General features: G+C 39.9%; 4 protein-coding genes and 1 pseudogene across 4 annotated transcripts in view; 3 read left to right on the top strand and 2 right to left on the bottom strand.

Annotated features, from left to right (window-relative positions):
• The window catches only part of LOC143882842 (uncharacterized), a 3,514-nt gene extending 981 nt beyond the window's left edge, over positions 1–2,533 (bottom strand). The window contains exons 1-3 of the mRNA XM_077386244.1: positions 2,267–2,533; positions 1,737–2,179; positions 1,306–1,647 (exon numbers count right to left, since the gene is read on the bottom strand). Of these exons, the coding sequence (XP_077242359.1) occupies positions 1,306–1,647; positions 1,737–2,179; positions 2,267–2,366 (885 nt within the window). The 5' untranslated portion in view covers positions 2,367–2,533. The remainder of the gene's footprint in view (positions 1–1,305; positions 1,648–1,736; positions 2,180–2,266) is intronic.
• An 8,081-nt stretch (positions 2,534–10,614) lies between these two features.
• Positions 10,615–12,899, top strand: LOC143885012 (Eukaryotic aspartyl protease family protein). The gene has a single exon (XM_077388954.1). The coding sequence runs from the start codon at positions 10,831–10,833 to the stop codon at positions 12,238–12,240; it is 1,410 nt and encodes a 469-aa protein (XP_077245069.1). The 5' UTR covers positions 10,615–10,830; the 3' UTR covers positions 12,241–12,899.
• A 12,708-nt stretch (positions 12,900–25,607) lies between these two features.
• Positions 25,608–54,701, top strand: LOC143885013 (P-loop containing nucleoside triphosphate hydrolases superfamily protein). Its single transcript, XM_077388955.1, has 19 exons — positions 25,608–25,760; positions 36,426–36,576; positions 37,540–37,686; positions 37,798–37,888; positions 37,970–38,088; positions 40,119–40,309; positions 40,817–41,027; positions 41,529–41,769; positions 42,202–42,641; positions 44,772–44,856; positions 45,428–45,630; positions 45,831–46,183; positions 46,467–46,563; positions 46,672–46,890; positions 51,151–51,390; positions 51,923–52,132; positions 52,740–53,009; positions 53,573–53,776; positions 54,175–54,701. The coding sequence occupies exons 2-19, from the start codon at positions 36,439–36,441 to the stop codon at positions 54,337–54,339; spliced, it is 3,624 nt and encodes a 1,207-aa protein (XP_077245070.1). The 5' UTR covers positions 25,608–25,760; positions 36,426–36,438; the 3' UTR covers positions 54,340–54,701.
• Positions 54,702–60,531: 5,830 nt separating this feature from the next.
• On the top strand, positions 60,532–64,448 carry LOC143885014 (polyubiquitin-like). The gene is made up of 2 exons (XM_077388957.1): positions 60,532–60,672; positions 62,543–64,448. Exon 2 carries the CDS (start codon positions 62,543–62,545, stop codon positions 64,148–64,150), a length of 1,608 nt encoding a protein of 535 aa, XP_077245072.1. The 5' UTR covers positions 60,532–60,672; the 3' UTR covers positions 64,151–64,448.
• A 4,108-nt stretch (positions 64,449–68,556) lies between these two features.
• LOC143882843 (peroxisomal membrane protein 11B-like) lies at positions 68,557–69,139 on the bottom strand (annotated as a pseudogene).
• Between the last annotated feature and the right edge of the window lie 2,950 nt (positions 69,140–72,089).

Below are 72,089 nucleotides of genomic sequence, written 5' to 3' on the forward strand. Positions count from 1 at the left end.
CACCACTCCTCGCACGACGACTGGTGAATCACCATTCAACCTCTCTTTTGGAACTGAAGCCGTGATACCTGTTGATATAGGCACCCCATCTCCCAGAGTCATCAGTTTCCATGAGCAACTGAACAGCGACGGACTCCGCGCCAACCTCGACTTATTAGAAGAAATCCGGGAGGAATCTCGAATCCGGGTCGCCGCTTATAAGCAGAAGGTGTCGAATTATCACGACTCCAAAATCCGCCCCAGAGAATTCAGGACAGGGGATCTGGTCCTGAGAAAGGCAGCCGTCTCCCAGCCGACGAAAGTAGGGAAACTTTCCCCAACTTGGGAGGGACCCTATCGAGTGAAGGAAGTTATCCGGCCAGGAAGCTACAGGCTAGAGACACTGGAGGAGCACCTATTACCTCATGCATGGAACTCCAAAAACCTCAGGAAATATTATCAGTAGTCGAATTATCCGGCGTGAAAAGGTGATCTTGTAAATTTTTATATTTGTTATTATGAATAAATAATCTTCTTGCAAATTCAGTGTCATTTTTATATCTGGAAACCCAGTTCTTAAACTTGGGTACGCACTGGAAACCCAGTTCGCAAAACTTGGGTACTCACTGGAAACCCAGTTCTTAAACTTGGGTACGCACTGGAAACCCAGTTCATAAAACTTGGGTACTCATTAGAAACCCAGTTCTTAAACTTGGGTACGCACTGGAAACCCAGTTCACAAAACTTGGGTACGCACTGGAAACCCAGTTCACAAAACTTGGGTACGCACTGGAAACCCAGTTCACAAAACTTGGGTACGCACTGGAAACCCAGTTCACAAAACTTGGGTACTCACTGGAAACCCAGTTCTTAAACTTGGGTACGCACTGGAAACCCAGTTCACAAAACTTGGGTACTCACTGGAAACCCAGTTCACAAAACTTGGGTACTTGTTAAAAGACCAGTTCGTCGCAATTCGACCATCAACGGCCTCACTCACAGGTTATCAAAATAAAAAGACAAAGTCAAGCAAATCACTCAGCTGAGAAGTATCAGAGACAGACAAATTTCATTGATCAGAATATGTGGGGCCTCGAGGGCCATTACAAAATTCACTTTAAACATGCTGGTAAAAGCTGTAGGGTCTCAAGGACCATTACAAAAAGAGGTCAAAACAAAGACAAAACAAAAAAAAAAAAATCTCTAAGCATCTGGAAGAGAGGTGATGTCAGCAGGAGTATCAGCAGGAGTATCTGGCTCCTCATCAGTAATCTTCGGCCTGGCAGGGAGAGTCATGTTCTGCATCAATAGATTTGGATTGCAGGCCTGGAGCTTCTGGAGGCAGTCGTAGTATCCAAGACTGTAAGCCTCGCTCGACAGGCTGAAAAGTTCAGCCTCCTTTGCCTCTGTGGCCTCTTTTACTGCCTTCTCCTGCCTGTCAGTGGCCCTTCCTCTTTGAGCCTCCATGGCTTCAGCAGCCTTGGCCAGTTTCCTCTTCTCTGCGGCCAGATCTTCTTTTAACAACTTCTTCTCCTCCTCTATTCGCCCAATGCTCGTTTGAAGCTCCTGCACCTCAGCGGCCAACTTTCCGTTCACCTCTTCAGATGAAGTAATGGCTTGGGAGAAGCTCTTACTCTTCTCCTTGAGGTCATTATAGTATAGCAAGATCTGAAGAAAGAACAGAAAGAAACAGGCATCAGTATGGTGAAAGGAAGAAATGGGCAGAAAGTTAGCAAATCAAAGCGCTACTTCCTTACCTGGTAAGCGGAGGACAACACAGCCTCCTCTCCTGTAGCTGGCGGCTCGTAAAGGACCTGTTGCTTGTCCTTCTGCAGCAAACACTTGCTCATAAGCTCTGCTGCTACCCGGCTCTCGCCTAAGGCAGTGTCATCCTTCAGAACGGCCCAATTGGGTCGAAAGACTTGCTCACTAATCCCCGCAGGAGGGCGAGCCCCAGAACCGGCTCCGGTAGAAGCACCACCGGACTTAGAAGAGCCACCGCCCTGAGCAAAGGGGCCTACTAGCTTCACCTTAGTCTTGGGCCTCTGGGATGGGGGAGGAATGCCCTGTGACGGGGCCGGACTCCCCAGCACAGTCGCTTTTCTCTTCTGGCGCTCCTGCTGCGCCTGTTGAGCACCTTCTTGTGCCCGCGGTTGAGCTCCCTGCCTGATTTTCTCGACGGTTGATTGTTTCTTCATCTCTGCAAGACAAATGAGCAGCCAACGGTCAGAAGCAAGTATATAAAAAAAAAAATAAACAGATTGCATAGACAAGTCTAGCTACATACGTTCTGGAGTCGCGGCACTCACGCCCAGCCCGACCAGAATCGCCTCTTCAGAAAACTCCTTACAACGGATGAGGCCCGATTGCTCAATCTCCTTCCGCATCAAGGCGAATGTTATACTGTCCTCACCTTCGAGGAGCGGCTTTCGACTCAGTTTTGAGGTATCTGGAGTGTCCCACACTAGAGGGACGGACCAGGGCTCACTGGCCTCCTGATCCACAACATAGAAGAATCTGTTCTTCCACGAGTGAATCGACGAAGGAATGCCAGTGATTATCTTCCATTCAGGGCGCTGGCTAATGTAGATCCAGCCCCCTTCTTTATGCTTCTTCAGGTGTGCACAAGCACGGAACAGTGACAAAGTCACGCTCCTCTCTAACCGACCGTGGACGAGGTATAAAAACCCAACTAATAATCTCCATGAGTTCGGAGCTACCTGGGCCGGGGCTAGTCCGTAGTATCACAGCACCGCTGAGAAAAAGGGGTGCAACGGAAATCGAAGTCCTGCCCTCAGTGACTCCTCATAAATACAGAGATCCTGGCTCTCGTTGCAGGCTCTGTCTCCCTCTATAGCTGCCCTCAGCTCAAATCTCGGGGGCACACAGTATTTATCCCTGATATCTCCCAGCATAGACCTGGTGAGGTAGTTCTCCTCGACTAGAGCTCGCAAGTTGTATTTTGGATCGGCATCCATCCGCGCTCTAGCGATCACCTCCACGGCCCGGCCAGGAAGGAATGTTGTGGACGCTTCAGCAACGTCGCTCTCAACACTCCCTCCTGCTCGCGGGAGACTGCCAGTCAAGGGTGGAGTGGCATTCAGATCTAAGATCACTTCATCCCTATCCCCTCCGTCGTCACTATCTACAAGGTCTATCCTATCAGACGGACTAGCCAAAAAAGGCTCCTGAGGCATCCTAAACTCCGAAATACTGCTAGTGGAGGACCCCGTACCGGACTCGGAATCGGAAGTACTATCAGACATAGTAAAAGGAAGGGCTGAGAGGAATACCGGTGAGTGGAGCTCTTAAAAGATCTTGGAACGCGACTGCGAGCTACGGGCTGCGAACTGCGATCTGCGATCTGCGGACTGCGAGCTGCGAACTGAGAAGTGGAAACTCCCAGAGCAAGAAGAGAAAAAAGATGAAAGGTAAAAAGTAAAAAGTGAAGGGGGGTAAACCTCCTTATATAGTTTTTCAGAGGCGGTGGGGTAATAAATGCGATGCACGCATCTCGAGGCCATCCGGATTGCGCCACGTGTCCCCTATTTATGACGGACACATTCTCCCACCATCAATACGATCAAGCACGCGCGTAAACATTCACGTCCCAAAGATGGATCTCCGCACTCCGCACTCCGCACTCCGCACTCCGCACTCGGCATTCAGTCCGGAAAAAACCGTACTGGATATGACGCGTTCTCACAAGACGACAAAAATCAGTCCGGTCCGCACCGAACTGGCCGCTAGAAGACAAAATTCAGTCCGGAAAAAACCGTACTGGATATAACGCGTTCTCACAAGACGACAAAAATCAGTCCGGTCCGCACCGAACTGGCCGCTAGAAGACAAAATTCAGTCCGGAAAAAACCGTACTGGATATAACGCGTTCTCACAAGACGACAAAAATCAGTCCGGTCCGCACCGAACTGGCCGCTAGAAGACAAAATTCAGTCCGGAAAAAACCGTACTGGATATAACGCGTTCTCACAAGACGACAAAAATCAGTCCGGTCCGCACCGAACTGGCCGCTAGAAGACAAAATTCAGTCCGGAAAAAACCGTACTGGATATAACGCGTTCTCACAAGACGACAAAAATCAGTCCGGTCCGCACCGAACTGGCCGCTAGAAGACAAAATTCAGTCCGGAAAAAACCGTACTGGATATAACGCGTTCTCACAAGACGACAAAAATCAGTCCGGTCCGCACCGAACTGGCCGCTAGAAGACAAAATTCAGTCCGGAAAAAACCGTACTGGATATAACGCGTTCTATGAAGCATTAGGAGCCAGTCCGGTTGAAGCCGTACTCCGGACTGCGAACTCCCAACTCCGGACTCCGGACTGCGAACTCCGGACTGGATATTTGACTCTGTGTTGCGCCAGGAGCCAGTCCGGTTGAAGCCGTACTCCGGACTGCGAACTCCCAACTCCGGACTCCGGACTGCGAACTCCGGACTGGATATTTGACTCTGTGTTGCGCCAGGAGCCAGTCCGGTTGAAGCCGTACTCCGGACTGGATATTTGACTCTGTGTTGCGCCAGGAGCCAGTCCGGTTGAAGCCGTACTCCGGACTGCGAACTCCCAACTCCGGACTCCGGACTGCGAACTCCGGACTGGATATTTGACTCTGTGTTGCGCCAGGAGCCAGTCCGGTTGAAGCCGTACTCCGGACGCCGGACTGCGAACTCCGAACTCCGAAATCCGGACTGCGAACTCCGGACTCCGTGCTAAATTCTTCGATTCACCCCCGAACAACGTCTCCCCATCCAGAAAAACGAGTGATCACACTTTCCCAAGTCCTTCAATGACTTGGAAAACTGGGGGGCAACTGATGGGGTGTGAAAACACCAGCCTCTCACAGGCTGCCACCTGTCCCAGAGTAGGTGAGACTCAGCCTCTCACAGGCTGCCACCTGTCCCAGAGTAGGTGAGACTCAGCCTCTCACAGGCTGCCACCTGTTCAGAGTAGGTGAGATCCAGCCTCTCACAGGCTGCCACCTGTCCCAAAGTAGGTGAGACCCAGCCTCTCACAGGCTGCCACCTGTCCCAGAGTAGGTGAGACTCAGCCTCTCACAGGCTGCCACCTGTCCCAGAGTAGGTGAGACTCAGCCTCTCACAGGCTGCCACCTGTTCAGAGTAGGTGAGATCCAGCCTCTCACAGGCTGCCACCTGTCCCAAAGTAGGTGAGACCCAGCCTCTCACAGGCTGCCACCTGTCCCAGAGTAGGTGAGACTCAGCCTCTCACAGGCTGCCACCTGTTCAGAGTAGGTGAGATCCAGCCTCTCACAGGCCGCCACCTGTCCTGGACACCTGTCCAGGACACCTCAACAGATTTTCCCTATAAATAGGGGACTAAAGCTCAGACTGATGGGTAATGCGAAAATCCCTTCTCTCCCTAAACTCTTAAGACATCTCCCCTTCACTCCTGCTCATACTGACTTGAGTGTCGAAGGGCCTGTCCGGAGTAAAACCCGGTCTGGTCTTCTGACCTCGCTTGCCTTGTGCAGGACTAAGCACTCACCGCAGGACTCATACTCAACCTCCCTCGTCGCTCGCTCTCAGCTCTTACGCCACTGCTGTACCTGTTACCGATTTTTGGTCTAACAGTAGTTTTTTATAAGATTAGCTTCTATCCTTAATAATAAGACACTCATACATTACTATAACTAAAACATTCTCACTCAATTAGATTATAGACATCGTTACATAGTGAGGCTGTTCTCAATGGGGATAGAAATCCTCGAATAAGCTGTTCCTGTAAGAAGAGATTTCGACGTGAACAGAAGATATGAAGAAGTTAAACTCTTTAACAATTTTGGAGTGTAAAATCTTCCTTACATTTACTTCACGAGAATGATATCTAAAAACAGAGGGTTTTGATTTACTTCACGAGATCCAAGAGGCTTTTTTCCCTCACAAAAAACATGTGAAGAAGGATGAAAAGGAGGGCGGCTAAAGATAATAAAAGAAAAGAAATCCAATCATGAACTGCGAGGTGGATACCCCTTCCTTTACTTCTCCATCAAGCCATAGTCTCTGCAAAGTCTCTATACCAACCCATCTCCTCTTAAATATGGATAGGTGATGTGACCTGGGCCCACCATAATAACCTACTTTTTATTTGTTTAATTAATCCACGGTGATGCACTAATCATGGCACGGTTTAATGTGTTGTGTGCTCATGAAGTCCAGTATTTTGTAGAAAGTACTGTGGGCCCACTTCATGGAATGATCCAAACCATTCATTTGTTGGGCCACTACGTAAATAGGTTGCACCTGTAAATCATCTCCATAGGATGATCCTAACCCTCGGATCTGCCACAGTATAAATAGGTTATACTCCGTATATCGCATAAGTTGATCCGCAGTCCGTCTACAGATCGAGGGTTAGGATCATCCTATGGAGATGATTTACTGGGTGCAGCTTATTTACATTATCAAGGAGATGTTTGGATACTTGGCATTTAGAATCTAGGTTTTAGTTTGAAAACATTGTAAAGGAGGGTCCATGACCAAGCTATCATACGATGTCCTGACAGTGTTTCTTGAAGTTTAAGTGAGAAATCCAAGCTTTAGAGGGAAATCTCTCCTGCATCTTAAGATTTCTAAAACTTGGAAACATGGGACGATCTCCTAAGGGCGATGAATCAGAAAACGGCGATTGGTCTCTTTATTCTCTCCTCCCCCATCTACAATTTTGAGTAAATCCAAAATTCTAAAATCCGTGAATTGAAACCGGCCAGAAGAGTTTGGATTATTCTATGAAATTATTTTTGAAACTGAGATTAATGATAGACAGGAATACAAAAACAGCTTATCGCAGGTCTTAAATTTCATGAAATGCCATCATCGTGTAAAAAGCCCACGTGTCGTTTTCCAGCTGGAAATCAATTACGTGGCAAATAGCAGGTCAATGAGTAGATAAGACAAGAGCCAAGGGTAAAACAGTAATTTCAATCTAGGAAAACGACTAACTACGTAATCATGGCATGGGCCTTTTCCATCTTTATGTAAAAGCAAACACCCATGGCTAATACGTGAAATGAAAGGGAAAGATTATGACCAAGAAAGGCGGGCTTTGGTATGGGGGCCCACATAACAGCTGTGTCCTCTGAATTTCTAATAGTCTCCGGTTTCAGTCACCAATGACACGCTCTTTTGTCTTATTCGGGGGAGGAGAGAAAGAGAATCTAGGTGAATCAAAACCCCAAAAATGGGCCCCACTTTGGAGTGCCAGCTGGCACAAATATCTAACGAAAATGGGCCCCACTTTGTTTTGGATTACCAGATGACGTGGCGTACTTAGACCCCGTCGGTACTACCAGCTGTCGGGCAAGCTGAAGGTTCTCCCTATAAGTTTCTATCTTCTCTTTTTACCAAAATTGCCCTTGCTATTTTAATGAAATGACTGCCTACCCTCGTGTCTGAATTGTGGGACCCCGCTCGTATCCATCTGTTGCTCATACGTGGGTCCCACATAATCTAAAATTTTAAATGGATCAATTACCAATGGGGACAAAAATTAGGTGGAATTATCAACAGGACCCATGCTTTTCAGAAATTATCAACGAGGGACACAAGAGGTCTTGTCATTAAAAGCTGGACGAAAATGCCCTTTTCTTAAGCAACACATTTTGCTTTTCCAATTTTCCCTCTTCTTTCCCTCTTTTTTTTTTCACTTTTCCATTTTCAACTTGTTTTTTTTGCCCTACCAGTCATCTTCTTCATCATTTTAGCTACCATTGGAGGAGGGAAAGCTCGAAAACTTGAAACGTGAGTTCATTCCCATCTCTCTCTATATCTAGGTTTTGTTTTTCATTTGTTTTAGGGTTTTGTATTTCTCCTTCTCCCTTTCAATGGAGGATGAGGAAGATGAATCGTACGGTAGAAAGAAAAAAAACGTAAAAATGAATGAGTGAAAAAAAAACAGGAAGTAAAAACGTGTTCATAAGGGACTTGATAAGCCCATTCGGAATTTGGTAATCTCATTTTGATACTAGATAACCCCAACTCAAGAGACTTGAAAACCCCCTTCCAAAACTCCAGTACCCTTGGGCAATTTTAAGGGACTTGATAAGCTCATTCATAAACTGGTAACCCCATTTTGATACTAGATAACTCCAATCCCAAATACTTGAAAACCCCTTTCCAAAACTCTAGTGCCCTCGGCCAATTTTTAGGGACTTGATATGCCCATTCAGAAATTGGTAACCCCATTTTAATACTTGATGACCCCAATCCTAGAGACTTGAAAACCCCTTCCAAAACTCTAGTACCCTCGGCCAATTTGCAAGGACTTGATAAGCCCATTCAGAAATTGGTAACCTAATTTTTTATACTAGATAACCCCAATCCCAGAGATTTGAAAACCCCCTTCCAAAACTCTAGTATCCTTGGCCAATTTTCAAGGACTTGATCACCCCATTCGGAAATTAGTAACCCCATTCCTAGAGACTTGAAAACCCTCTTCCAAAACTCCAAAACTCTCGGCCAATTTTCTAGCACTTGATAAGCCCATTCAGAAATTGGTAACCCCATTTTTATACTAGATAATCCCATTCCTAGAGACTTGAAAACCCTCTTACAAAACTCCAGAACTCTCGGCCAATTTTCATGCACTTGATAAGCCCTTTCGAAAATTGGTAACGCTACTTTTAAGAGTTACTAACCCCCTTCCAGAGAGTTGATAAACCCCTTCTGCTACAAAACCCCCTGCCTATAGCAACTCTTCTAATGGCATTACAATTCTGCTCATGATAGAAATAACAAAAGAAATGGATGTTGTTTTCATTAAATGTGCTTCATGGATTACATCCCAATTTGTGTATTATAAAAAAAAAATTAAGTAAATAAAAAAATGTGTAGCCATCCATTCATGTATTACATCTACTTTTTCTTATACAGCCACTTGTCTTCCAAAAAAGTGAGTGAAGCCATCTATGCATTATCTCCAGAACTCACCCTAAAAAAATAGCTTAAACCCTAAACAAGATAAATAAAAAACAGATGAATGAAAAATAGTGGAAAACCCTAAAAACAAAACCTAAATACAAAGAGATAGATGGTAAGAACTCAACATTCAAGTTTTCAAGATTTGCCACCAACAATGGTGGCTGAACAAGGAGGAAGATGACTGGTAGAGTAAAAAATAAAAAAAGGTGATAATGGAAAAGTAAAAGAAGAGGGAAGAAGGAAAAAACCAAGGTCAAAACGTGTTGTAAATGCCAAAGGGCATTTTCGTCCAGCTTTTACTGACAAGACCTCTTTTGTCCTCTTTTGATAATTTTTGAAAAGTATGGGTCCTGTTGATAATTTTGCCTAATGTTTGTCCCCCATTGGTAATTGGTCCATTTTAAATTGATCTAGGATAAAACATGAATCGTGGGCCTAATGTGACTCTGGGGTATAATGAAAAGGGAAGAAATATCGGAATATGTTTTCCGCTGCAAGAGGTGGTATTCTAATTCCACTCTGGTCGGAATGCAATCTTTACTGGATTTTTTTTAATTAAATTTTAGCTACTCATATTGGGAATGCAATATTTTAATAATGTAGGAAGCTCGACTTGTCTTTTCGTTTTTAACCGGCTTCGCAGAGCTTTTTGGAAATTCTAATAACCTTTGAGCTTTGTTTAGATTGCAACAGACGAGGCGAGTTAGTGTAATTATCTGAACAAGCGTAGAAGCCAACATCAATAGCTTTAAAAAAATTTCTTTCATTTATAGGAGAATTGGAATAGGATGCCAATTCTAATTCCTGATTACACCACTACAATCCTCCCTCTCTTGGGTAAGGGTGTCAACGGACTCAAACGGTCAAATTGATCCCAATAACTTAAGGGAAGTGATATTTACGCCCCTTTTGATCACTAGGGACACCCAATGCGAGTGTATCAATGGCTAAAGGGGGGCTAACGTAGTTGACATCAGAAGATTCCAGTGGTTTTAATTGCCACGTGCATTGGCGTTGGGTGTCCCTGGTGATCAAAAGGGGCGTAAATATCACTTCCCTATCTCTCCTCTGGGTTAGAGAGAGAGAAAGGAGAGAGTCGATTATCATTTTAGGGGGTCGATTTATCACTGCCCTAATTTAAATATCATTAATGAACAGGATTTGATAGCAACAATTGGATTTTAAACTTGTCTGTTAAATCAATAACCTAACGTCCGGAATTATTTTGAATCTTGACCCAGATGTAGGTGGGTCCGACCTGAAATCCATCCATTGGCATCCTTATTGACTGGTGCATTTTTTTTTTGGAAAATCTCACTTCTAGTTCAAATTAGAGGCTTCAATTTTTCAATGTGGGACACATCTACAGTGGGGATTACAGCAATGGTTTGTTCTGATGGGAGTTGCTAGGCAATTTCGGAGAAATCCATTTTGCAGCTGACTTTTGCATAAAGGAACAGCCACATCAGATGAATTAATTGAATAAGACAAAATGTGCTGGAAAGTGAGCCTATGTGGCTTTTCTCAAATGCAAAAATCAGCCGTGAAATGGTTTTCGCCCCCCAGCAAATCCCCCAGATTGAATGGAACACAGGTGTCCTTCAGACCAAGGTCACAAGGTGAGGCAACCAATAAATTGAAATTTTGAAAAGACTGGGTGCCTCTAACGTACACGGGAGTGTTATCCTTACCCAAGAGCTATCTCCCAACTCCACATTAAAATTCAAAAATGATGATTATGAAGGAGCAATTAATCTCTCTCTGTCTCAATTAAAACCCCACAAGCCCACAACCAGAACCTTCGTCCTCTCCTAAGTCCTACCCAACTCTTTTAAAAACCACACAACTCTCCCCTCTTTCACTTGTCCCCATTTTTCTTTCTCAATTCAACAAATTCCATGGCTTCTTCTACTCTATACATCCTCTTCACAATCATTTCTCTTCAATCCCTCCCCATTTATTCTCATCTATTTCTCCCTCTCACTCACACTCTCTCCAAAACCCTCACAACCCAAACCCAAACCCACCACCTTCTCAAAACCTCATCTACCCACTCAACCGCACGATTCCACCGCCACCGAAATCCCCACCGTCAAATCTCCCTCCCCCTTTCATCCGGAAGCGATTACACACTCTCCCTCTCAATCAACTCTCAATCCCTCAATCTCTACATGGACACAGGTAGTGATCTCGTCTGGTTCCCTTGCGAACCTTTCGAATGTATCCTCTGTGAAGGAAAACCCAATTTAAACCCCCCTCTTATTCCCCATTCCACCCCCTTCATCCCTTGTAACTCCCCCGCTTGCTCCGCCGCTCACTCCTCTAAATCCCCCTCCGATCTCTGCGCTATCGCCGGATGCCCATTAGAAATTATCGAGACCTCTGATTGTTATTCCCACCGTTGCCCGCCTTTTTATTATGCATATGGTGATGGTAGCCTGATTGCTGGACTCCGACAAGCCAACCTCTCTATCCCCACATCAAAATCAGACTTTCAACTTCATAATTTCACTTTTGGGTGCGCCCACTCGGCCTTGGCTGAGCCCGTAGGCGTGGCCGGGTTCGGACCCGGGCTCCTTTCCCTCCCGGCCCAACTCGCAATCGGAACCCAATTCTCCTACTGTTTAATATCTCACTCCTTTGACGCCGGCCTGCTCCACCGGCCGAGCCCGCTTATTCTCGGCCGGTCTTCCGATGAGCTTATACACGGAGAATTCGTGTATACGCCTATGCTCCACAACCCTAAATACCCATATTTTTATTGTGTCGGACTAGAGGGTATTTCTGTCGGAGGGAAGATATTACCGGCGATGAAGAATCTCCGGCGGGTGAGTAAAGACGGAAATGGTGGGGTCGTGGTTGATAGTGGCACCACTTTTACTATGCTTCCGGCAGAGATGTATGAAAAAGTGGCTGAGGAGTTTGACCTTGGGATGAGGGTTAATCACGAAAGAGCCACTGAGGTTGAGGCGGAGACTGGGCTTGGGCCGTGTTATTATTATGAAGAGGAGAAAGTGACGAAAGTGCCTAAGGTTGTTTTTCATTTTGGTGGGAACGCGAGCGTGGTTTTGCCGAGGAGGAATTACTTTTTGGGGTTTAAGAGGGAAGTCGGAGGGCAAAATAGGAAAGTTGGGTGTTTGTTGTTGATGAACGCCGGAGAGTTGCCGGATTCCGGCGGTGGTCCGGCGGCGACTCTGGGGAACTTTCAGCAGCAGGGTTTTGAGGTGGTTTATGATTTGGGGAAGAGGAGGGTAGGGTTTTCGAGGAGGCAGTGCGCAACTTTGTGGGATTCTCTGTCTCGGGGCTAACGTGCGCCGGGTCGAATGATGGCACGTGAGGTTTAGCCGTTTAGCTTTGACTTCGCGTAATGTCACGTGCTGGAAGTGGTACTTTTGACATCTGACGCGGTTTTGGGGAGCTCGTGCGGGTGGAGAGGGGTAAATGGGGAGGGGAAAATATCAAGAGAAAACAGTTTCTACAATAGTGTAGTTAAGTTATCTGCACACTAGCTTAAAATACAGTGGGGACCCACATTGCTTTGTGTGATCCAAAGCATTCATTTTATGAGCCCTCACATAGATAGGGTGTACCCAAAAAATCAGCTTCAGAGGATCATCCTAACCCTTCGAACCTGGAGGCAAAAAATAGACAGATTTGTGAAGGTTTGTACACACGTCCATTTTACCTCCACAAATCATAAGGTTGGGATGATCCTATGGAGCTGAATTTTTATGGACACCCCATCTATATGAGGTCCAATCAAATGAATGGTTTGGATCACCCAAACAATATGCCCTACATGATATTTTAAGCTAGTGTGTAGATAACTTATCGACGCTAGTGTGTAGAAACCGTTTTCTCAGATGTCAAAGGGTGGCTGTAAATTTGTATGTTGATAAACTTGGTAGTGTAAATTTTTTACAACTTGTCTTTGTAAAGAGGTAAGGAACTGAATTTGTGTTATAAATTGCAATGTGACAATGTTGGAATGCATTTTGTTACTTGGGAAATGATATATTCGCCCCTTTTTTCTTAAAGACAGCCCCATTCCATGGAAAAGAGCAGTCATAAATACACTAGAGGGGAATGTCTCAAGTAAAAAACAAATGGGGCAAACATATCACTTTCCCTCTTTTGTTATAAACTTCTCTGATTGATTGTCCCTAAATCAAAATAATTCGAGGTATTTGGATGTGAGGAAAAGAAAATTATGGAAATGAATGGTTTCCACTGAAAAATAAAATTCCAAGGAACGGATGGTGCCAACTTGTCCACACATAACACCAACACCAGTGGACTTTCTAAGTAGGGGTGTTAATGAGCCAGACTAAATCATAGGTTTGTACAAAAAATGAATAACCCAAATCCATATAGTATCCCATTACATGGATGATGGATCCGCTTAGCCCATGAATCCGGGCAATTGACACCATTATCTCTATGGATGATGGATCCGCTTAGCCCATGAATCCGGGCAATTGACACCATTATCTCTAAGAAGAGATCAGCAAAATCCAAACCAAAAGTATTCAAAAGTAATCTCCATCGTCTTATATTCTCGCAATCAAGTCAATGTGACTACAAAAAATGAATTCAAATCGTGGTCCACATCTCAAAGAAGGTCTTGATCCATCCAGCTGAGCTCTAGCTGCGTGAACGGAAATTGAAAAGTGAAATACACCTGATTGATAGAGACTTGTGAACAAATATAACCCTCGAGAAAACGAGTCAATCTAACCACATAAAGAGAGTAGTGGAGCCAGAAATGAACGAGTGGGAGACATTTTGAGTGGGTGAGTGGTCCTCCAATAGATATGACCACCACTTATCCTAGGGATCCATTTCCACCTCTTCCTATTATTTGGCAAAAGTTCTTGGATTTCCCGTGAGCACTTAGTTCTAAAAACACAGATCACAATTATTAGTGCCCAAGAGCATACCAATGGTAGTGGAGGCCAATATCGGATTCATCTTCAGGGCAAGATGTTAGAATATGTGAGATCTCATAAGATCTCATTGGTGGATTACGTGGACATCTCACCGTTGGATCATCTTATTATACTAGACAAGTTGGCTAGTAGAGGTAACCTAGATAGATTAGGAAACTAGGTTTGATTAGTAATTAGGTTAGAATATTCTACACATATCTCCTTCCCATAGTTATCGTAATTTATTTCTATGTTTATCATGTAAGTGCTTTTTATAAGCACCATCAATTTTCTTTGTAATTTATAGTCTTTCCTCGCATCGTCTAGAACACTCCAAAACCTCAAAATGATCACGGGGAGGAGTGAAGTGATAAAAGGCAAAGGACTTGGTTGAAACGTAAGAGACTGGATGTTACGAACCTAGATCTGTTCGCAACAGATTGATCTTCTCAGATGAAAGATCGGCCTCTTGACCCGCTTCGAGGGAAGGGTCGTTCCTCCTTTCTATGCACAAACACAATTTGGGGATAAATTTCTTCATTCCTCAAGAAAGGCTACGTACAAGTTATTTGTAGAAAATCCATAATCTAGATAATCCTTATCTTTAAGACTCCTACACATCACAAACAACTACAAAGCAAATCCAACCAACTAATAAATCTAAACTAATTTATTCTAGCCCAAGTGGGACCCATAGAGGCACGTAACATTCCTCCCCTCTTGGAATCAACCTTGTCCCCAAGGTTGGAGAATAAGCACAGATCAATTGGTAAAAAATCAGATCTTGCGCATTTTTTAAAAGTCTTTTTCTATCTCCCTCATTTTCTTTTTCTCTTTGTCTTGCGATTCGTCATCATTTCGTATGTCATCGCCAATGGTCGCGGCAGCTCCATCCTCAAACGATTCTCACCGTATTATTCATCAAAGCTCATTTGTTGTGTTTTTTTGTCCTTTTGGAATGATTGGAATGTTGATGCACGGATGGCTAGGAGTGAAGATCTTTTCGATGGTGGTTGATAGTGAAAGATTAACGGCGTCGATGCTTTTTTGCCTTTTCTTCTAGTTGAATTTTTTCTATCTTCTTCTTTTGTCCTCTTTTTCCGTTTCGTCGTTTCCTTTTCACCGTGCACGCCTTTTCGATCGTTGTCCCGATTTTGTTCAAGCATTCCACAAACCGTTGATGTCCTTCCATCATTTCCAAAACGAGTGCTTGGATATTCTCAAGATCTCCACGTATGGATTCCCAACACTCCGAAGGAGCAGCCATGATGCAAGATCGATGGCTCTGATACCACTTGTTACGAAGCTAGATCGGTTCGCAACGGATTAATTTTCTCAGAGAAAAGATCGGCCTCTTAACCCGCTTCGAGGGAAGGGTCGTTCCTCCTTTCTGTGCAAAAACACAATTTGGGGATAAATTTCTTCATTCCTCAAGAAAAGCTAAGCACAAGTTATTTGTAGAAAATCCCTAATCTAGATAATCATTATCTTTAAAACTCTACATATCACAAACAATTACAAAGCAAATCCAACCAACTAATAAATCTAAACTAATTTATTCTAGCCCAAGTGGGACCCGTAGAGGCACCTAACATTGAAGGCTCATGTCTCAATGGTTCTTGTTCTATTTTACCTATGATTGGGTTCTTTTCACCGTTCCCTCACTATACTATTTTGCTATCAATCAATCACTCAGGAGTCTCTCACTATACTACTTCGCTATCATTCAATCACTTGGGAGTCTTTAGCCTTGCAAGTCGGTCCTTGCTAATGACGTGAATTTTAGTTTGCCCCATTCTACTCATGACAAATAATATCTTCTTAGAAAAATTATTGGGACTCCAATGATTTGCTAGGGACTTTCGCGCAGAAACATTTCACCGCTGGCTGATGCACGAGAGAGCAGCCACACATGTTCACTTTTCCGCAGATTTTGTGTTATTCGTTCAATTCATATGAGGTGGCTGCTCTCTCTTGCAACAGCCATCTGCAAAATGCCTTTGCGTAAAAGTCCCTAGCGAATCCCTTGTTTCCAATTAGGAAGATAAGGTCAGTTTTGTGATTGAGAAAAGTATAGAAGTAAGGGATATTACTCTTCACCCTCTTTCTTTGATAGATACACCCCCTCCCTTTATTATTTTAGGTATTAGATGGTAGTCGCTTGTTCCATGATAATTAGCCATGTGGTCCAATTACTGAATTATAGATGAGTCGTGCTCCAAAATTAGGTGTGAGCAGGGTTCAACTCGTTTTAGGTTGGGTTGGTTTCGGCTTTCAAAAAATTGGGTCGAACTAGGGTTGAAAAAAGCCAACCCAAACTGAAATTGGATCGGGTTAGGGTTGAGGCCCCGGGCAACTCCAACAGAACCGAATCCGAACCCCTAAACTTCATTTTTTTATTTTATTCATTTTTAATGAGTTAAAAACAAGTGTCCACTTGTGCACGAGATCATACACGGTGGGTGGCCTGCGTGCTCGTGCAGCCCAAAAATAAAATGGCCCCATGTTGTTTGGGTGATCCAAACCATTCATTTATAGGGCCCTGAGATAGATAGGATGTGCCGTAAAAATCTTTTCCATAGGATGATATTTGTGTAGGTTTCAAATTGACGGTACATATAGAAATGTCCATGGATCAGAGGGTTAGGATCATCCGAGAAGATTTTCTGAGCACGCCCTATCTATGTCAGGGCCTAACAAATTAATAGTTTGGATCACCCAAAAAATGTGGGGACCATTGTATTTTTGGGCTGCACACGCATGCAAGGCCTTCCAACCTATAATTTCTCATGTGTGGACATAAAGCGTATTTTTTTAATAAAAAATCACTTAGGCCCAACTTCTTTAAAGATCCAAACCATTCATTTTGTTGGGCCCTGATATAAATAAGTTCCCCCCAAAAAATCATCTCCAAAGGATGATCCTAACCGTCCGATGTATATTCAGAATACACCATATAGCAGATTGAAAAGTTGGAATCACCCCATAGAGATAAATTTTTTGGGAAAGCCTAACAAATGAAAGTACTACAATTGTCCTGTGACCAAGATTTTAAATTTGACCGAAATCCGAAATTTCGGGTTTCGGTCGAGAACGAAATCGAAAATGAGAATACTCGAAATCGTCATTTATTTTGGTCGAAATTTCGTTTATGGACGAAATTTCAGGGATTTCACTCAAAAAATCTGGATTTTGATAAATATTTAGGGGCCATTTGGATATGAGGATTTTAGGATCCAGGTTTTTAGTTTGAAAACGTGTAAACGAGGGTTCATGATCAAGCTGTTGTATGTTGTCCTACAGCGTTTCAAATGCAGTGGGCTCCATCATTTCATTTGCCTTCTATGTATGCTGTTGTTTGTTGACTAATTTTCAACTCTAACACTTGGGCAGCAAGTATGTCTATCCTACTCAAGTTTTATGGTTTCTAAACATGTGGGCAAGCAACTATATAAATCCACCTACGTCCAAATTGAAACTCACAACTGAAGAGCAAAAGAGTGGAAAATGAGTTGTAGTTCCTCCTGTTTAGTAGCTGATGTTCACTTGAAGGAGAAGAATGAGAAGAATGGGGACATGAGCGTAGATGAGGTTTCACATCACTTCAATGTAGCAACGATGGAGGGCCGAGAATAAGGAGAAGAAGAGCATCCAGAGTGCTGCCATAGTTGTGCCACACTTAATTTCCATCATATTCTAGTCCCTCTCTTCGCTAATTTGGCATCAGTTTTCCTCCTTGTTCAAAGGTGTATATACTGAATATACTAATTTGGATGAGAGAGAGAGAGAGAGAGAGAGAGAGAGAGAGAGTTTAGATATTGGTGGCGATCTGTTTACCAGTTTTTTACTTATTTTCTCTTTTATTTGAAGTCCATCGAACTGTACTATACTATGTAGTTCTTGGGTTCATTTTTTTTATTATTAATAATTTCATACAATTTGTGACATTTAATCTAAACTCTGGTAGAAAATTTCCTTTTATCCTATTTGTTAAAGTAAGATGAGTTGCAAGTGCAGAGCTCGAGGAAGGAGAAAGAGAGAAACTGAAATTTATGAAATTTTCTTAACTCTTTTTTTTTTTCACTTAATCCTCAAATGAAGGCATACAACTGTTTATATTGACTTTACATACGCACTTCTCATGACACACTTAAATGAAAACCATAATTTCACTTCTCATGTCACACTTATATGAAAACCATAATTTCCAAGTCTAACAACATTCAATTTGATCTCCCCGTTTGCCACAACTTCGCGGATAAAGTGATGCTTTATAGAAATGTGCTTTGTCCGATTATGAAATACTGGATTTTTCGCAATTGCAATGGCAGACTTGTTGTCGCAGAAGATAGTGGTTGCTTTTTCTTTTTGGTGGCCAAAATCTTCAAGTATTCATCTTAACGAAATCACTTGGCTTGTAGTGCTTGATGCTGCCACGTATTCTGCTTCTGCTGCGGATGACTGAGCAACAATGCTTTGTTTCTTTGACGACCGTGAGAAGGCATCTGATCCAAGAAAAAATACATATCATGAAGTACTTTTCATATCATCAATTGATCCTGCCCAATCACTATATGTTCCAAAGCTTATCCTTCTCCAAGGTTTTCTCCGGCCCTTCCTCCCTCTAGAGTTTCCTTTGTAGAGATTAGATGTGAATTACAGCTTAATAAGTATATTTATACCTAAAAACCCATGGTTTATAGCGAATTGACTACACTGCCGTCACAAATTTCCTGATTTACCAATCAAGGTTTGATGAAAATAAACCTGGGTAAGGAGTAAGGATGTTGCATGCATTTGGTCTCATGGAATTTGGATGTACTAATTTATTTATCTAAAGGATGATTGAGCTATTTGTTGAGAATCTTGGGATATATGAAAGAAGAAATAAAAACTTAAGCATTTGTAGTCTTCCTCCAAAAAACTTCTTCTGTTAACGTATTTTTGTTCTTAAATTCTACCGTTCTAAGCAAACAAAATAGATGTTTCCCATGATCATATCAAATTTCTTCCTTATCTGTTTTGTCGTTTGTTATTAGATTATCAATTCTACACACCAAGCATCTGGGTATGATTATAATTGGCAAGCCATTGATATAAATCCACTTATAGACAAAACTCAAACCCAAAATTCAACAAGAACAAGTGAAAATTGGGTCGAATTTGATACGGCGCTAACATTAATGAAATCAAGCTGCCATGATTTTAAGCATCCTATTTGACAAAGAGTCTTATCCAAATAAGTGCTCTAAATAGTCTTCTCCCCACAACTCCAGAAAATGATTCGCCGGAGGAAGATGTGGTTGCCCAATCGATATTTCCTCAAATTTTATTTTGGCATGAAAGATAAATATTGGAAAAGGGGCGGTTTGGATACGTGGATTTTAGAATCAAGGTTTTTTTGTTTGAAAATAGTGTAAAGGATGGTTCATGATCAAGCTGTTGTATGCTGTCGTGATAGCTTTTCTTGGATTTTAAGTAAGAAAACTAGGTTTTAGAAACATCTACCCCATCCTGAGATTCCTAAAACCTGGTTTTCTTACTTAAAATCCAAGAAACGCTGCCATACATCAGCTTGATCATGAACCCTCTTTTACACTGTTTTCAAACTAAAAACCTGGATTCTAAAATCCGCGTATCCAAATGGCCCCTTAATATGTGAGATGGTTTGTACATAGAAACCCTGAGCTCTCCTTTCTCTTTTCAAGTGTCTACTAAGAGAAGAACTATATTAAATTGGGCATAAGAAATCCTGATGCAAGAATGAAGTCATGTTACAAAATGGAATGGAATTAATTAAAATAATAAATGAATGTGGAAACTACATAGTAAGCATGAAAGAATTCGATCAAAAGTGAGAGAAAAAATAACTAGTAAAACGATCACTTCTCCAGTCTATAAATAATGCCAAGTTAGAGAAGTGAAGGACGTGAATATGAAGGAAAGTGAGGCATGACTATGGCAGCACTCTTCAGGTTCTTCTCCTTTTTCTCGACGGTCTCGATCTTCTCTAATTTAGAGTGAGAGGAAACATCTGCTAAATTTTTGTCTGTCTTCAAATCGTTCTTCTCCATCTTCTACATGTCGTAGTGCGAAGGTACATCTGCTACTTTCATTGGATGAGGCATAAAAACTGAGAAGCAAGAGAAATTATGACCCATAATTAGTTTCCACTCTTTTCGTTTCTGAATTGTTGGTGCAAGTCTGGTATATTGGTGGATCTATATCTCTGGCCGGCTTGCAACTAATCAAACCCAGATGGTTGGAATGTGAAACTTGAGTAGGGATTTATATAGATGGCTTGCAACAAATCAAACCCAGATGTTTTCTATGCAAAGCTTGAGTAGGTTCGATGGATTTATATAGATGGCTTGCAACAAATCAAAGCCAGATGTATAGGATGCAAAACTTGAGTAGGTTCTATGAACTTGCTCCTCCAAGTATCATAGTTGAAAATTAGTCAATAAGCAACAGCATTCAAAGAATTAAGCCAAATGATATGATAGTGTCATTCTACTTTGTTTTCTTCAAAGTTCAAACAGGGCTGCAATTTCAACGCGAGAAGGAGAAAAATTAAACCTTGACAAAGAAATGGTTTGGACCCATCTCGATGGCTACGTGGAAGAATCCTTGAAATTTCTGGCTACCGAAATGCTTTCGAAATGAATAGATTTGGAATTTCATGCAAGGGTAAACGACAAATTGGAATTACATGGACGCTTCGTGTCAATATATGATAGTATGATTGAGTATACCAGACAACATACTTTGGTGATTTTTCACCTCACGTTAACCCGATTGCAACTGGGCCCACAAATTTTATTTTTGCAATTTTGCCTATCCTATCCTATCAAAGCGGAATCCTCTAAGCTGTGGTGGTGCCACCTTTCAGCCTCTCCTCTATCCCGCAATTTTAAAGAGCCCTCTTTTCTACGGAAAAAAGCTATTAAATCTCCTATTAAAAGCTATTAAATCTGACTTTGACGCATGGCCTATTAAATTTCAGGGATTTCACCCAAAAAATCTGGATTTTGATAAATATTTAGGGGCCATTTGGATATGAGGATTTTAGGATCCAGGTTTTTAGTTTGAAAACAGTGTAAACGATTCATGACCAAGCTGTTGTATGTTGTCCTACAACGTTTCTTGGATTTTAAGTTCAAAATTCATGTTTTAAAAATCTCTCCTGCATCTTGAGATTTCTAAACCCTAGAAATTTGGGAGGATATGCTACTCTCTTGCTAACGGAAAGAAGGGCGGGAAGCCAAAAAACGACGGCTAGTCCTCTTCTTCTCTTGTCTTTTAGCTACAATTTTGAAGAAATCCCAGATTCTAAAATCCGAGTATCCAAATGGCCCCTTAATATTTTCCCAAAATTTCAGCCGAAATTACTCAACTAATTTCGGTCGAAATTTTATAGGAGATATTCATCGTAACTTTATTTCGACGGATTTCGCCCGAAATTTTGAAATTTCGGCTTCGATTTCAAATAAGACCGAAACGCATTACGAAACCGAAATTATTTATTATAAAATTCTTTGGACCCACCATGTACGAAGATCAAATCATTCATTTGTTGGGCCCCGATGCAAATATGCCTTTCCCATAAAATCATCTCCATAGGATAATCATAACTCTTCAATCTAGAGGTTTATATATCAATAGATTAGAGGGTTAGGATCATCCGATGGAGATGATTTTATGGGAAGGGCCTAGTTGCACTGGGTCCAACAATTTTTTTTGGATTTCGAACAAATAGGGCACAAGTATATGGTCTTCGCATGTAGATTTACATTTATTTTTTTCAACTTTGGTGGGGTCCACATTTTCAAAGATATAAAGAGAAGTGATATTCGCCCCATTTTTACTTAGGAGAGCCCCTCTAGGGTATTATTTAAGACTTCTATTTTCCACTAAATGGGGCTGTTGCAAGCAAAAACGGGGGGATATATGAATTCCTGGTCTATACGCACTGGCTATACCGGTTGTAGGGTTACAACCAAGGTTTAAAATTACGATTTCAATACCGGTTTCGGACTTCCGAAGAACTGAAATTTCGGTCGAAATTTGGTACTCTCGGTCGAAATTCCGGATAGAAATTCCGAAATTTTGTGACGCTTTTTAAAAAAAAAATTCCAAAACAGAAAAGAAAACAACATTCCTCAAAAGGACTTTGAGCTCAAAAAAATTGTCCACACTGACCGTTATAGCATACTCTGACCAATTTTATGATTTTTAAGTAATGTGGAAAACTAAGCATTTTGATAATCTATCCTTTTCCATCATAAATTTATTCCATAGAGCCATTGGAATTGTGTTGGAATATATTAGCCATGCAATCTCAATGTGAGACGACATGGCGTCCATAAGGGATCTTATAGGGGAAACAATAAACTTTTCTGGCAGATGTAAGTGGCCATACAGTATTTTTAGAAAAAAATACAGGACTATAATGCCCTGTTTGGATTGGAAGAAAAGCTTTTCTGGCAGAAATTTTTTTCCTAGGAAATTTTTTTATTTCCACTATTTAGAGGGAAATGATGTAATTATGGTTTATTTAGAAGAATAACATCATAAATTGATGGCGCTTATAAATAAAATTTAAATAGGGTAGGTTCAAGTTCTCTATTTTAGGAAATTTCAGAAATATTTTCCCTTTTAAACTTTTCCAAAACATTCTTGCAATCCAAACAGGGCCTAACCGTACTTTCGAAAAATGCTGGACCATAAGTGCTTACACGTACGACATATAAAATTCTTTCCATTCGAAAAAAAAACATACCGTATAAAATTTGGATTCAGGTTATCACATTGATTTGGATTTGAGGAGCACAGCTTTACTCCAATCCTTCATACTTTACTACTAAAAGGGAAAATCCCTGAAAAATCGTCAGCTTCTTTCATGCTATTGCCTTATGCATCCCGCTTTAATTTCCGTAAAACTCCCACGTATGTCCTTTTGCACTACTTTTTCGTCATTTCCGCTTCTCATATGCCCTTGTCCATGAGTTAACAAAAGACTCCTCTCCATTTATGCCTTTTTTGTTCCGTAATTGTCATAATTTTTCAATTTTATTTGCAGTTTTAGCCGTAATTGTCATATTTTAGTACCTTCATTTGGTATTTTTTTTGTAATTTTTCTGCTTTGCTTCCATTTTCCAGTAATTTTTCATTTAAAACTTAGTACCCGCATGATTATTATTTATTGATAGCCACCTTTGCACAAATCGTACTTCTACCAATCTTTGTAGCAAAGGATGGGCGACAGGCAGAAAAGTACGCTCGGCGAAGGTGGCTAGCAAATCCCTATACGAAAAAAAATCTTAAAAACATATGTCAAAATCCGGTTGACCCCCGAGCCGGGTCCAAGCCCAATGACCCGTAAAATTTTCCGTGTCACTTTGACTCGACCCGTTTCCCCATGATTTAGAGGGAAATGATGTGATTATGAGAGTTTTTATATATAGTGTAAGTCCTTATAGTGAGTATTGTTTTTCAAAAAGTACTGTATGGCTTACATAGTAGGATGATCCAAACCGTACATTTGATGGGCCACAATGTAAGTAGGTTGTGTGCCAAAATTCATTTCCATAGGATAATTACAACCCTCCAATCAATAAATGTTTCCTAAACATGCCGTTCCTCTATAGACTGCAAGGCTAGGATCATCGCATGGAAATGTGTTTTTTGGGAACATCCTATTTACGATGTGGCACATCAATTGGACGGTTTGGATCATCCTATGGTGTAAGTTAAATAGTTCTTTTTTTTTAACAGGGAGTGTAAGAAATATGTTTTTGGTTTGCAAGCTTCGTCACAAAATTTTTGTTACAATATATATGGTGTAAGCCCATGTAGTGAACTATTTTTTAATAAGCCGGTAGGGGTCCCCACAAAACCCCAACTTTTGCCTATAAAAAATTGGAGTGAATATTTTATGGCCTACACCATAGGATGATCCAAACCGTCCATTTGATCATTCCCAAAGGATGATCGCATCCCTATAATCTATAGATAAATGACATATTTTGGAAACCTTGTAACTATGTTGGGATCATCCTATGGAAATGATTTTTGGAATACAATCAAGTATTTTTCAAAAGAATTGTACGCCCTGTATCATAGGATGATCCAAACCGTCCATTCAATGGGCCACAATATAAATTGATTGTTCCCAAAAAATAATTTACATATGATAATTCCATGCTCTTCTTTTAGAAAAACCTCCTACTGTATCCTATTAGCTAGGGGCATTTACGTCATTTTGATGCTAGAAGTTTGTCTGGATGAGAAATGATTTGAGGGTACAATCAGCAATTGCATATGAAAAGTACGGACATATGGTACCTGTCTATGACAATTATGGAAAAAACTACGAAAAAGATGTATAGACATATGACAATGACGAAAAAACTACGTCATATGACGCATTCGGGACAACTTACAAAATATTGACGGATGCCGAGCACCTGAAGAGGAACAACAATTATGGAAACCTCTATCGATTGGAGGGCTACGATCAGCCTATGGAAATAATTTTACGAGCACAACCGATTGATGTTGTGTTCCATCAAATAGACGGTTTGGATCAACCTATAACCCTCTATAGATCGGAAGGTCAGGTTCAACCTATGAAAATTATTTTTAGGGCACAACCTATTTAGGCAGTGGCCCATCTAATGGACGGTTTGGATCATCCTATGGTGCGGGCCATACCGTACATTTGTAATAAAGTGAGGAGTGCGATCATCAAAATACGGTGAGTAATGGCATTATAAAATATGGCAGTGAGGACATTAGCACTATATATAATTTGAAACCATCGCTGTTACTTGGATGTTCCCATGCGGGTCGGGTTCAAGCCGAACTCGATGGGTTCAACCCAAATTTGGGTTGGTTCGGTTAAGATTTTTCGCAAATTGGGTTGGATTGGGAAAAATCAACCCGAATTGGAAATCAGGTTGGGGTGTCGAGCAACTCGACCCGACTCGAAACACGAATTTGGGTTCCATCTGAAGAAGTTCTGTATATGTGTTTTTCTTTTTCAACATTGAAATAGTCTCCACAATCCGCAATGGACGGTTTGGATAATCCTATGGTGCGGGCCATACCGTACTTTAATCAAGTGAGGATTGTGATCATCAAAATATAGTAGTGCGGATAAAATTTCCCTTTGTTAATTGTTAGCCCCTGTTTGTTTTGGATTTTGAGAACCGATTGTGAGTTAAAAACTGATTATTGGTGACTCACTATTGGTTCCCAAAATCCAAAACAACCCGGCTTCAGTTGAGGTGGTCAACAATTGGTACCATATCAAATCGAGTCGACACGACCCGACCTAGCCCGAATTGGAAATCGGGTCGGGTTGAACCCAGTCGGGTTGGACATCGGATTGGGTCGGGTTGGGTTGGAAAAATGGGTTCCTTGGGTTGGGTCGGGTTGGCCTCAACCCGACCCAACCCGACCCGAGTTACTAGACCTGGCAAAACCGACCCGTACCTGCGGGTCGACCCGACCCACCCTCAAATTTGCGGGCACGGGTCCGGGTTTTAGTGACCCGCCAAAATTGACCCGTGGGCCACCCAACCCGCAAAAACATGGGTTGGGTCGGGTCAACCCGCGGGTACCCGCCGGTACCATGCCTTTTTTTGGTTTTTAATTTTTTATTATTTCTTTAAAAAACCTAAAAAAGACTCAAACATTTTTTTGTCTTTTATGCCTTTTATTATGCCCTAACTTAGTAATTTAGCCACTTGGGTTTCTTTCTTCCTTCGTTCTTTTTATCAAACTCAAAACAGAGAAGGGGACGCCACCCACTGTCGCCACCCCATTCCCCACTCACTCCCTCACGAGTAACGACCGAGTCATCGCCCTCTCTCAGCCTCTCTGCCGAAGCACAGGTACTCTCTCTCTCTCTTCGATATTTCTGCTTCTCTTTTTTTTAAAAATGAAAATCCCCTCAATAGAGATTCGATTTATAAATGTGTTCTTCAAACCCTAATAGGGTTTGTTCTATATGCAGATCTCAAATAACTAGAGTACTCTTATTCTCAATTTGTGCAAGCTTCTCTTTCATTCATTAAATATTCAAAATCTAGGGTTTTTTTTTTTTGTGCAAAGATTTGGGTTTCTCCTTTTCTTGCAGAAACTCTTGAGTTTTTTTTTTTTGGGCAGTAATATTTTCCTCCCCTCCGATCTGAATGTTAGAGGGTTGATCACTTGATCCTAACCCTCTATCGATCGGAGGGTTGGGATCAACCGATTGAAATGATTTTTGGGGCACAAATGCACAACCTCTTTAGGCTGTGGGCCATCTAATGGACGGTTTGAATCATCCCACGGTGCCGGCCATACCCTACTTTTAAGTTTTAACATTTCCCTAAATTAAAAAAATGGTTTGAAATTTGTATTAAAAAATGGTTCGAATTTGCGGGTGACCCGCGGGTCACGTAAATACTGACCTGCAAAAATGTGGGTCATTTCCAGACCAGACCCGACCCGTGTGACCCGCACCCGCATCACCCGCGGGTTGACCTGGCCCGGCCCACCCGTTTGCCAGGTCTACGAGTTACACCCCTAACGATGACGAAAAAACTACTTTTCCTTATTCACTATGTGAGGGTCAAATTACGGAAAATTTGATATTACGAATGCATGACACCTGTAAAAATATTGACGAATTCCGGGCACCTTAAGAGGAACAACAATTATGGAAACCTCTAAAGATTGGAGGGCTAGGATCAGCCTATGGAAATGATTTTACGGGCACAACCTATTTATGTTGTGTTCCATCACATGGACAGTTTGGATCAACCTATGATGTGGTTTGTACAATTCTTTGTCGGCTCGTGCATTGCACGGGGCCCTTGCCTTCAAAAGTTTCCACTAAGTCGGATTTGTCTAGGGTCCTTTCGCCATTTCACTGCTGCAATGTCCCTGCCATTTGCCATGTTATTTGTAGGAATTCTTATTTCTGTATATATTTTTATTTCTCAGTCGGAAATCCTGATCTGGTGCCTATGGTTTTCAAAAGAAAATCTGTATAGACTGTATAGTATCCATTCTAACTTGATTTACATTTATTGTTATCGATCTCAGTAGGTAAAATTGTTACTAAGAGCCCAGTCTCTCCGATGGATCAAAAGCTTCGGGGAGAGTTGTGCGTGTTCTGCTGATGTTTTGAAATAGAGTTTGGAGATTTTGATAATTCTTTTTATTTTTTGGTTCTTAGAAACCGCTAGACAGCGAGATCTTGTTCGGTGGTGGAAGCTGGGAATTGGAGAATTGCATGTTGATAGGTTGCTGAAATGATAGAATTAGATTCTGCTTGAACTATTATTATGATTTGATTTTTCATAGATTTGAAACTTGATGCAGATTTGCTTAGGTTTGTAATATGTATTTGATACTTTTAGAGTCTTATCTCTCTACCTCTCAAACACTCTCTCCTCTTTGCAAAAAAATATCCCCTTTCTTTCAAGAATCATGTTGAATTAAAGGGAGCCCCTGGAAAAACTCAGTTTCAGGCAAACATTCGATCCATGCCATCCCACAACATTTATTTCTTCCTCCAGTAAATCAGAGAAGTTTATTTGTTCTTTCAAAGAAATTTTTTTCCTTGTTTCTTCTACTAATTGATCATGTTGCCATTTCTTTGATTATTCTAATATAAAATTTCTTCTGAAATTAACAATAATTATGTAGTAATATTGAACAATATTTTTAAAAAGTTATACTAATTCATTAATAAAATATTGAAATAAACAAATTGTAAAATACCTTAGTGGCACGTGCGGTGCACGCACATATTTTACTAGTGTTTTAGAATGCTAATTTCACTCCGATTGTAGCCAACTAAAGATATATTTCTCATTTAACAGCTATAAAAGGCTATTACAATTCCCTAAAAGCTCTGAGCAGCCAATTAAAAATGAAAATCCAAGGTGAGTTTGTTTCATGGGATTTTATATGTGGTAAGCCCATGTAGTCCAGCATTTAAAAAAATAAAATACTGTGGATGATTTAAACCGTTCATTTGATGGGCCACAAAGTACCCCAAAAAAAACATTTCCATAGGATCATCCTGACTGTCCGTTCTTTATAGGTTTCCATAATATGCAGTTGCTCTATAGATCGGATGGATAGGATCGGGAATGATTTTGGGGAACGACCTATTTCCGATTGTTGGCATCAAATGGATGGTTTGGAGTTGAAACGATTCAAGAATCTCCTTAGATTGCAATAAATCATAATCATGATATATCAATATTTATTGGAAACAGAAGCCTCGAGAAAAATAGAAATCATTTTAGGGGTGCGAACGAAATCTATTAAAAAAAATTAAAATATAGGGAGGAGGGGCGTCTGGGGAAAAAATACAGAGAAGAGGCGATTGGAATGGTGTCCGTTAAGGAGGGCTTTCAAAGATCAAGTGACCCATAGGATTCAAGGCTAAGTTGGCAAATTGGGGGACTGTCCTCCTCAGCATGAGACGGTTACAGGTTCATCATCTTTAATATAATAGATAATAGATATGATATGATGTGTGGTCATAGTCATACAAACCCATATTTTTTTAAATATAGGGAACCGCCTGTAGACACCCCATTTTGACCGTGCCCTGCATCTCCATGTTTTGTGCATAACTTTTTCAAATAAGTGTGTTAGGACCCCAAATTACACCATAGGCTAGCTTAGGGTCCCACTAAGGTCCCTGTAAAATTTCGTCCGGATCCGAGCTCGTTTGCCTAGTGAATGAGCTAAGGCAGTGTCGTGGTGCAAGTTCAGAAGGGCGGAGGTGAAATACGTCATTTCCCATGTAAAAGAGGGCATTCTTGGGAATTTATGTTGCTTCCCTCGCAAGCAATCTTTTGTGGCCATTAAATCAGATCAGAGGGTTATGCTCCGTTTGGATGCCAGAATTATTTTGGTTCTTGGGACTTTTGTGGAACAAAAAGCTTCCTGGGAAAAAAAACTCCCTGGAAGTATCCCGGTAAAATAAAAATCCCATGTTTGGTTGACCGGACTATGGTGGGAAAAAAAACCCCGGTAAAATAAAAATCGTGCTTTGTTTGGTTGCTTGAACTGTTGGGAAGAAAAAAGTTCTTCTTTTGGTTCCTCGGATTTCGTGCGGAATTATTTTGGTTCCTGGGATTTTTTTTCCAGCTTTGGGTTTCGTGCGGGGTTATTTTGGTTTGTGGGATTCTTTTTTGCCCACTATATAACTAGCAACCAAACGTGGGTTTCCTGCGGAAATTCCACAAAAGTCCCAGGAACCAAAAAAATTCTGGCATCCAAACGGAGCACGGAATCATGTATAGCTGAATGAATTTTCGCCCTGTTTTCTCCTTGGACCACCCCTGCTAACAAAAATGAATAGTTACAAATATACCAAAGGGGCTGTCTCGGAAGAAAAATATGTGTAAAATTTTCATTTTCCTCATATAACCCATCGGATTAGGGTTTGAGAGGAAGAGGCTTCCATTTTCGTCCAAGAGGGAGGCACAAAAACAGAGAGAAAAATAGAGAGCGAGAGAGAGCAAGGAGAAGAAGAAGAAGAGGAGAACCCTCTTCTCCGGCCTCATTCCCCACCGGATTGCCGAGCTCCGGCCAACCTCCAAAATTCATTCCCATCTCTGCAACCCACCTCCATTGATTCGGGCCATCTTGCCGGAATCCGACCATCTCCTTCCCATCAAACCCTACTCTATTGAAACCCCAAGCCCATCTCACCTCCTTTCATTCAAACCCATTTCCAATCATCTACACCGTCCCCATCTCCGGTCATCTTCTCCGGCGGTCCCGCCAGAGATCCAACCCATCTCAATCTCCATTTCCCACCGTTTCTAACCCAAACCCATTTTTACCCACCTTCATCTCCCCTCTTAAACCCATCTTCATCTTCTCCTCTCTACCACCATCAAACCCATTTTCTCAAAACCCAACCTACCTGAGCAACACCCCCATTGATTCCTGCGAGAATCTCACCGGAATCTGACCATACTTACCTCATCCAAACCCATCTACAGACACACAGAGAGAGAGATACAGAGAGATGCAGAGAGATAGAGAGGGGGTTTGATTTTTGAAAAATAAATAAATCTCAAAGCACAGAAAGATAGCAGAGGAAGAAAGGAGGGAGATCGAAACCCATTTCATCTTCTCCGGTGGCTCCTACCGGAATCCGACCCATCCCCACCCTCAAACCCATCTCCACCTGCATCCTTCTCAGCCACACTCCTAAACCCTTCTCCTCTCCTCACAGCCACATCCCCCATCTTTCTTTTCCCCCAATTCCATTACTCCCCACCTCCATTGATTCCGGCAATCTTGCCGGAATCCAACCATTACCATCTCTCAGCCACCTCTCATCTTTATTTTTTTTCAAACCCTTGAAACCCTTCTTCACCACCATCATCCCCTTCATCTTCACAAACCCCATTTCCTAGCCACCACCCCATCTGCAACCCTCAGTCCATTTCTACCAAATCCATTTAAAACCCCCTTCATCATCTTCAACCCCATCTTCTCCTCAAATCTCGGCAAATCCTCATCCAAATTTGGATCTGTAAAAGGGGATTTTGGTAGGATCTTGATGTTTTAGAGTAAACTGTGAAGAAGCTATGCGAATCTGAAAGGTGACAATTATCATTTTTTTTAGAAGCTCTGTTCTGGAAAAGGTAAGCCCTTCTCGATTTGGTATTGAATGCTGAACCTGCTATTTTAGATAGTTTTCTGAAATTGAATTTGTGTGGTTTTCTTTTAAGAGTTTTGCTAGTTTACGATGTGTCTCGAATATATGTTTTGCTCGGGTGTGAATTTCTGTGATGTAAGTGAATGCATTTAAGTTCTGTATGGAATTCTTGCTTAATAATCCAATGCTTAAAATAAAAACCTGATATCTGTAGTCAGGATTTGATGAGTTCATGATTTTTGAGAAAAGTTCTGTGAAGATTCTAATTTTTGGAATGATACGGAATGATTAGCAGGAAGATATCTGTGTATCTATATTCATTGGGTGTGCCAGTTTAGTTTGTTTCCTTTCTTTTCCTCCATTAATCATGCTTGTTTGGTATATTCATTTGTTCATTTAATGTATAACTAGTTAACTGTGTTGAGGCAAGGCGCTTATGTGCCCTGGTAGGTGGTCTATTTATGTATATGTATATGTGAGCTTGTAAGTGTTGGTGCCTGTGCACGTTTCAATGAATCCTTGTGTCCTCAAGCACGTGTAAGCTATTGTTTTGTGGGTGTATATGTGCATAGGTGGCTGTGTATGTGTGCACGTGTGTGTATATGTATATATATATATCTGTGTGTGTGTGTGTGTGTAGAGTTGTGTCCATTGCATATGTGTGTCCATATGTGAAGATGTAGGTGTATGGGTATGAGGACTTACTATGGCTACAATGAAAAATGAAATGAGTTAGTATAATCTGATAGTGTGGTCATTGTATTTCCTTTTAAAGAGATTTTCGAAAATTCCTGCTGAAATAAGCATGCCTTAATTGATCTTTGATTGTGCTTTATAAGGATAACTTCCCTACAACTTGTGTAATACTCGTTCTACTTTTCTTATTTGACATTTCTTTTAGTTGGCCTACTGAAGGAAATTAGGTATTACGGCATTTTGGAACTCAAATGATATTGCATTTTGAATCCCGTTCTAGCATTTTACTTGTGAATTCTTGTTTTTCATCTAGGAGTTTTAAATGACTTGGAGTTTTGTCTCATCTTTTAGGTTGAAATCTGAGAGCATGTTGTGAATAATGTTCTTTTAAATTTACCAATTCATTGGACTGTTTGTAGAAAAGTTAGAGGGTAGCTTAGACCCTGTGTAGTGATATGGATTAAGGATGGATGGAATATTAATGAAAATGAGTCAAACGTATTTGTGTGCATGAAAGTTAGAATATTGATAATTGTGCTACATATGTTGAGTTTTCCTTTATGCTAATGGCAGCAGGTATAAGGTTACTTGTTGTTATCCGTGTGTTAAGGTAGCTTGCATTTCTAACTGAAAGAGTGGAAGAATCTATTAGATGTTATTTTTCTCATACACTGATTAGCAAAATCAAGTTTTAACCGATGTAATCTTTTAGTCTTTGTTCTGATTTATAATAACGTTTATTGGGTTTTCTTCCTGGGCCGATTCTTGGGGATTTTTCTTCCTGGGCTGATCCTTAGGGGACTTGCTCAGTCCAAGTAGTGTACCCCTCCTTTGTATAGTAGACTTGCCTTTTAGATATCAGAGTCCTTCTCATTGCAAAGGCAATGAAAGAGTTATCTAGAGCCCCCACTAGGAGACATGCTTAGTCTCATTAAGGTGTTTCTCCCTTGGAGACAAGCCTTGTTGTTTAGAGGCTCCCCCTTTGAGAGTCTATTTTAGTTTGGTAGAGAGTTTACCCATAGGGGGTATGCCTTGCCTCATTTACAGAGCCCCTATTTGGAGACAAGCCTTGTCTCATTTAGAGAGTTTCCCCTTTAGGAGGCTTACCTAGCCTCATGTTAGAGTGGCCCCATCTTCTAGCGAGTCTTTGAGTCATCTTTGCCCCTATTTTGGTAGTGTTAATAGCGAGTCTTTGACTTATTTGCCTTCTCTTTTGGTAGTGCTATTAGAGAGTCCCTGACTCATTTGCGCTCCCCTTTCAGTGTGTTTAGTTAGAGGTTTTTCCATTAGAGACTAACTCAGTCTTATTAGAGCTTCCCTGCTTGGGATATTTTAGATCGTTTTCTCTGTTCTTGGGACACTAATTTGCTTGTTGTGGATCGTCTCTTTGAGACATTAGTTGCTTGTTTGTCCGGGGTTTCCCCTTTAGATTTAGGGCTTTGCCCTAGTTTGTGGTTATGATTGCGTGTTCCCTTTAGGGGTGAAAACATCTAAAGATCCAAAAACATTGGAATATTGTAAAACTCAAAAACATTAGAAATTTAAAACATAAAAAACGTTTGAAAACATAAAAAACCTTAAAAAATCTAAAGTGTTGAGTGTTTTTAGGAGCGTAGTTTCGAAAAGCTGTTCGAACTACGTTGGCTTGATCCTCTTTCACGAGGTACGTAGTGTAGCTTAGGATCCATATCCCAAGTCCAGCCAAACTTTGTAAATAAAAAACCTTTTCAAACCTTTTGAAAGCAAAATCTTTTAAAACCTTATTTTCAATAAGATCTTCCTCTAGAGTTAGAACTTTGTCCTAGATAGAAAGTTTTAGAGTTAGGGTTTGGTCTTTGATTTTGTTGTGTGCTTGTTTGTGTTTGTTTTAGAGTTAGGGGTTTGTCCTAGAGTTATAGGAACTCCTCCGTCCGGTCAGTTGACGATCCACATCGCTGACTGATGACTAGAATATGATGCGTTAGTGATCCCATTATTTTCCGTAGGATACACAGCCTATTTACACATAGGTTGTAGGAACCACCTGCATTAGCTTAGGGCTAACCTGCATTTAGTTAGGGCATATAGGGTGTCCTAAAATCCACAATTCATTGGAATTTAAATAATCACACAAGAAGCTTTAATAACTAGTCTGGTCTTTTAGATCGAGTCTAGGATAGAGGTCTAAGTGTCTTAGGCATCATAGCTTAGAATAGGTGCGAAGAACTACGTGACTTCGATTCTTGTGGAGGCAGAGATACGTAGGCTTCTTTGGATGAACATCAGACTATCCGAAGACTCGGGTTAAATCGTTTAGAGTCTTAGGATTTGTTGTATTGTCATGTTGTGTATTTTGTTGTGTTTTCTTACTTTTCTGTGCAGACCTTATACCTTTAGCTGTAGCATGCATGTGTTTGTCCACCAGAACTTAGACATCAGTTAGGCATGTCACTCATAACCTAGCTGTGCTTAGGCGACACATCTTTTATTTTATTTTGTGTGTTTATTATTTTATCCCCTGGTCATGCATGATTAGGTAGACGTCTTCTCGGGGATATTTTGTTCCCATTTCACATGATTTTGCCCAAAATTCTTTGGAGTTAATGAAAATGGCAGAAGAGACCAAGTGCTTGCACTCGGACGAATTTGGGGTGCTCTTCGGACCTTCTCCATTCGTAACCAGGCACGAACCCATATATATTTCTGATTATCCATTGCACAGAGGATTTGATTTTGGGGTTCCATGGCCTATCCATGGATGGCGACTCTGAGTTATTTTAGGTACGTCCTGATTTGGGGATTTATCCTTAGATCAAGAGGTATCTAGTTTGTATCGCCACTCGTGCTATGCTATGAGGGTGGCATCCGTTTCGAGATTTCCTTGGCAGAGCTCTCTTTAATGTGGAGATCGAGAGGATGTAGGGACTCGTTTCCTCATCATCCTCGGATCGGGGTCCACACCGCCGCTACATAGGATGATCCAAACAGTCCATTGGTTGGCCACAACTTGAATAGGTTGTGCCCCAAAAATCATTTTGGTAGGATGACCTTAACCATCCAATCTATAGATAGACTTCACATTATGAAAACTTCAATAGATCCGAGGGCTTGGATCATACCATGTAAATGATTTTTGGGGCACAACCTATTTACGCTGTGACCCAACAAATGGACGGTTTAGATCATCCAATGGAGTAGGCCGTATGGTGCATTTTGAAAAATACCCACCCCCATCATATAATTTAGGAAAAATTATTAAAAAAAATTAAAAAAATGCAGAGTTTTTGTTAAATTGTGAATGAAGGGTAAACATTTTAAAACAATGAAAGAGGGGCTGTCACGTCTTGTCAGGGACGGGAAATGACAAGAATACCCTTCTCTTTTAAAAGCCATCTTTTTACCCATCTCTCTCTCCTGTCGGGTCTTGTCAGGGACGGAAAATGACATGAATACCCTTGTCTTTTAAAAACCTTCTTTTTACCCATCTCTCTCTCTCTCTCTCTCTCTCTTTCTGTGTGTGTGTGTGTGTGTGTGCAGGAATTTTATATGCTGTAAACAGTGGGGCTCACTTCAAAGGATGATCCAAAGCATTCATTTGTTGGACCATGACGTATATAGGATGTACCCGCATATCTCCACATGAAGATCCTAACCCCTCCATTTTGTACAAGGACTGTACACATCCAACTTAACCCCTAATGTTTCAAAAGTTACAAGTAAACCCCCTGTGGTTCAATTTGTATAAGGTAGGCCCCCTCTTTTGAAACACTGTCAATGCTAATGAAGACCCCATACAACCCTCCAAACCCCATACCCGAATCCAAACACTACCAAAAACACAGTGGACCCACATTGTTTGGATCATCCAAAGCGTTCATTTGATGGGCCCTCACATATATAGAATGCCCATTCTACTGAACTCCATTCGGAAGTCCGAAAAAAGTTTTGGACTTCCGAATGGAGTCCAATAGAATGGGCATTGTTGTGGACTCCATTCGGAAGTCCGAAAATTTGTTCGGACTTCCGAGTAGGGCTAGGAGCCTAGGAGCTGATGGTACGTCCTCAGATTGAAGGGTTAGGATGATCCGATGGAGCTGATTTTTTCGGCACACCCTATATATGTGAGGGCCCATCAAATGAACGCCTTGGATGATCCAAACAATGTGGGCCCACTGTGTACCTCGGAACCACTAGGGAACCACATTTTATACCTCGGAACCACTAGGGAACCACATTTTATACCCCGGAACCACATTTTATATCTCGGAACCACATACTATACCTCGGAACCACTCCGGAACCACATTCTATACCTCGGAACCATTAGGGAACCAAATTTTCTATCGCCGGAACCACTAGGGAACCAAATTTTATACCCCGGAACCACTAGGGAACCACATTTTATACCTCAGAACCACTAGGGAACCACATTTTATATCTCGGAACCGCTACGGAACCACATTTTATACCTCAGAACCACTAGGGAACCACATTTTATACCCCGGAATCACTACGGAACCACATTTTATACCTTGGAACCACTAAGGCTATGAAGCACGGGTACTCTCCGGAGGCCCACGCACCCGTATCCTATTTTTATAAATCCTCACTATTGATCATCTTCAATAAAGAGATAAGATCATTTAGGGGCCGCTTGGATACGCGGATTTTAGAATCTTGGATTTCCTCAAAATCGTAGTTGGGAGACGAGAGAAGAAGGAGACCGACCCGTATCGCTTCTCCGGAGGAGACCGACAAAATCGTAGTTGGGAGACGAGAGGAGCCCGACAATTAAATTTTACTATTTAATTTTTTATTTTTTATAAATATATAATAAAATATAAAAATATATTATATTCAGCGTACCTCCAACGTGCCTGTATCCTTTTTTTTTAAAAATCACGTATCCAGGCACCCGTATCGTGTCGTACCCGCACAAAAAATCACATATCCACGTATCTGTATTGTGTCGTACCCGCACCCTGCATAAGAAATACATTACAACTACCCCATGAACACCATAATTATATGCACATATCAAAGAACATGAAATCATGTGACAAGAAACTAGCATAATTGTTAATTTCTTTTATGCCCGATTATCATTATAAAGTGTGAATTTTTTATCTTGATTTTTTATCTTGTCATTACATCCTTTTTGGCAACGTTGATTTGTTCACTCTTGTATTGGTTGCAGGTTTTGCACATAGATGGCGATTACTTCAGTCAACCATGAACAGTCTCACAAGTCGCATAGATCCCGTCAATCAGGTCCCTCTGCCAAGAAGAAGGAGAGTTCCGACAAGAAGAAGAGGGAGATTTCTGATGGGAAAAAACAAAACCCTAAGGTTGTTTAGTCAGTCACTACACATTCGTGATTTTTTATGCCTTGTACCCCATGCACGATTTTACCCATTTTTTGTTTAATCTATGCCGAGTTATCTGCTCATAATATTTGTAATAATTAGAAATCCTGTATCTTTTCCATTTCTGATGCTTTGATGTGATTTGAGATTTGAAGATTTCAAGCATTATGCAAATTACTAATTGTATGTTTTTTACTGTACACTGTTACTGTGATATTAAATATTTATGTTTCATTGCATACATTTCTAAATAAAATTATTATGATATAGATTGGTACTGCATGCTTGTATCTTACACAATCATAAATGAGCCCGTACTCATGTGTCTCTGATACCGAGCTACATCCGTACACTTTGTATGTCTGTTCCATCTATTTTTCAGTTCAAGTGATTTATGTCTGTGTTCATAATACACATGTGAAAAATGTCATGTAATATCACTTTGAATCAGTAGCGGTGCCTGTCGTGTTGAGAAATACTGCAAAATGTTGCAATACCTTTTATCAAGGAGCTACGTGTATTCATCCATAGGAAATTGTGCAGTTTGAGTTCATCTTCCCTTGTTGGAGATTGTTGTGTTCTAACATATTTATACTTTCTCAGATAACGTAAGTCATTATTTAAATGATAGTTTCAAAGCTCCTCTGCGCCATCATCTTTTCGCCTGAGTTGACTCCCTTTTGCCTTTGCTGCGTTCTTGAGTGGGTCCACATTTTACCCTACAAAGTCGATCGAAACTCCTCTAACCCTCCCACCATTCAAAAAAAAAAAAAAAAACCCTCCTTTGACTCTCCCAAGTTATAACTGCATCAACAAAGTATTCATCCGTGTCAACTGCGTACTCTATCATGCCTCACCTAATTGACAGTGATTTGCTTTGGTCGCGTTTTGGCACGCACCCACATCTTGAAACACTTGTTTGAATATTATATTTCTTTGTGGCAGGCATTTTCTTTTCGTTCAACAGTGAAGGCCAAGCGTTTACAGTCACGTTCCTCAGAGAAAGAGCAACGTAGGCTTCATGTTCCAACAATTGATCGTTCAATTGGCGAGCCCGCTCCATTTGTTGTTGTAGTGCATGGACCTCCAAAGGTATAAATATTAACAGCTAATAGTTGATTAAGAATCAAAACATTCGATTATGCCTTCACTTGAAACAAATATGGAACTTTTCTGGGAAGTTATTGATATGCTTTCTTGCAGGTTGGGAAATCTTTGTTGATAAAATGTCTTGTAAAGCATTACACCAAGCATAACCTATCCGATGTTAGAGGTCCAATTACTGTTGTATCTGGTAACCTGCCAACCTTTACTCTTCAACAATTAAATTTTGTATTTTCTGTTAATATTTTATATTGGATCCTCTTTATGTTAGGTAAGAAAAGAAGGCTGCAGTTTGTGGAGTGTCCAAATGATATTAATGGCATGATTGATGCCGCAAAGTTTGCTGACGTTGCATTGCTACTTATTGATGGAAGTTATGGTTTTGAAATGGTGAGTCTCACAATATCAGAGGTTGGAGAGATGTTCTTTGCATTGATTCCTAGTTGTAGATTTTATTAGCTTTATAATATACTGCATTATCAGCCTTAATGATTCTTCCACATATATGCTTATGTGAAAATTTCTTTGTTTTCGAAACATGTGAAAGGCATCCATTTAATTTCTTTTTAATAACTATAGTGGATTTAAAAACCAGCTTCAAGTTAGATGCTTGAGAAAAATATGTATAGTTTTATGGATAAAAAAATTGTGTTCTGTAGATTTTTCACCAAAAGATAAATCATTGAGCTTTCCTCGCCAGCTACATAGTACCACCTGCTTTCATTATAATCTCCAGTTCTTACTGAATGCGGTTTTGATTTGCAAGCTTGAAGGACTTGCACTCAGTGTGCATTCAGTTTTTTAATATATTCCGATAGCATATATATTTAGAAGGAACAAAAGTCATACAGGTGATTAATACCTAACCAACCGATCATGGTCTTGTAGACTTAAGGTTCACTGGCTCTTTATGGAGAACTTTGGAGTGTAATGTAATGACCTCATCTGTATACTTGTACCGGGTACAATAGTATTGTGTGTATATATTTTTGAATGTACTTGTGTGTGTGTGTGTGTGTGTGTGTGTGGTGCGGAAAAGTGTTGCTACTCGGTCTTGTAGCTAAGCTTATCTACTCGGTCGGGTTAAATACAGTGGGGGCCCACATTGTTTAGGTGATCCAAACCATTCATTTGAAAGTCCCTTACCTAGATAGGGTGTCCACAAAAAACCAGACCCATAGGATGATCCTAACCCATCCAACAGTGGAGGGCAAAATGGGGAAAAAATGGACAGACACAGTTTGTCCACAAATCTGCCCATTTTTCCCTCCATTGTTGGATGGGTTAGGATCATCGTATAGGTCTGATTTTTTGTGGATACCCTATCTAGGTAAGGGACTTTCAAATGAATGGTTTGGATCACCCAAACAATGTGGGCCCCACTGTATTTAACCGGACCGAGTAGATAAGCTTAGCTACATGCCCGAGTAGCAACACTTTTCCGATATATATATATATATATATATATATATATATATATATATATATATATATATATATATATATATATATATATATCTTAATTTCTTGCTTACTATATATCTATTACTATAGACATACGTAAAGTCCTGCATTTTTTTCTTTTCTTTTTTCCGAAAAATCCATTGTTTTGACGCGTGCATTTTCACGTCAAAACAGACCATGGCTCCCCTGTAAAGCTCATAAATCCCCATCTAATCCCTAACTCCTCCCTGTACATGTCTCACTCCACGTACCCATATAATTTAAATGAGAAGTTGCTGCTGAAAAGCATACTGCATTTTTTGTTTTGATTTTAAATTCCATTTATTAGATGGGTTTATGGTTGAACTGGTCTGAATCATGGTCCAACCAGTTTGGACCAAATTGAGACCTTTTCCAGTTCAATAAGCGATCCGGTTTTTAAAACATTGCATTAGAGGAGTTGGCATGAGTTGCCAAGTAGTCAAGACAAGCCTTCTCAGATGATGGGTCTTTATGCTAGACTATTTTGCACAATGCTAGAAAAGCCCAAAGTCTCATGAGAACTCATGTCTTACTCTTCTCGCTTTTTGAAGTAATTAAGCAATGACAAATAGATATGAATATTTTCTTGCTGTAAACAACCTCCAAACGATATAGCATGGAGAAGGTTGCATTCAGCTCATTCAAACCAGGAATGTTATACTGCTTGTGATGGTAAACTATGCATTAATGGAGCTATTCAGTTTTGAGCCCTCAGATTGGCTATATTAACAAATATTATCATTATCTTTTGTACAGGCTATTTACTTCCTTTTGGTATATGCATATGCATACTTGTTACTATTAAATCAGGATAAAAAAGTTCTGTAAAACTGGCACCCAATACTAATTACCCTTAGCTAGTTGGTTAATATGTTTTGCTAAATGTTACAGTTCACTTTTTTTTATTCTAAAGGTGGGTTTCTTCTTTTTTGCAGGAGACTTTTGAGTTTCTTAATCTTTTGCAAGTTCATGGATTCCCACAGGTTATAGGTGTGCTTACTCATCTTGATAAATTCAAGGATGTAAAGAAACTGAAGAAGACGAAGAAGATCCTCAAGCATCGCTTTTGGACTGAAATACATGATGGAGCAAAGCTCTTCTATTTATCTGGTCTTATTCATGGGAAGTAAGCCTCTTGAATTCTCATATGCTATCATCTTTTTTTATTTTCCTTCCATTGTTAAGATGTTGCGAAATATGTTGGTCAATGCTTTATGTTTCCCGAATGGTAGAGAATTATATATTAAAAGATGAAAAACGCGACCAAGAGGATCACGAGTACAAATAAAGAGAAGGAAAATGAACTTAAAAACTGTACAAGGAAGAATATGACACGAAGAGGGCATGACTTAGGCCTTTCAAGGAGGCCAAAAGTTAAAAACCACCAAGCTAGCCTTTGAGACACCTTCCTTTGCCATGTGATCCGCTTCCCTATTAGCCGATCTCTTTACATGAGAATAAGCGATCTTGAAACTCCCAACCTTATCTTGAATCTCGTCAAACCAATGGGCAAATCTCCAAGGGATGGGGAGACTCCCCTTGAGTTATATGTTGGTAAATGTTGTTCTACGATCATTTATAAATAGTGAGTTCAGGGGGTTCTTCTTTCTAATGCCTTCCACTGTGTGAACAGGTACGCTAAACGTGAAATTCACAATCTTGCAAGATTCATTTCTGTCAAGAAATTTCATCCTTTATCCTGGCGAGCTTCTCATCCTTATTTATTGGTAGATCGACTTGAAGATGTTACTCCTCCAGAAAGGGTGCACATGGATGAAAAATGTGATAGAAACATCACTTTATATGGTTACCTTCGAGGTTGCAATATGAAGAAAGGAACCAAGGTATGTCTCTTGAGGCTTTATAATTATGTTTGGGCAGTGTGGTGATGGAAATTGTTCTATGACTTGCCCTAGAAACAATTTCTATATCAGCAAATGGGTGCAAAATGGTTTTGTAAAATGTCAGAAGATAGCCCTCAGGCAATTGGGTAGTTACTGAGGTTCTCCTTGTTGGTCGTATTTGCTATGCTCCTTATTCTCCAAGAATAAAAAAAAATTCTTTGGATAGTTTAGTTGTTTTTCATACCATTCAAAAAAAAGTTCAGTTTTGGTGACTTTGAAGTTTGAACTAGTTGTCAATGCATCTCCTTGTTTATGATCACTGAGATTAAAAAAACAATACTTTTATTTCCGAAACTGGCATTAGGAGCAGTTTGAAATGATAATGATGGCAGTCTCACTCTGCTTATTCTTGGGGTGGATTCAATTTTTTCCTGGTCAACCCGATGTCTATCTAGGACCTAGTAATTGGTTTTTATGAGCTGATTTACGGTTAATACACAGGTGCATATTGCTGGTGTGGGTGATTGCAATTTAGCTGGTGTGACAGGCTTAGCCGATCCGTGCCCTTTACCATCGGCTGCGAAAAAGAAGGGTCTTCGTGACAAGGAAAAACTTTTCTATGCACCTATGTCTGGTGTTGGGGATCTTCTTTATGACAAGGATGCCGTCTACATAAACATAAATGAGCATCTGGTTCAGTTTTCTAAAATGGATGATGAAAATGCCCCAGTGACGAATAAAGGTATGATGAGTTTTTTTTTTTTCATGATATTTTCTTCTTCCATACAACAAGGAAAAAAAAGGCATTGAGTCTTTCTCAGACATGTTTCTTTTTGGTGTTAGTGTACAGGCACCATTTTTTGTCATTTATAGAACCATTCAGTTACGACCTTTCATAATCTACCTCAATTTGTGTAGAAAGAGAAATTATATGATGAAAGGCCCTACAAACGCATAAAGGTGGTACGTCATAAGTACCACCCTTGATATTTGATCCAACAGAGTGAGCTGCTGTTGGATCAAATATCAAGGATGGGATGATGGGTATGTGTTTATATGGCCCTTCATCATATAATTTCTCGTTTAGAAATGCCATTTAGTGAAATCATGATTTTGGTTACGACAATCATCTTAGTTTTTATGCTTATGTTTTTCCTTTGCATTTTTTCCTCAGGAAAGGACCACGATGTAGGCGAAGTCCTGGTAAAAACACTGCAGAATACAAAATTCTCAATTGATGAAAAGTTGGAGCAGAGTTTCATTAATCTTTTCAGTAGAAAGCCTTCAAAAGATACTATGAATGGATGTAAAGATGATTCCCAATTTCACAGTGGCACCGGTCAGCATAACATTAGCTCCTCAGATCAAGATCATGCTCATATGGATGACATGGAAAATTCAGATCAAGACAAAGACTCTGAACATGATATGATTGAAGAAAATGAAGCTGATGGTTTGGATGAAGAAAGTGATGATGCATGGCTAGAAGGGGATGGAAATTGTGAGAAGCAAACCCCTCTAAAATCTGACCTGAAGGAAGAAATAGAGTTCCATAGTGGAAGACTGAGGAGGAAGGCCATCTCTGCAAGTGGCGTAGAGACTGACAAACTAAAGGTATTCCCCGAGAATGCATCATATATGAGGTTACTTTCATCAAAAACTAGATTCTTGGTGGTATGTATATGTGGATATTTCTTGTTGGACTACTCACTGTGTGCGGTCTCTATTTTATGTGAAGTGGCTAGAAGCTAAAAATGTAGAAAGCACATAAATGCATGATTACTTGATTAGTAAATGTGATGTATTTTATTTTATTTTTCCTATTTTAGTTAGTATTTTTGCTTGCACACAAGCAGACACACTATGTTGTCTCGTGGATCTCTCGTTTTCAAACATGATACTCTTTCTTGATAATGTCACTTCAAATCTTTTTTTCTTCTTCTGACCATACTATTGTTTCATGATGTAATGTTTAATGTATCCACAAGAATGTTATATTTTTGAAGCCGGGAGCAACTTAACGTGGAATTTACCATGTTGCTACATGGCTGTGTCAAATGTTGCGTGGCATCTTTTTTCCAACATTGAGATAGCATTTCCAAATCAATGCATTATTAGTTAGACTATCTATTGAAGTAGACTTACTTGAGGGAAGAGGGGCACCCAACAATCCTATGCTGCAAAAGTGTAAATCAAGCAGACTTATTCAGTTCCTCGAGGGAAGAGGAGAACCCAACACTCCTACGTCTCTAATACTGCCCTCTAAACCTGAGGAGCTTTTAAACGACAATGAGCCTGTGTCTTCTATTTGTGCATTGAGAGTTAGATGAGGTTCATATATCTTGTTTTTGAAAGCGATAAGAGAATTTGGACGTATGACCCTCATGGTTGCTTTTAAGTTGAATCCTCATTTTTCTTCTTTTTTCTCGCGTCCTTGCTCCTCTCCCTCAATGTATTCCAGTTGGACCCCTTCTCCTTTTGGTGCGCTCTAGTTACTCGTTGATGGAAGTTTTTAACGTACTTGTGACGTAATACAAATCACAACTAAGAAGGGTTTCTTGGAAACCAGAATTGGAACTCGAGAACTCATTGAAAATATGTGTTGGATGATGGAAAGAAAGTAACAAATCTAGATGGCAATAAGATTCTCGGGTCATGGCATGAAAATATAATCAAAATTTGAGAACTTAAGACTTTCTATGAGTAAAATTAATTATAACATCAATCCACATAAACACATGCAAGAATTCAAGAATAGAAAAACTTACAAAACTCACAATTCTGAAATTTAGCAACTCATAAAGAAGGTGATTCAATTCCCGTGTACAAAAATGTCACAGGGTCTTCACAAATCCCATAACAATTTGCAGTGTGCCTCTCGTGAAAAAAAAATCAGGTTCTCAATTTGGGCATTTGTTTTTCCGAAGAAATTGGGAAATTTCAATTTGGGTGATTTAGGGTTGTGGTAAAGAATGGTGCGGATCTAAAGTTCAAGCTAGCCCCATCCAATGAGGCAGAAGTACAAGCTCAGCTACCCATGAAGATTTGCAGATGTGATTGAGGAGATTTTTGGCTTGATTGAGGGTCATAATATTGATATTTTTTTTGAATGGTGTCATGATATTGATGCTGTCCCCAACTAGTTTGGGACAAAGGCTAGGATTTTTCAAGCCCGTGACACCAGTCTCCCCTGTTATGAAGTGAAGATTCTTTCATGGAATGTGAGGGAGGGCATGGGGGCGCAAAAAGGGGATCCTATCAGCTTGTTCCGACCTAGGATAATAAGCTCATGAACTTGGTCCTACCTCACCGTCGAGAAACGAAAGAAGACTTCCATCAGTTGAGTTGCTTATAGTGAAGCTGATAAACTTGCTTATTCTGGTGTAAGTAGAGATGTGGTCTAAGTTTTTTTTTTCCTTCATTCCTAAGATGTCTGGTTTTTGTAGTTTCTTGCAGGATCTTGCTTGGCTTTTGTTTTGCCTTTCTTCTATAATGTTACCCCCTCAGTTTCCTTGTATTTATTGCTTTGCCTTTTCTCTTGATATTACCTCTCTCTCTATATATATATATGTGCGTGTGTGTGTGTGTGTGTGTGTTGGATATTACTTTCAGTATCTTATCGCAGGTTATTGAAACCTATGGTTGCGGTAGATCTTTGAGGACTATCAGGGTTTGATTTTAGTATCAAGTAATTTCTTTTTCTTGTGGCTTATGGCCCAACTCTCAATGTTCTCTTGGTGACAGGATTCTGATGTAGAAGATGATGTGGATGATCAGTTATCCGCAGATTCAGATTTATTAGTAGAAAGTGAGGATGACCATAATGATGGTAGGTTCTATACTGCGTTGTGAATTCCTTTTATGTCGCTGTGTTTAAGGGTAAAAAGATATTTGTTACAGAGTTGATCTAATCATTTGTGAAGAATATACACGAGATTAGTTTGGTTTAATGCTTTTGTAATCATATATAATCATGGATTTAAATTTCAGTTTCGGGGCTGAAACCAAAATTTTGGCCGAAATCCGGTAAAAGTATAATTAATTAATTATTTCGGTAATTTCGGCCGAATTTTAGGAAAAATATTAATTTCTCGAAATTTAGACCGAAATTTCCAAAGGCCAAAATTTCCGAAATTTTGGATTTCACGAAATTTCAGATTTTTGGCGAAATGTAAAATCATGTATATAATAATGAGCTAGTATTGGTCACGGAATAGAAATGTAAACTCGAATTAAAATTCATTGAAAAGGAATGTAGGAAATCTATCATCGGTTATTTTATTTTTTGGAAATCCTTATTGGAAATGCAGGATTGGCATAATTTATTTATTATTTTCTGTTTAATTCTGACTTCTGAAGCTATTATTTTTTCCTATCCTCTTTTTTATTGGTACACACAGATAATGAGATGGGAAATTCTTCAAAGTGGAAAGAGTCCTTGGTTTCCAGAACAGTCTCGGGGCAAAATACTAATCTAATGCAACTTGTATATGGGCAATCCACATCACAAGCAACAACCTTTATTCTGGAAGCACAGGGTGATAGTGAGAGTGAAGGTAGTGAGGATGATGACTTCTTCAAGCCAAAAGAAGACAATACCAAGGTATCGTCTAGAAAGATATTGTTCCCACTTTATACTTTACTTTTTTGTCATAGCTAGACTTTTTTTCCCAATAATAGTTTTTTTTTTAAATTTCCAAGAGTGTGAATTTTGTATTGTTAAGATATTTTAAAAATTAAAATTTTGACCTTTTATGTTTATCATACGTTGGTATAATGTTTTTTTAATAATGTTCAATGCAGAAATTGAGTGAGAGATTAGACGCTGATAACGTCAATTCTGAAGACTGCTCCAAATTCACAAGTCGTAGACAGGTCAAGGACTGGTCAAATGAAGAACTTATTGAAAATATTCGTGATCGTTTTGTCACTGGAGATTGGTCAAAGGCTGCTCGTAGAGGTCAAGCTGCAGATGATAATGGAGAAGATGATGACTCTGTTTATGGTGACTTTGAAGATTTAGAAACTGGAGAGGAGCACAGGAGCCATCAATCACGTAATGCTGATGGGGATGCAAAGATTTCTGAAGGAGATGACCCTGAGATTGAGGAGCGCAGGCTTAAAAAACTTGCTCTTCGGGCAAAGTTTGATGCCGAATATCCTTTTTTTGGTAATTTTGTTATGTGGTCTCTTGAGATTTTTTGCTCCATTTGCACCACTCAGACTTTAATGTATGGCTAAACTTTAGGTTGTACTTCACCTCTGCTTGCCCTTGTATGGTTTCGTAGAACTTGTTATTAAAGACTCATCTTTGTAGTCCCTAAAAAGGTCTGGTCTTTCTAATTTATATTCTAGCTTTTGGACTCTTACATTTTTTCTCTCCATGTTGGGAAAAGCCATTTCATAAACCATCTTTGCATGACCTTAACTTCGGTTTACATATAGTGGATCTGAGCCACCAGATGAGGAAATTGATCAAAAGAATGAGGCAAAGTTTCATAGAAATCGCGCCAATGATGGTGGATATTTTGACAAGGTAAACCCCCCCCCCCCCCCCACACACACACACACCCCCTCTTTTGTTTAGACCAATGCTTTTACTTTAAGTGGCAGGAATGTGACAGATAAGGGTATGGCTTTGTAGTTAAAGGAGGAGATTGAACTACAGAAACAAAGGAATATAGCTGAACTCAATGATCTGGACGAGGACTCTAGACTAGAGATAGAAGGTTTTAGAACGGGGACTTATCTGAGGCTGGAGATTCACAATGCCCCATTTGAGATTGTCGAACATTTTGACCCTTACCATCCTATTCTGGTTGGAGGCATTGGCCTTGGAGAGGAAAATGTTGGATACATGCAGGTCAGTATGTGCTTACCATCAGAGTTTTGGTTTTGTTGTCACTATTGCGATAAATTCCACTTGTTGATGGGCAAATGATGACCCATTGGACGGCATATTCATTTGAAGAGTAAATTCAAGTGTTTGATCCTCGATCCATTTATTTATTTTGATTTTATAAGAAGAAAACTGTAAAGAAAACATTAGTGGCTGAAATTCCTTTTGATATCTGGGATCTTGTTTATTATGAATGTTGGAGCTGCTACTTTTCTTGTAAAGGTAAGGTCAGTTTTCAAAATCTTATTCTGATATTCACTATACCTCAACAAACTATATCGATATTTATATGTTCTCGTAATATGTGTCAATATTTCTTGTAGGATCTCTCGATGTGTCTTTAATCTCTGTCATTGTTTTACTCCGTAAATCCGTTGCCGTGAACTTATTTATAGAATTAAACCTATCCAATAAGCATCTAAATTATAAGGTATTTTGAACCTAATTTGTTCGATTTAAGTGGTGAACTTATATTCAACATGGTTAATAAAAACCGTAACACTTGTCACAAAAGATCATAGGGTCTTATTAGCTTTCCTTAAAATATTGATTTGATGCAGTCATGGTTTTAAATTTCGGCTCGGATTTCGGTTGGGACCGAAACCGAAATTTATCGAAATTGAATATATATATATTTTTAAATATAGTATTTTCCCTAAATTTAGGGTGAAATTACCTGAAATTTCGGTAATTTCAGCCAAAATTTGGTAAAGAATAAAATATTGTTTTTTTACTGTTTCGGTAAATTTCAGCCAAAATTTGGTAAAGTATAAAATAATGTTTTTTTACTGTACCAGATTTTAGCTGAAATTTCGTGATCTTGGCTGAAATTTTGGTTTCGGCCAAGGCCGAAATGGATGTCGAAACCAAAATTTAAAACCGTGGATGCAGTTCTTTTCCTAAAAAAAAGCTATGCTCAATTTTCTTGACAATGGAAGAAGTGTATGCCCTTCTGCTGAGCTTCTGTTCTTTGAAGATGCATCCCCAATGTTCCTTTCCTTATGATGGTTGAGATGATGATCTATGTCAGCTTAATTATGTTTTGTTGTTAGGAGTGCGTCTTTTTTTATAGGGACCATCCTAGGGTAAATTTTAAATGTCTTTTAGTTGTCTTTTAAGTCCCTTAAGTTATATGAGGGGTACATATAGGGGTGTAAATGGATATTCGAAAATTCGATTACCGTCCGCATCCGAATCCATTTAAATCGAATATTATCCGGATCCGTTTATGAGATATCCGGCTCTAAGTGGATGCGAATCTGGTAAATGGTATATCCGATCCGTTTAACATCCGAATCCGAGAAGTAAATTCTTTTTATTTATTATTAATAATATCATTAATATTTATTTTTAGTAATGACACACTATCTTTTGTTTCTAAAAGAAAATTCAGAAAAGTGAATTTTCTTTTTAGAAAAAAAAAACAAAAAGTGTTTTGGGTAGGAAATGAAGTAATCTCTCATTTTAAGGGCATTCTTGGAGTTTGACATGACGTCTTTAGGAAGCAACAAATGTGGGTTGTAGGATGAAAGAGACAAATGGGTGGTGGTGATTGAAAGAAGATGTCATAGTTTCTAGAGAATTCTAAAGCAAAAAGGCCATCTAGGTCATTGGTGGTAAATGGATGGCTCAGATCAATTTCCCAACTTATGGTTATATAAAAACCCAAAATGCAATCAAAAGAGGGGACTTCTAAGGTTTACAAAGAGAAGCAAGAGAGAGGAGAAAGGAGGAGGCTTAAACACCATCTTTGGCATTCCTTGGTGCCTCCAACCCACCAAAATCCACCGCCGCCCCTTTCCACCTTCTCACAGTCACCTCCATCACCGCCAGTCACCTCAATCTTTAACCCAATACCCATCTCCATCCCCATTTCTCTTCATCTTCCACAATCAGCACTCCCACTTCCCCTGTTCAAAATAGCCCAAACCCATTCCATCATATACAAAAAAAAAAAAAAAAAAAAAAACCCAAAGACCACTACCAACACCATGATCCATCCCCATCGCCTCTCTCTCTGCCTTTGTTTTAAAAGGAAGAAAAGGATCCCATATATTTTAGTTTGAGAGTTAATTTTGTGAAGAGAAAGTAGAGGTCTGGTTTTAGGGTTTGGAAAATTCATTCGAGGGGTAAGAAAGAGACGAAAGATAAAGTGCTGGAATAAAATGTTTGAATTTATCGGATAAACGGATACGGATAATATCCGAATTCGAATAATATCTGGCGGATAGGAATTCGGTAATAGATATTAAATATCCGTCAAATTCGAGTCCAAATCCGAATTCGGATAGTCTATACTGTAATCGAATTCGGATATAGCCATATCTGATTCAAATTCGATCTGTTTACACCCCTAGGTACATACTATCTTTTCCCACCAATATCACTTGGTTTCTTTGAGTAATGAGAGATTAAATATCACTCTGTTTACAGGAATTTTTAGTGAGGAGAGAGTTTTTAAGTTATTAGAGGGTATTTTAGTCCAAAAGTATTAAACTTGTTTAGGGTTTTAGGACTTTTTAGTTATCTTCATTTCTTATATATTGTAAGCCTCATGACACTTTTTTTTTAGATACGATGGAATGATGGAATGAATAAAGATTTGAAGTTTTTTTTTCTCTTGTGTGGATGTGATGTCTATTCCTTGCAAAGGTGTGATGCCTTGATCTTTCCTATGGTGTGAAGCCTTGGGATTGCTAGAGTGATTCTAGCATAATCTTCTTCATCTATGGTAAGATGCCAAGGAAAACCCAGGATCCCTTGAGATAAGTATCTTGTTTCCCTTAGTTTAATCTATAATTCCTTCCCTTGGGAAAACTTTAAAAGAGGGATTTCAGTAGTTATTGATAGGTTTATGGTCTGAAACTACTCTTAAACTATTTGAGAAAAAATCACTCCATTTGACAACTTCCGCCTAATGAACTGTCTAGATCATTCTGTCTTCTACATTTTCTGCCATACCTATAATTTTGTCATAATTGTGATTTGGAGTTTGACAATATTTGCCTATTATTGTTATATTTTGCCTACCAATAGTGCTTATTACTTCCTACGGGGCTACCATTCCGGTCTACTCCAATCCCACGCTTCCGCCACTACATCACCATCCTAGGCCGTGATTTTAACATATAAGTGTCTTTTAGGTGTCTTTTAAGTCCCTTAAGTTATAGGAGGGGTACTATCATCTTTTCCCACCAATATCACTTGGTTTATTTGAGTTATGAGGGTTTTAAATAGGTCCCACACACGTATTACGGTAATTTTAGGTGAGGAGAGAGCTTTTAATTCATTAGAGGGTCTTTTAATCCAAAAGTGTTAAGTTTGTTTAGGGTTTTAGAACTTTTTAGTTCTCTTTTCTTATATATTGTAGGTCTCCTGGAACTTTTTTAAGATATGATGGAATGGATAAAGATTTGGAGTTTTTTTTTCCCCTTTTGTGTGGATGCGATGTCTACTCCTTGCAAAGGTGCGATGCCTTGATATTTCGTAAGGTGCTAAGCCTTGGGATTGCTAGTGTGATTCTAGCATAATCTTCGTCATCTTCGGTGAGATGCCAAGGAAAACACTTGGCGGGATGCCTTGAGATAATTTTTGTTTTTCCCTTCTTTTCTTGGTTTCTTCCCCACAATTAATCTTCTCTGGAATTGAAAACCCTAATTTTCATCCATCCTTTTCACCTCTAACTTCCATTCCATAAATTTGCCGTACATCAGTTAAGTATCAAAGCATACATCTGCAACTTCTGCAACTACAAATTTGTACCATCCTTTCTTTTTTATATATATTTCTGGTCGGGGTCCTGCCTAACCTCAGCTTGCTCATAAAAAATAAAAAAAGTATCAAAGCATACATCTGCAACTTCCCGCCATACGTTTGCACATTCCCGGCATTTGCTTGCACGGTTCTAAACATACCCTGACAAAAATATTTTTCCAATCTCATAAGATATTTTAGGAACCAAAACCCTAATTTTCACCCATCCTTTTCACCTCTAATGTCCTTGTCATAGATCCGTCCTACATCAGTTTAGCATCAGAGCGAAGTTGTTTTTCCTTAGATTGTGCTGCATCAGTTTTGCTGCTTAAAGAACGGATGCTTTATACTCTTCTGGATTTATTTTCAAAATAGTTTGCAGTTGGTTTATGCTTCTTCCAATTGATAGCATCGGTATACTCTATCTTAGAACCTTGCTTCATCTGACAAGTTTTTTTTGGTTGCTTCAAGGTCCGGCTGAAGCGGCATAGGTGGTACCGGAAAATATTGAAGACTAGAGACCCAATTATTGTTTCAATTGGTTGGAGGCGTTATCAGACCATGCCTGTCTATTTCATTGAGGATCACAATGGACGGCATCGCATGTTAAAGTACACTCTCGAGCATATGCATTGCCTTGGAATGTTTTGGGGCCCTCTTGCACCTACCAACACTGGAGTAGTTGCTGTCCAGAATGTGTCAAACAATCAGGTTAAATTTTTACTTTCCTTAAAAACTATTGCCATATTTATCGGGTTTAGTCTACCATGTTATCTTGATTGAAAACTATTGCCAGGTTTAGTTTACTATGTTATTTTAATTGAAACACTATTGCCATATTTTTAATTGCCTTAAAAAACTATGCAATTTTGAGTCCAATAATGACTTCTGGACTCAAAATCTATTCTCAAAACCTAAAATGAACAGGCTTACGGAGTATCTTAAGAATTACACCATATTTTGTAAGTATTTTAAGAATTGCACCATATTTCAAGTCACCATATTTCTACATTCGACAGGCTATTAATTGCGGATGACCTGATAGAGAGGCATTATAAAAATGATGGGTAGCATCAATGGCTTTTTTTAGTAGGAATCGTGGATATGATATTGGCTCTCCAAGGGATGACTGTTATGTTATAATAGGAATTGTGGATATGTTATTTGCTTTCCAAGGAATGGGAATGTTATTTTCTATTTTTTGATGTTTTGCTTGCTAAATGGCGTGAATTTGGTCATTCAGGCAGGTTTTAGGATTACGGCAACAGCAGTGGTACTAGAATTCAATCATGCGGCACGGATAGTGAAGAAGTCAAGGCAGGAAGGTCACCCAATAAAGATATTTAAAAAGACGGCATATATTAGGGGCTTGTTTACTTCGGATCTTGAGATTGCTAGGTTTGAAGGTGCATCTATTCAAACGGTCAGTGGAATCCGCGGGCAGGTTAAGAAGGTACGCATCACATATATGGGAATTAGTCATCTTCTCATTCTATGTTTGTTAATGCATCATTTTTTTAATTTACACTAGTAAATCCTATACCCTGATACTTTATCGACTGAAAAGAAGTCCTTTTTTCTATGTGAAGGCTGATAGTGACCTTGAATTTCATAAAAATGGCTAAAAGAAAATTTGAATGAAGACTGAAAATCATCTGTTTTTCTTCTTAAATCTATAGTTTTTGTCTCTTTTTCCGTTTCTTATATGATTTCTATGTCCTCCGAGAAATTACCAATGTACTTATTTTTTTCCCGTTTTTGTCCTTGATTTTGTGAAAGTTGACTAGAAAAACAAGCCTTTTCAATGAAAATAGTAGTATTTTTTTTCCGAAAATGAAGTTGGGACAAAAAACTTGCCTGTTCCATAGATACTTCATCTAATCCATTCATGTGCAATGTCAAAAGATACTTGAAAGATTACATTAAATATGCAAATGTAAGATAAAATGGACAAATAAGCATTCGAAATGCAAGTATAGATTTTCTACCCATTCCGGATTTATTAAGGGCATATTTTTATTCATGGATTATCTTTTTATTTTCACCTTCTTGATGGCCAGGCTGCAAAAGAAGAGCTCGGCAACAAGCCCAAAAAGAAGGGAGGGCAGCCTAAAGAAGGGATTGCTAGATGCACATTCGAGGACAAAATTCTGATGAGTGATATTGTTTTCTTGGATACGTGGAAAGAAGTCGAAGTTCCTCGTTTCTTCAACCCTTTGACAACGGCTCTGCATCCTCGGGAACAGCCCTGGAAAGGCATGAAAACAGTCGCTGAGCTTAGGAGAGAACGTGGTCTTCCCGTGCCAGTCAACAAGGACTCCATCTACAAGGTCCTCTCTCTCTCTCTCTCTCTCTCTCTCTCTCTATATATATATATATATATATATATATATATATATATATATACTGTTCATGTGCTCGAGCGCAGATAAGCTTATCTCTGCTCGAGTGCAGAAAGAGGGTGGGCCCACATTTTTAGGGGGATCCAAAGCATTCATTTGATGGGCCCTATCATAGATAGGATGTCCACAAAAAAATCAGCTCCGTTTGTGGAGGGAAAAATGGGCAGAATTGTGGACAAACAGTATCTATGCATTTTTCCGTGCACAAATGAACCCCCTAAGATGATCCAATGGAGCTGATTTTTGGTATACACTTTATCTATGATAGGGCCTATCAAATGAATGCTTTGGACCCCCCCCCCCCCCCCCCACCCAAAAAAAAATAATTGTGGGCCAACCCCTGTTTTCTGCACTTGAGCGCAGATAAGCTATCTGCGCTCGAGGGCAGGAACAGTTTTCCGTGTGTGTGAATAACCACCGCATTTTGGAAATTTCAATATTTCTATGCCTAGGTCATCTCTGATATATTTTTTTAATGCTTGTGCACTCAGCCTATTGAAAGAAAGCCAAGGAAGTTCAACCCATTGGTGATCCCAAAATCTCTACAAGCTGCTCTGCCATTTGCTTCAAAGCCAAAGGTTAAGCCTGGTCAAAAGCGGCCACTGCTCGAAAGTCGGCGGGCCGTCGTCATGGAACCCCATGAACGAAAAGTTCATGCACTTGTCCAACATTTACAATTGATCAGAAATGAAAAGGTATTCAATGCTCATTCATCAGTTGCAAATCTCAAAGTTGTCGTCAACTATTCTTCCTTAAAACAGCTTTTTCCTCCAATTCCCCTTGAAAATATAGGCGATTCATATCTCTATTTTGATTTCTTTAGGCATCTGTATGCCAGTTGCTCCTGTTGGTAATGCCCGTTGTGTCAAATTAAGGCCCCGTTTGTTTTGGATTTGGAAAATGTATTGTGAGTCCAAAACTGATTATTGGATGTTCAATTTTGCGTCCAATAGTTAGTTTTGTACTCATAAGTTGTTCTCAATTCCCAAACAAACAGGGTGTTACTGATCTGCTACATTTCAAAATCAGTAGCTAATTATGTAGAATTTTCTGAACTGTTTATAATTACTTTTTGAATGAGGGAATTCTACAGATGAAGAAACGGAAGCTCATGGAGGATAAGAAGCGAAAAGCATATGAAGCGGAGAAGGCCAAGGACGAGCAGTTGATGAAGAAACGAAGGAGAGAAGAGCGGCGAGGGAGGTACCGCGAGGAAGAGAAAGAGAAGAGGAGAACCCGAAGAAAAGTTGAAGACTAACATTTTTTACTCCCACAGTTTTGATGAACATTTTTTGGTTTGATCTGATCCTCCAAAAGAAAAAATCAATGATCTGATCCTCAGTTTCAGTTGGGAAGAAAGGTTGGGGAAAGCCCATCATGCTTCATGGACGGTCCACAGGTCGACCATATTTGAGGCGGACAATCTGAGCCATTCAAAGTCATCATATGCTGAAATTATGGGGGTTGAAGGGATTAAAGTATTGTATCTATTTATCCCTCCCATTGGCTGCACAAAAAACTGATGGTTGTAATATTGTTTCGTGTGACTACATAAAACATCTATATTTTTATTTGTCTTAGTTCAAGAGGTGGTTTCTATTCAAGAACATGATTAACCAACTTGTCTTGGTCTCGTTTCAAGATAATAGTATGTTTTTTTTCCTTAAAATTTATATAAAACATCCTTCTGATTATTGACTTAAGGAAAAATTATTAAAAAAATGTAAAGTTTTTGTTAAATTGTGAATGAAGGGTAGACATTTCAAAACAATGAAAGAGGGGCTGACACGTCTTGTTAGGGATGGAAAATGACAAGAATACCCTTCTCTTTTAAAAACCAACTTTTTACCCATCTCTCTTTCCTGTCGGGTCTTGTCAGGGACGGAAAATGACATGAATACCCTTGTCTTTTAAAAACCTTCGTTTTACCCATCTCTCTCTCTCTCTCTCTCTCTCTCTGTGTGTGTGTGTAGAAATTTTATATGCTGTAAACAGTGGGGCTCACTTCAAAGGATGATCCAAATCGTTCATTTGTTGGACCATGACGTATATAGGATGTACCCGCATATCTTTACATGAAGATCCTAACCCACCATTTTGTACAAGGACTGTACACATCCAACTTAACCCCTAGTGTTTAAAAGTTACAAGTAAACCCTTTGTGGTTTAATTTGTATAAGGTAGGCCCCCTCTTTTGAAACACTGTCAATGCCAAAGAAGACCTCATACAACTCTCCAAACCCCATACCCGAATCCAAACACTATCAAAAACATAGTGGGCCCACATTGTTTGGATCATCCAAAGCGTTCATTTGATGGGCCCTCACATATATAGAATGCCCATTCTATTGAACTCCATTCGGAAGTCCAAAAATTTGGTCGGAAGTCCGAAAAAAGTTTTGGACTTCTGAATGGAGTCCAGTAGAATGGGCACTGTACTGGACTCCATTCGGAAGTCCGAAAATTTGTTCGGACTTCCGAGTAGGGCTAGGAGCCTAGGAGCTGATGGTACGTCCTCAGATTGAAGGGTTAGGATGATCCGATGGAGCTGATTTTTTTGGCACACCCTATATATGTGAGGGCCCATCAAATGAACGCCTTGGATGATCCAAACAATGTAGGCCAACTGTGTACCTCGGAACCACTAGGGAACCACATTTTATACCCCGGAACCACTACGGAACCACATTTTATATCTCGGAACCACATTCTATACCTCAGAACCACTAGGGAACAAAATTTTCTACCCCGGAACCACTAGGGAACAAAATTTTATACCCCGGAACCAATAGGGAACCACATTTTATACCTCGGAACCACTAGGGAACCACATTTTATATCTCGGAACCGCTACGGAACCACATTTTATACCGCAGAACCACTAGGGAACCACATTTTATACCCCGAAATCACTATGGAACCACATTTTATACCTTGGAACCACTAGGGAACCACATTTTATACCCTGGAACCACTATGGAACCACATTTTGTACCCTGGAACCACATTTTATACCCCGAAACCACTTCGGAACCACATTCTATAACTCGAAACCACATTCTATAGAATGTGGTTCCGGAGTGGTTCAACTGAAATCGTTTTTTTTTTCATAAAGGAAAAAAAATCTGATTATGGGTTGTAAAGCGAAAATAGAGGGATATAGGTAAAAGGAAGGGCGGACAATTAGACATCCAACCCGTAATCGCAACGACCCAATTGCAAGAGCGGAGGTCTACCAACTGAGCTATATCCCCCCGAGCCAAGTGGAGCATGCATGAAGGAGTCAGATGCTTCTTCGATTCTTTTCCCTGGCACAGCTGGGCCATCCTGGACTTGAAGCAGAGACCTCGTATAGAATGTGGTTCCGAGGTATAAAAGGTGGTTCTGTAGTGGTTCCGGGGTATAAAATGTGGTTCCCTAGTGGTTTCGAGGTATAAAATGTGGTTCCTTAGTGGTTCCGGTGAATAAAATGTGGTTCTCTAGTGGTTCCGAGGTATAGAATGTGGTTCCCGAGTATTTTCGGGGTATAAAATGTGGTTCCGTAGTGGTTCCAGGGTATAAAATGTGGTTCCCTAGTGGTTCCAAGGTATAAAATGTGGCTCCCTAGTGGTTCTGAGGTATAAAATGTGGTTCCGTAGCGGTTCTGAGATATAAAATGTAGTTCCCTAGTGGTTCCGAGGTATAAAATGTGGTTCCCTTGTGGTTCTGGGGTATAAAATTTTGTTCCCCAGTGGTTCCGGGATAGAAAATGTGATTCCCTAGTGGTTCCGAGGTATAAAATGTTGTTCCCTAGTGGTTCCGGTGTATAAAATGTGGTTCCCTAGTAGTTCCGAGGTATAGAATGTGGTTCCCGAGTGGTATAAAATGTGGTTCCGTAGTGGTTCCGGGGTATAAAATGTGGTTCCCTGGTGGTTTTGAGGTATAAAATGTGCTTCCCTAGTGGTTCCGGTGTATAAAATGTGGATCCCTAGTGGTTCCGAGGTATAGAATGTGGTTCCCGAGTGGTTCCAGGGTATAGAATGTGGTTCCGTAGTGGTTCTGAGGTATAAAATGTGGTTTCATAGTGGTTCCGGGGTATAAAATGTGGTTCCTCAGTGGTTCCGAGGTACACAGTGGGCCTACATTGTTTGGATCATCCAAGGCGTTCATTTGATGTGCCCTCACATATATAGGGTGTGCCGAAAAAATCAGCTCCATCGGATCATCCTAACCCTTCAAAATGTGGTTCCCTAGTGGTTCCGAGGTACACAGTGGGCCCACATTGTTTGGATCATCCAAGGCGTTCATTTGATGGGCCCTCACATATATAGGGTGTGCCGAAAAAATCAGCTCCATCGGATCATCCTAACCCTTCAATCTGAGTACGTACCATCTGCTACTAGCCCTACTCGGAAGTCCGAACAAATTTTCGGACTTCCGAATGGAGTCCAGTACAATGCCCATTCTACTGGACTCCATTCGGAAGTCTGAAACTTTTTTCGGACTTCCAAGTCGGACTTCCGTCCCTGACGAGACCCGACAAGAGAGAGATGGGTAAAAAGATGATTTAAAAAAAAGAAGGGTATTCTTGTCATTTTCCGTCCTTGACAAGACCTGACAGCCCCTCTTTCATTGTTTGGAAATGTCTACCCTTCATTCACAATTTAACAATAACTTTGCATTTTTTTAATAATTTTTCCTTAATTTTATAAGGAAATAGTTTTCTCAAAAAAGGGGATTGCTAGTGTCCATCGTAAAAGGCATTTCGCGGCTGGTATGTCGTATCTCAGACCACCCACCTCGTGAATGGGGACAAAAGTTGTTGTCTTCATTCACTAGGTGGTCGGTCTTACATACAACAGACCACCTGCTAAATGCCTTTTGCTAGGGGTGGCAAGAACCGAACCAGACCCGAATAAAAAACCCGAACCGGACTGTTTAGAAAATAGTTTGGGTATGGGTCGATGCAAGTGATGAAGAACCGAACCTATTCAGTTCGGGTACGGATATAACGCATTCGGTTCGGTTCTGGAACCGAAGACCAAACTATTTGAATATATATATAATATTTTTTATATTTCTATTATACATATGCTTATTAATATAAATTTCTTATAATATTAATAAGTAATAGTTAATACTATTCTTATAATAAGAAAGTAACTTTAACTTACAAGTAAATAAGAATTTTTTTTTCATTCAAGGTTAGGTTTTAGTGTTTTACGCGACATATTAATTAATATGTTTTTAGCCATTAGAACCGGAGAAGCAGACCGGACCGAACCGATTATGTTCGGTCCAGTTCGGTTCGGTCCTACTATGTACAATGGTGCGGTTCATTCTTGCGGTTCATGAAACCCGGAACCGAGAACCGAAAGAAAAAAAGTTACCAAGGACCGAGCACCGAACCGGTTGGCCACCCCTACATTTCGCGATGGACCCTAGCAAATCCCCAATTAGAAATAAAGTATTTTGTTTTGAGATCAACAGAAGCTGGTATTCTTCAACTGTTGGCACTTCTCTTCACCACGGCTCTAATTATTAAAGACGAAGAGAGGTAAATAATATATTCGGTCCCCCTTTTCTTCCCTGGCCCACTCCTGTACCATAGTAAGAGCAGTAATAAATACTGTAGAGTGGGGTGGCCCAGGTAAGAAAGGGGGCAAGTATATCACTTTCAATAGATGATCTAAATCCTTACACGATGGATGAATGTATCTTTGGAAAATATGAGCAGTTTCCAAACCATTTATTTCCTAGGCCTTGCTATGGATAGATAATGTGGCAAAATCTGCCCTGTTGGATGATTCTAATCATCCAATTTATGGAGGCTTTTTGATGAATAAGAACCATTTCTTATTTATTTTCTCACCTTTATAGCCTATTCGCTCTCGTGGTTCACCATTTCCACCAAAAACTCAGGGCATATAGTGGGCTTTAAGCGCCAGCAAGAAATGTCAAATTTCAATTTGGTTTATTTTACTGATATGAAATTTAGCACTTGTTTTCTTACTGATTAAGTGGTAGAAGTGTTCTTGAATGAAGTCTTATCAGAACCGAATGATCACTTCTTAGATTCGAATGCTTAAAAAATAAAGGGCTTTAATCATTGAACAAGTGGACACTAAGGCCTATAAAACATAGTGTTTTTATATGGTGTCGGTAGTTGGTGAAGAATTTTTAAAAAACATAGATATGGTTCGATGATCCAAACCATTCATTTGTTGGGCCTTGACTTGGATAGGTTGTGACCCAAAAATTGTTTTTATAGGATGATTCTAAACCTCCATAGAGGGAGGAGACATTATAGAAACCTCTAAAGATTGGACAGTTTTCAGAGGACAATCTATCTAAATTGGGGCCTGTGATACCGATATTCGGTTCCCACGACCAGTGCTGGTAGTGCTCTGACCTGTGATCAACCTGCGCTCACGTTGGGGTCCCGGAGTTAAGGCTTCGGAAGACCTATCTGGCACTCAAGTTAGAAATCGGCACGAAAGGGGGGAACTAGGTAGGAAAAATGACTATTATTGGAGATTATGAGATCCGTACCTTTGAGTGTGGGGTTCTTTTTGTAGAGAATGAGTCCACAACAGTTTAGGAGACTTGCCTCTTTCCTTATTGGGTGATTTCCTTTGGAAATGATCACCAAATTTCCTTATTGCTCTGTTTGGTTGCCATTTTCTGAGAAAAATAGCAGAGAATGTAATTCTACTGATTCACTGAAAGGTGTTTGGTAGAGAATTTAGCGAAATTAAGGAGTTTGACCACCGGGGATGTCGGGTGCTTGTCGGCTGATGTGGAACCCTCAAAATTTGCTCGATGAATTTCTCCAAATCGAAGAAAAAAGTGGAGAAATACTCGGGCAAATCTTATCTTTTGAGTTTTATTAGAAAGTGGCAAATTTTGTGCAAATCTTGGCCAAACCAAACAACATCTTTTAGATTTGCTGTCAATCTCCCCGTTGACTGATTTCCTTTTAATCTCCCTTTGACTTCTTCTTCTCCGTATCCTCCCAACATCTACCAGCAACCAAACAAAGCATAGGAACTGGTTTCTATTAAAGGTTCATTGACCTTGGGAGCGTCGGCATGCCCGTATAAGACTTTCTTTCCCTTTTCGAATTTGAGGATGTTGCTAAATTGACGAGAAACACGAATCCTTCCTTATCTTTCTTCTAGAAGGCGAGGTTGGTTTCCTCATTTAGGATCCATGCCCTATAGAAGCTTCGGGAAGAGGGGACATTGGGAAATAAGAAATTGTTCTTGAGTGTTTAAGTCATTTGCTCATAAGAATGAAGAGGGTATTTTCGGAAAAGCGAAATTACTTATGGGCAGTTTCGTAAGGTGGAAGCAGTATTTTCGTAAATTCCTGATTGTAGATGGTCTTTAGTTATGGTGCCGGCTCAGGAAGGAAAAAATATCCAAGGTTGTTACGTTGATCCAGCGATCGTTCGACACGTGTACGTCTCTTTTACGAGTAACGTGCGCCCACAGTTTTAAAGAAACCCTATTTTTTTCCTATAAATACCCCCGCCCATTCTTTGTTCATCAAATCCTTCATTTGCTCTCTATTTCTTTGATTCCTCCATTTCTTTCTCGAAAATTTCAAGGTATGTTTTCTAATCCTCTTTGATTCTTGGTTTAGATTTGTATTTGTATTTTTTTTTTTTTGGTGTGTGTGTGTCTGTGTCTGTGTGTTTGTTCATATCTTAGGTTCAGATCTGATTTCTTTGTTTTATATTATGGGCTAGGGTTTTGTTTTTTGTAGTTTGTTCTTATATTAGGTTCAGATCTGTGTTCTTTGTTTTAGATCTTGCGTTAGGGTTTTGTTTTTTTGTAGTTTCTTCTTATATTAGGTTTAGATCTGTTATCTTTGTTTTAGATCTTGGGATAGGGTTTTGTTTTCATATCCTAGGTTGAGATCTGTTTTCTTTGTTTTAGATCTTGGGTTAGGGTTTTGCATCTGCTTTTTTTTTTGATTCATGGTGTTTTAGGGGAACCTGTATTGTTTGTTTTAGATGTTAGGCTAGGGTTTTGTTTTCATATTCTAGGTTCAGATTTCTTTTTCTTTATTTTAGATCTTGAGCTAAGGTATTGCATCTGCTTCTTTTTTTTTTATTCATGGCGTTTCAGGGGGGCATCTTTCCTTTTAGATTTCTACGTTGATTATTTTTTATCTGGTAACTTTGGTTCAGATCTGTTTTCTGTGTTTTAGATCTAGGAGTAGAGTTTTGTACCCCCTTCTCTTCTTTTTTTGTTTCATGGTGTTTTAGGAAATTGTTCCTTTTAATCCTTTACGTTGTTTGTGTTTTAGGTCCAGATCTGATTTTTCGTTCTAGAATCTTTGGCTAGGGCTTTGTTGATCTAATTCTCTTTTTTATTATTGGCGTTTAGTGCAGCTTCCTTCGAGTTTTCAAAGTTGTATATGAGTATACGGTATCTTAGGGTAAGACATCGTTTAGGGCATGTTCCTTTTAGTTTTGCTATGTTGTTTCTGTGTGTGTATACCCCTTAGGTTCCGATCTGTTTTATCTGTTTTAGAATCTTTGGCTAGGGCTTTGTAGAACTGCTTCTCTTTTTTTATTCATGGTGTTTTAGGGCATCATTTCTTTTCCCCCTTTCTTCATTTCTTCTTTGTTTCTGGATCGGTGGTTTGAAGGCTTATATTTGCTGTCTTTATCTGCTATGGACTTTTTTGGATTTTATTGAATGAAATAGAGTTTGTCTGATGATGTCTTTTGTGATGCAATTCAGTGATCTTTCCTGTTACTTATTATTTCATGTACTTGCTTGAAATTTATCAAGGGGTTTTCTGCTTGTTGGGATCAAGGCTTATCTCTAAATCTTTGATTTGTATATTGTGATGTCTGTTGTTGTGTCGAAGCAGATCGTTAGGGTATATTGTGATTTGTATATTCTTGATCAGGACATTTGACTCTCCACGACCTGTGCCCTTTCTTCCTTTTGCAAATTAGATTTTCACATAGTTTAGTTCGTAGATCCTTTTTACAAGTTCCATCTTCTTAAGCTATCTAATTTTTTAGAATTTGCTAAGAGGATCTGGCTTCTGTGCTACCTATATCGACGTACTTTTTTGGTTCTATCTGGAAGTTTATTTTATTTGTTTCTCATTTAAGAAGTTGATTTGAGTCTTTTCTTTGGATTGGTTTATTATCCATTCTTTTCAGTTCTGTATAATTATGAAGGTGGGTTTTCTGCTCTTTTTGTGTCGATGTTGCCAGGGTTTTTTTTTTTTTTTTCTGAGTTGATGTCTTGTAAACATTTTGCTGTTTGTATTACAAAAACTCATTTTGATTAGTATTTTTTATCGTAAGGATTTGTAAATTTATTGGTTCTAATTATTGTATTGCATTTTTGTTCATGTTGGTGGTTGATTCTGTTGTTACATGCCACCTTTTTAATAATTATCCCTGAAACCCTCCTGAATATATTAGTTTATTTTGTTCATTTTAATCTCAGATGCAGATCTTCGTAAAGACTCTTACTGGCAAGACCATCACCCTTGAGGTTGAAAGCTCTGACACTATTGACAATGTTAAGGCCAAAATCCAAGACAAGGAAGGCATTCCCCCAGACCAGCAGCGCCTCATCTTTGCTGGCAAACAACTTGAGGATGGCCGTACCTTGGCTGATTATAACATCCAAAAAGAATCTACTCTCCATCTGGTTCTCAGGTTGAGGGGTGGCATGCAAATCTTTGTAAAGACTCTTACTGGCAAGACCATTACCCTTGAGGTTGAGAGCTCTGATACTATTGATAATGTGAAGGCCAAGATTCAGGATAAGGAGGGTATCCCCCCTGACCAGCAGAGGCTCATCTTCGCTGGAAAGCAGCTTGAGGATGGCCGTACCTTGGCCGATTATAACATCCAGAAAGAATCCACACTCCATCTGGTTCTTCGACTGAGGGGAGGAATGCAGATATTTGTTAAGACTCTCACAGGCAAGACTATCACCCTTGAAGTTGAAAGCTCTGACACCATTGACAATGTGAAGGCCAAGATCCAAGATAAGGAAGGCATCCCACCTGACCAGCAGAGGCTCATCTTTGCCGGTAAGCAGCTTGAAGATGGCCGTACCCTAGCAGATTATAATATTCAGAAAGAATCTACCCTACATCTGGTTCTCCGATTGAGGGGAGGCATGCAAATCTTTGTCAAGACCCTCACTGGAAAAACCATCACTCTTGAGGTCGAGAGCTCCGATACTATTGACAACGTCAAGGCCAAGATTCAGGATAAGGAAGGTATCCCCCCTGACCAGCAGAGGCTCATCTTCGCTGGAAAACAGCTCGAGGATGGCCGCACTCTGGCTGATTACAATATTCAGAAGGAATCTACCCTTCATTTGGTTCTCCGTTTGAGGGGTGGGATGCAGATATTTGTTAAGACGCTTACTGGTAAAACCATTACTCTTGAGGTCGAGAGCTCAGATACTATTGACAATGTGAAGGCCAAGATTCAGGATAAGGAGGGAATTCCGCCTGATCAGCAGAGGCTCATCTTTGCTGGAAAACAGCTCGAGGATGGCCGCACCCTGGCTGATTATAACATCCAGAAGGAGTCTACCCTTCATCTGGTCCTCCGTTTGAGGGGTGGGATGCAGATTTTTGTTAAGACCCTCACAGGGAAAACCATTACTCTCGAGGTTGAGAGCTCGGACACCATTGATAATGTCAAAGCTAAGATACAGGACAAAGAGGGCATTCCACCAGACCAGCAGAGGCTCATTTTCGCTGGAAAACAGCTCGAGGATGGTCGCACCCTGGCTGATTATAACATTCAGAAGGAGTCGACCCTTCACCTTGTCCTCCGTCTCCGTGGTGGCATGCAGATCTTTGTGAAGACCCTCACCGGCAAAACTATCACTCTGGAGGTGGAGAGCTCTGACACTATTGATAATGTAAAGGCAAAGATCCAGGACAAGGAGGGGATTCCCCCAGACCAGCAAAGGCTCATCTTCGCTGGGAAACAGCTTGAGGATGGTCGCACTCTGGCGGATTATAACATTCAGAAGGAATCTACCCTTCACCTTGTCCTCCGCCTCCGTGGTGGTGATGATGAGTAGGGGATGATGTCCTTCTCTTGGGTCTGGTATCTTGTGTCTTGGTTTGCTATGTCTGTTTGTCTGTCTGGTTCTAAGTTGAATTTGAATAAGTGAGTGGGTGGTATGGAACTCTCATAGGGTACCCTTGTTCACATTTAGTTTGTTGTAGTAGTTAAAGTGTTGTTGGATTGCTTTCTTTTGGTTTGGTTTGTTGTGATGTTTAGACGACTCCTCTTGGAGGTGCTTTGTTTTACCTTGGTTTGATGTTCAGACTCCTCTTTAGAGGTTCTTATTTTATTTGTGATGGTGGTTATATTGATTGTGTTGTTATTGTGGATATATCATTTTCTTGCTTAGGAAATTTACTTCTAAATGTATTATTTCCTTTCTTTCATCACCCTATCTGATATTTAGGGAGGAAGGGGATAGAAGGTGAGTTTGAACAGGGGGCGAAGGGGAGCATCTTCTTAGCAGTTAAAACTATGAAGGTGTGAACAACATAATTTGGAGTCCAAACTGTTATTGTGATTACCATTATTTACGTTTGGTTTTGAGAGAGTAGGTAATGGTTAGGGGGTGGGGGGGGGGTGGGGCTGGCTTAGAACTCTATTTTGACCAAACCAGTCGTACTTTCTCTGTCAAATCCGAATGGTGACAATAGAGCAGCCACATGATGAATTATAAAAATACAAAATCAGTTGAAAAGTGAGCCTATGTGGCTGCTTTCACGTGCAAAAGTGAGCCTATGGTCCCTAGCAAGCCCCAGAAAGGGATGATGGAAATTTCAGTTCAAATGTATACTGTTCAAAAGTATAAGACGTTACCTTGATTTTTTTGAAAAAGCTGTCCTTGGCTTTAATCCCTACCACTAATATAATTTCTTTCCCACAAAATGAGTATTCCTAAAACACTAATATAAATAGATCTTTGGAGCTAGCGTGTGTGATTATTCAAGTTCTTATTATCTGCAAGAAGCCATGAATTCTCAATGGCTTCCTACTTTTCACCACAGATTGTAAGCAGTAAGGAAGGCAACCACACATAGTTGGCATAAGATTTACAGACAAGTGAGCAGACTTTTTGAGTAATTTTATGGATTTTAACTGATCTATAGCAGGCAAGCTATGGTGTAAAGAGAGAAGAGGAATGTGCAGACCGAAAACAACTTGGGTATGTCCAAAGTAGGCCTTTGGATGCTCCAGTGAGAAGAATGACTCGTGCCAAGTTTGATGGAGTAAAAAGAGGAAGGGGCCGAAAATAACTTGGGTAGAAACAGTGAGAAAAGACTTGATAGCAGAGAATATGATCTTGGATAGGAGAGAATGTAAGAAAATGATCCATGTGGACAAACCCAACTAGTGTCAAGATTATACTTGGTCAATTTGAGCCGGGTAGACTCTTTCACCGTCATGAAAATTTTCTAAAGGAATCTTTAGCCTACCCCAACTAGTTCGGGATTCGACTCCATCGGAGAAGATTCAAACTCTAGAACCCATATTGGCTACCAGCAGCCCCATAGCTAAGGGTCCGAGTGCTCAGATTTTCATTACAGGCAATTGCTTACAAGAAACAACCACGACCCAGCAGGGTAATGAAATTTCATTCACTAGGATAAGATAAGATGATGAAGTATGCCCTGATTGTTGCCCAAACAAGTTTATCAGATGATTGAGATTTTTCTTCAATGTAGATAATTCAGATTTTTTTGAAAAAGCTGTCCTTGGCTTTAATCCCTACCACTAATATAATTTCTTTCCCACAAAATGAGTATTCCTAAAACACTAATATAAATAGATCTTTGGAGCTAGCGTGTGTGATTATTCAAGTTCTTATTATCTGCAAGAAGCCATGAATTCTCAATGGCTTCCTACTTTTCACCACAGATTGTAAGCAGTAAGGAAGGCAACCACACATAGTTGGCATAAGATTTACAGACAAGTGAGCAGACTTTTTGAGTAATTTTATGGATTTTAACTGATCTATAGCAGGCAAGCTATGGTGTAAAGAGAGAAGAGGAATGTGCAGACCGAAAACAACTTGGGTATGTCCAAAGTAGGCCTTTGGATGCTCCAGTGAGAAGAATGACTCGTGCCAAGTTTGATGGAGTAAAAAGAGGAAGGGGCCGAAAATAACTTGGGTAGAAACAGTGAGAAAAGACTTGATAGCAGAGAATATGATCTTGGATAGGAGAGAATGTAAGAAAATGATCCATGTGGACAAACCCAACTAGTGTCAAGATTATACTTGGTCAATTTGAGCCGGGTAGACTCTTTCACCGTCATGAAAATTTTCTAAAGGAATCTTTAGCCTACCCCAACTAGTTCGGGATTCGACTCCATCGGAGAAGATTCAAACTCTAGAACCCATATTGGCTACCAGCAGCCCCATAGCTAAGGGTCCGAGTGCTCAGATTTTCATTACAGGCAATTGCTTACAAGAAACAACCACGACCCAGCAGGGTAATGAAATTTCATTCACTAGGATAAGATAAGATGATGAAGTATGCCCTGATTGTTGCCCAAACAAGTTTATCAGATGATTGAGATTTTTCTTCAATGTAGATAATTCAGATTTTTTTGAAAAAGCTGTCCTTGGCTTTAATCCCTACCACTAATATAATTTCTTTCCCACAAAATGAGTATTCCTAAAACACTAATATAAATAGATCTTTGGAGCTAGCGTGTGTGATTATTCAAGTTCTTATTATCTGCAAGAAGCCATGAATTCTCAATGGCTTCCTACTTTTCACCACAGATTGTAAGCAGTAAGGAAGGCAACCACACATAGTTGGCATAAGATTTACAGACAAGTGAGCAGACTTTTTGAGTAATTTTATGGATTTTAACTGATCTATAGCAGGCAAGCTATGGTGTAAAGAGAGAAGAGGAATGTGCAGACCGAAAACAACTTGGGTATGTCCAAAGTAGGCCTTTGGATGCTCCAGTGAGAAGAATGACTCGTGCCAAGTTTGATGGAGTAAAAAGAGGAAGGGGCCGAAAATAACTTGGGTAGAAACAGTGAGAAAAGACTTGATAGCAGAGAATATGATCTTGGATAGGAGAGAATGTAAGAAAATGATCCATGTGGACAAACCCAACTAGTGTCAAGATTATACTTGGTCAATTTGAGCCGGGTAGACTCTTTCACCGTCATGAAAATTTTCTAAAGGAATCTTTAGCCTACCCCAACTAGTTCGGGATTCGACTCCATCGGAGAAGATTCAAACTCTAGAACCCATATTGGCTACCAGCAGCCCCATAGCTAAGGGTCCGAGTGCTCAGATTTTCATTACAGGCAATTGCTTACAAGAAACAACCACGACCCAGCAGGGTAATGAAATTTCATTCACTAGGATAAGATAAGATGATGAAGTATGCCCTGATTGTTGCCCAAACAAGTTTATCAGATGATTGAGATTTTTCTTCAATGTAGATAATTCAGATTTTTTTGAAAAAGCTGTCCTTGGCTTTAATCCCTACCACTAATATAATTTCTTTCCCACAAAATGAGTATTCCTAAAACACTAATATAAATAGATCTTTGGAGCTAGCGTGTGTGATTATTCAAATTCTTATTATCTGCAAGAAGCCATGAATTCTCAATGGCTTCCTACTTTTCACCACAGATTGTAAGCAGTAAGGAAGGCAACCACACATAGTTGGCATAAGATTTACAGACAAGTGAGCAGACTTTTTGAGTAATTTTATGGATTTTAACTGATCTATAGCAGGCAAGCTATGGTGTAAAAAGAGAAGAGGAACAACTTGGGTATGTCCAAAGTAGGCCTTTGGATGTTGGATGCTCCAGTGAGAAGAAATGACTCGTGCCAAGTTTGATGGAGTAAAAGGAGGAAGGGGCCAGACCGAAAATAACTTGGGTAGAAATAGTGAGAAAAGACTTGATAGCAGAGATTATGTTCTCTTGGATAGGAGAGAATGTAAGAAAATGATCCATGTGGACAAACCCAACTAGTGTCAAGATTATACTTGGTCAATTTGAGCCGGGTAGACGCTTTCACCGTCATGAAAATTTTCTAAAGGAATCTTTAGCCAACCCCAACTAGTTTGGGACAAAGGCTTAGCTGTGTTTTGGGTATAGCAGGCAAACTACCAGCTTCTAAGCAATTAATATACTGTTTTTTTATCAGTTTAGCAAAGCAGGCCATAGCTTGTTCAACTCCATCGGGGAAGATCCAAACTCTAGAACCCATATTGGCTACCAGAAGCCCCATAGCTAAGGGTCTGAGTGCTCAGATTTTCATTACAGGCAATTGCTTACAAGAAACAACCACGACCCAGCAGGGTAATGAAATTTCATTCACTAGGATAAGATAAGATGATGAAGTATGCTCTGATTGTTGCCCAAACAAGTTTATCAGATGATTGAGATTTTTCTTCAATGTAGATAATTCAGATTCCCTCTCTGAATTACTTGGAATTTACTTCATGAGGGCCAATTTCTATACCACTAATCTCCAGAGTTACTGCATGGTTCCAGAGAGAGGATTGTGTTCAATATCAGCGAATGCTATTACCAAATCAGCAGGGTTGGCGAACATGGCCATCAATCTCATTACCCTATCAGCTTTGATCCTCCCCTCCTTTTTTCTCTCTACAATTTTCTCAGTCAAAGAATCTTCATCCAACATGTTTGCTTGAAGATTTCTCTGTTGCCAATCTCTCAATGATGATAAAGCCAGATATAATGAAGAAAATGTATCTGAAAGCCTCGCTGAATGCAAGAGATGACGCTCATCTTCCTATCTAAAATGTGATCAATCACCTCAACCATTGATAGCCGCAAGAAAATGTCAAAAAAGTAGACCATCATCTCTCTGGCATTGGCTAGAACAGCGAGCAAGTGGAAAGCGGGCGTCGAACCAGCACTGTCACGGAGGGTGTTGTAGCCAGTGAAAAACCATCCAGATCGGAAAACTTTGCGACTTTGACCAGAGGTCACTTCCATTGTTGATAGAGACCGTTGGTCCAAATTTTGATTTTTAAGTGCCTTTCAAATCCCTTAAGTGGGGGAAAAAAATTCCGTCATTATAGGGTTTTTTGTCCAAAAGTGTTAGGTCTTTGTTTTAGGGTTTTAGAACTTTCTAGTTCTCCTCTTATTTACTTTGATTATATGGTAAGTTATGATGATGGAATGATGAATGAGAAAAGATTTGAACTTTCTCCACTTGTGTGGATGTGATGTCTACTGCTTGCCAAAGATGTGATGCCTAGATCTTACCTAATAAGGTGCGATGCCTTGGGTTATTGATTTGTGAGATTTCAATCTTGCTATCTATCTCTTCCATGTTTCCTTTTTTTTTTTTAGTATTTTCCCATAAACCATCTTCCCATGAACCCCAAACCTCTTTTCCCCTATCTTCTACCCACAACCCATTGAATGCCTGTTAATTTATTTTTTTTCCAACCTTAGAAACATCATTCAAATCTTTCTCTATTCCTCGTCTCTCCTGTTTTTCTCCAAAACTCATTTTACACCTTCCCAGCATCCTTAGACAGCTTCCCGCCATATCTCGACTCTACTTCAAAGCTATCCTAAACCTAGTAGAAATATTTTTCCAATCTCATAACATATTTTAGGAACCAAAAGTAATTTTTACCTATCGTTTTCACGCTACATCAGATTTGGCATGGGATCAAAGTATTAGTCCTTCCTTCGTTCGTCCTTTATCGATTGGTTTTCTCTGAGGGCAATGTCAGGATTGGGTGGATTCTAAGTGCCAATTTCGTTCATGGTTACAGTGAGGAATTTGGTCCAGTGACAGTACAGCAGTACTGACCATGAAGAGAGCTTGCCTTGCTACCAAAGGGATGTTGGTTTTCAATAAAATTCTTGTGCACCACAGAAACTGGTTTTGGATAGTACAGTAGCTCTACTTCCAGAGTGAGTGGAACTGAATGTTTCAGATTCTTAAAAAATGGGTTTGTTTTGAACAAGGAATGGTGAAGGAGAAACCTTCCCTCATGTGGTTATTGTTCACCATGCATTTCATTCAATAGTTGTATTTTCTTTTCAACAGTCAAGGTTTTAATCTCATTTACCTGCACATCTGAAGCTACAGTTTTTTACTAAAGCTTGAACATTTCTTTAATGCCAAAGGCTCAGAACATTTAGGAACTGCCAAAAATAAAATGATGGCTGTTACTTTATTCAAATTCATGAACAAAAAAAAAAGTTAAAAAAAAAAAAAAAAACAGGTCTTTTGATAAGATGACAGATGGTATTAGTTGCAGAGTCCATCACCCTACCTCTTTTCACCGGACCTCTTATATAACTTGATGATCAAGTTCCTTATATACTGATTTTGACAAAAGATAATCTGAACTGCATTCATGTTTCTCTTCCGGACAGAATTTTTTCTTGCCTCTACAATTAGTTGATTTTTGTGCACGTGTCTTGTATTCTGGCAGTCATACAACACTGTGACAGTAATGTGTTATGCACACATGGGTCTAGAGGTTTTTCTTGAGTTTTCTTAGTCGAGAATGAGAGTTTTGTTAAATGACCCGTTACTCCAAAAGCTTAAAGGTATTGGAGAAGGCATTATTTAGGGAAGTGATATATCCGCCCCTTTTGATTACTTGGGACACCCAGTAGAAGTGTACGTGGCAATCAGCCCCATTGAATCCTTCATTCCTTCTGACTTGCAGTCATTGATACACTGCTGTTGGGTGTCCCAAGTAATCAAAAGGGGAGAATTAATCACTTCCCATTATTTATTCTTTTATACTTTATTAATACTTCCCCTCGCGTGTGCACACGTGGCACATGTGGCCCCACTTTTGTGTTGGCCATTGCATGTGGATTTTTGACATCAAGGCTAGTTCAAGGAAGTGAAACGAAGTAGGGGGTGGGAAGGCTAGCGTGACTAATCTAAAGCTAGAGCTGCTTACGGACACTAGAGCCATTCCATTCGGTGCATAATGGCTATTACGAGTAAGGTAGTCCCGGCCATTGAGATGCCGGTGCTGACTGATCGATGAAAATAAAGCTAGAGCTGCTTACGGACACTAGAGCCATTCCATTCGGTGCATAATGGCTATTACGAGTAGCTAGAGCTGCTTACGGACACTAGAGCCATTCCATTCGGTGCATAATGGCTATTACGAGTAAGGTAGTCCCCAGCAATTGAGATGCCGTTGCTGACTGATCGATGAAAATAATGCCAACCCGTGGAAAACGGCAGCGTCGTATATAAGTACTCTTTTCTTTGTACCTTAACAACAAGAAAGGCTTACCTTTGGAATTATGGCTAGGTGATGGCAATTTTTCGCTAGTCGTGATCTCAAATGTCGGCTTGTTTCAATAATAAGATGCCAATTATATCCTCGTGATATAGAATCAATCAGAATGGACACAAGGAGGAGAGGCCAAAGAGAAACTTTCGAGATCATTAGGAAGGGGGGGCACTGTGAGGGGGGAACTCAACCACTTAAATTGGTACACGAAGGCTCTACTATGTGGGTTCACCTCTAAAGATCTTCAAAAACACGAAATGCGGGCTCAAGAGAGAGCAAGGAGGTTTGACATCAAGACCTTTGCTCTGATACCATGTGAAACAACCAGTTACTCCAAAAGCTTAAGTTATTGGAGGAGGCGTTATTTATTCTTTTATACTCTAACAAGTTTTATAACCCTAAACTGAAATAGTGAATCTCTCGTAGATGTACGCATACGGACGAATCACATAAATCTCGGTTGTGGTACCAAACCAAGTCCAATAACATGGTCACAATCTAAAACGAACTAGGCCTCTGTATGATTGTGTTCCTCAGATTTTTTTTCTTTCTTGAAGGTATTTTTCGGTTCACTATATTGATAAATTGATTTAATTCGCAGAACGGGATTAAAAATCAGAACAGTTCCTTGTTGTTTCATTCCTCTTCCAACTATAGTTTCTGTTGGCTCTAGAATTAGCTGATAAACCCTTGATTTAATTCAG

The sequence above is a fragment of the Tasmannia lanceolata genome, unplaced genomic scaffold (genome assembly GCF_043159265.1).
Source record: "Tasmannia lanceolata isolate RefF3 unplaced genomic scaffold, GAP_Taslan_0.1 ptg000008l, whole genome shotgun sequence".
In the NCBI taxonomy this organism is placed as follows: Eukaryota; Viridiplantae; Streptophyta; class Magnoliopsida; order Canellales; family Winteraceae; genus Tasmannia; species Tasmannia lanceolata.

What these genes read in the sequence shown, in the direction of transcription:
- LOC143885012 (XM_077388954.1), top strand. Translation starts at nt 10,831, where the DNA reads ATGGCTTCTTCTACTCTATACATCCTCTTCACAATCATTTCTCTTCAA.
- LOC143885013 (XM_077388955.1), top strand. Translation starts at nt 36,439, where the DNA reads ATGGCGATTACTTCAGTCAACCATGAACAGTCTCACAAGTCGCATAGA. An exon ending in TAGTGCATGGACCTCCAAAG is followed by an intron (nt 37,687 to 37,797) that starts GTATAAATATTA and finishes GCTTTCTTGCAG; the next exon opens with GTTGGGAAATCTTTGTTGAT. An exon ending in CAAAAGAAGACAATACCAAG is followed by an intron (nt 45,631 to 45,830) that starts GTATCGTCTAGA and finishes TGTTCAATGCAG; the next exon opens with AAATTGAGTGAGAGATTAGA.
- LOC143885014 (XM_077388957.1), top strand. Translation starts at nt 62,543, where the DNA reads ATGCAGATCTTCGTAAAGACTCTTACTGGCAAGACCATCACCCTTGAG.